This window comes from Zingiber officinale, chromosome 3A (assembly GCF_018446385.1).
Source record: "Zingiber officinale cultivar Zhangliang chromosome 3A, Zo_v1.1, whole genome shotgun sequence".
In the NCBI taxonomy this organism is placed as follows: domain Eukaryota; kingdom Viridiplantae; phylum Streptophyta; class Magnoliopsida; order Zingiberales; family Zingiberaceae; genus Zingiber; species Zingiber officinale.
The window spans coordinates 42,454,814-42,526,902 of record NC_055990.1 but is presented as its reverse complement, the minus strand read 5'-3'; the positions used below and the strand labels follow the sequence as shown (position 1 = coordinate 42,526,902).

The 72,089-nt window shown below is 38.9% G+C and overlaps 1 protein-coding gene across 1 annotated transcript; it reads left to right on the top strand.

Moving 5' to 3' along the window:
* Positions 1-51,948: 51,948 nt before the first annotated feature.
* Positions 51,949-60,632, top strand: LOC122051815. Its single transcript, XM_042613116.1, has 7 exons — positions 51,949-52,385; positions 53,001-53,198; positions 53,384-53,656; positions 54,337-54,439; positions 57,895-58,013; positions 58,724-58,900; positions 59,858-60,632. The coding sequence occupies exons 1-7, from the start codon at positions 52,071-52,073 to the stop codon at positions 60,578-60,580; spliced, it is 1,908 nt and encodes a 635-aa protein (XP_042469050.1). The 5' UTR covers positions 51,949-52,070; the 3' UTR covers positions 60,581-60,632.
* The last annotated feature ends 11,457 nt before the right edge of the window (positions 60,633-72,089 follow it).

Here is a 72,089-nt window from a genome sequence, read left to right as displayed (position 1 = left end):
ATTATATATATTCTCTAATATATATCCATATGTCAACCTGATATCTCATATCCATTTCTTGTGAGATTAAGTCATCCATTGACCTATATGCTAGTCTTAACGCATTAATATTGTTCTTGTATATTAATGTTTGACTATGAATAGTTAAGGGAAGTGTTTTATATATATCTACAATATCTCACTATTAATTCAACCAATTGATATGTTGTAGATAAGAACCTATTACCCAAGGATATTATTGTTGGTGCAATCTTAGGTCAAGGTTGACCTGGTTGACCTGACTCGAGTTGACCTGACTCGAGTTGTATTTTGATGTTTGACGATGTTTGACGAGAAGAGAGTTGTATTCTTGATGTTTGACAAGAATAGGTGTTTGGGAGATTGTAGGTGCAACCTTAGGTCAAGGTTGACCTGGTTGACCTGATTCGGGAAAAGTCCAAGCAGGGAGCTTGGCACGCGAAAAGTCCAAGTATGGAGACTTGGCACTGGAAAAGTCCAAGTATGGAGACTTGGCACGGGGAAAAGTCCAAGCAGGTAGCTTGGCACGCGGAAAGTCCAAGTATGGAGACTTGGCACGGGGAAAGTCCAAACAGGGAGTTTGGCACGGGGAAAAGTCCTGGTGAGTGAAGCCAGGCAGTCGGGAAATCCTGGTGAGTGAAGCCAGGTGAAAATCCTAGTGAGTGAAGCTAGGTGAAAGTGGAAGTCCTGGTGAGTGAAGCCAGGCATTCGTGAAAGTCCTGGTGAGTGAAGCCAGGCAGTTTGGAAAGTCCTGGTGAGTGAGGCCAGGCAAGGGAAAGTCCTAGTGAGTGAAGCTAGGCAGTTCGGAAGTCCTGGTGAGTGAAGCCAGGCAGTTGTGGAAATCCTGGTGAGTGAAGCTAGGTGAAAACCCTAGTGAGTGAAACTAGGTGAAAGTCCTGGTGAGTGAAGCCGGGCAAGGGAAAATCCAGATGAATCAAGGGTGATCGGACATCTGGTGATGGGAAGTCCAAGTAGGTCATAGGAGTGACCGGATACTTGGTACGAAGAGAAAAGTCTAAGTGGGTCAAAGGGATTGACCGGACACTTAGCGGGGAGTCCTAGCAGGTCAAGGGAGTGACTGGATGCTAGGCGCAATGTACCAACAGGTCAAGATTGACCGGATGTTGGTTTGGACTTGGTTTGGGCGAAAACCATGAACTGGATCGATCTGGTGATCGATCCAGTGATACCTCGAATATTCTGATCGGTCTGGTGACCGATCAGTAATACGCTGGTTGACTGATCGGTCCGGTGACCGATCGTGAGTCGATCGAACAGAGCGAGGCGCGAGGGGCTGATCGGTGCGGGGACCGTCAAAGCCCGATCGGTCCCGCATCGATCAGAGTTCTGATCGATGCGTGGACCGATCAGAGGTTCTGATCGGTCCATGGACTGATAAGCGAAGGCTAAGGAATGGGATCCGTGGACCGATCACATGGAGCCCGATCGGTCCCATCGATCAGTACTAGCTGCTGACGCAAGCCAGATTTCTTCGTGTTTCTTCGCAGTTATAAAGGAGGGCCGCGAGCCTCAACTCTTCTTCGCTTCTCCTACTTCTAGCTTGCTGCTGCTATCTGAGCTTTGTTGAGCTCTCCCCAGTAAGCTTCGTGTGAGCTTCCAGTCGACGGTCAGCTGCTGCTGTTGTCCGAGAAGTTGTTGCTTCATAGGCAGTCGACGAGAAGGCGAGTTAGTGTTTGTACATTGTTCTTGTCTTTCTACTTGTATTTCTTGTACTCCTTCTTGTTGTTGCAAGTTTTGTGGCGAGGTTTCTCCACCCAGAAGGAGTTCATATTAGCCGGTTCTCCGGGGACTCATCCACCGACGGATTGACTGGACTCGTCCACCTTACGGACACGCCGAGGAGTAGGAGCCCTAATCTCCGAACCTCGTTACATCGGTTTGTTTGAGAAACGCGACGATTTGGGGTCGGCTATTCACACCCCCCCCCTCTAGCCTCCGTACGAAGGATCCTAACAATTATTATACTTATTCAATCGGCACTGAATTGAAACAAATATAATAACTAACTTTGCCTTTTATTAATAATGAAATATGCTACAAAATTAAGTCCTTTACAATCATCTCATAATTGGTACTAGGGATAATACTAATAATCTCCCACTAACACTAGTGTCAATCACTGAGATATCGAATACCCATTGACCTAGTGTGACCATCATGCTTTCTCTGTGCCAAAGCTTTAGTCAAAGGGTCTGCAATATTAGCATTGGTCGGTACTCTGCATATCCTCACATCTCCTCTATCGATGATCTCTTGAATGAGATGGAATCACCATAGTATGTGTTTGGATTTCTGATGAGAGCGAGGTTCCTTAGTCTGTGCAATAGTCCCATTATTATCACAATAGAGGTCTATTGGCTTTGCTATACTAGGAATAACACCAAGCTCTGTAATGAACTTCCTGATCCAAATAGCCTCCTTTGCTGTAATTGAAGCAGCAATGTACTCGGCTTCTGTTGTAGAATCAGCGACTGTGTCCTACTTTGAACTCTTCCAGCTCACAACACCACCATTTAAGCAAAACACATACCCTGACTGTGATTTATAATCATCCTTGTCAGTTTGGAAGCTAGCATCGGTGTAACCCTTTACAACAAGCTCCTCATCACCTCCAAAGATCAAGAAATAATCTTGAGTCATTCTCAAGTACTTAAGAATATTCTTGATTGTTGTCCAGTGATTTTCACCTGAATCTGACTGGTATTTACTCGTCATACATAACGCATAAGAGACATCTGGGCGAGTACAAAGCATGGCATACACGATAGACCCTATAGAAGATGCATAATGAATCTAATTCATGTGGTCCCTTTCTTCCTTAGAAGAAGGACATTGAGTGTTCGAAAGACTCACATCATGTGACATAGGCAGGAATCCCTTCTTGGAATTCTCCATGGCAAAACGTTTAAGCACCTTGTCAATGTACGTACTCTAGCTTAGGCCAAGCAATCTTTTAGATCTATCTCCATAGATCTTAAGGCCTAAAATATAGGCTGATTCACCTAAGTCTTTGATTGAAAAATAATTTCCAAAGCTAAGTCTTCACTGACTGAAGAGTAGGGATATCATTTCCAATGAGTAGTATGTCATCTACATACAATATGAGAAAAATAACTATGCTTCCACTAACCTTCTTGTAGACACAAGGTTCATCTTTATTCTTAATGAAACCAAACATTTTGATTGCATCATCGAATCGAAGATTCCATCTTCTAGAAACTTGCTTTAATCCATAAATGGATCTTTGCAACCTACAAACCTTTCTAGCATGCTTTGGATCTACAAAACCCTCAGGCTGTGTCATGTACACATCCTCGAGTAGATTTATATTAAGAAATGTGGTTTTGACATCCATCTGTCAGATCTCATAATCATACTAAGCTATAATAGCAAGTAAAATCCGAATGGACTTAAGTATCGCAACTGGTGAAAACGTTTCATCATAGTCGATACCATGAATTTGCTTGAAACCTTTAGCTACCAATCTACCTTTATAGGTATGCATATGTCCATCCATATCAGTCTTCACTTTGAAGACCCACTTACACCCAATGGGTTTGATCCCTTCAGGTGGATCAACCAAGGTCCATACTTGATTAGTGTACATGGATTCTATTTTGGATCTCATGGCCTCTAGCTATTTCTCAGAATCTAGGCCCTGTACAACTTCCTGATAAGATGTAGGCTCGTTGAGACTAACTAGCACTACATCACCATTGTCAGACAAGAGAAAAGAATATCTCTCAGGTTGACGACGGGTCCTATCAGATCTGCGTAGAGCTTGTGTTACTTGAACATCTTGTGGTACCTGTTCAATTTCCATCTATTAGAGTGTATACTAAAAGTCTAGCTTTATGTATAAACAATTATTTTGAAATAAGAATCACATTGGTCAAATGTCTACATTTATGCTAAGTGTAGTTGTCCATTTAATTTATATTGTAGATAACATAGTGTGAGGAGACACACAGAAGTTCATGTTATCAGTTCCTTGTAAATTATAAATAGTAGCTCACAACCAAGATGGAATAGGACAAACCATTGGAATGGTTGTAGTGTAATTTGGTATTAGTTTATCTTGACTATAAAATTACACTAGTACACAATGAGTGTACACTACAACAAAAATAGCTCTTCGCAGCGCGCAAATTCGCTTTCCGCAGCGCGCATTGCGTGCTACACAATTAAAATCTATTAAAAGTCCTAAATTATTGACAGCGTGCTTTGCGCGCTGTGGATAATATTATCCGCGGCGTACTTTGCGTGCCGCGGATAATACTTTCCGCGGCGTGCTTTGCGCGCTGCGGATAACATTATCCGTAGCGCACAAAGCACGCTACAAATAATAGTTTCCGCGGCGTGCTTTGCGCGCTGCGGATAATATTATCCGTAGCGCGCAAAACACACCGCGGAAAGCATTTCTATGCGCTAAGGATAATAATCTGCAGCTTATAAATGTACGCTGTTGATAGTCTTAACTATATTAAAAAAAATATTAATTTGATGAAAATAATAAACCAAAATTTTACAACAAATTTAGTGAAAATAAATCCACAAAATTAACAAAAGTCATAGTTTTTCATTATACCAAAAAAATTTAAAGATCTTAAACAAGATACAAAATCTCTACCAAACTAGTTATTACATAACAACAATTAAACTTACAATTCACACAAATTAGTATATTATGTATCAATCACATAATACTATAAATTTCGATAACCATGCAACCGTGCTTCTTATTGCATCATCAAGAAACTGCATTTCATCATTTGTTCAAATTAGGTCCACCATTTCCACCAAAACTTTATCAACCCAAACTTTCCAACATGATCCACCAAGAATAACGTGATGCACTTTTGTGTTTGGATCTGTGGATGCAATTCGACCTTCTGTAACAACTAATTCATCAGCAGACCAATGAAGCAGCTTACATTTAGTATTAGCACAAATATCTCCACGACTCACATTTATTAAATTTGACTGTAAGTAAACAATACAAAGTTATTAATTCAATCATATATATTTTTGTAACAATTTTGTGATTCAGAAATACATAAATTTATGATAATCACCTGAAAAACATGACCAAAATCATCACTTTTTTTTGCACCAATATTGATATCGCTATTGCTACCAAATTCATTCCCAATACTGCTACAAATGTCACCACTAGCAATCTAATTTTATAACCAAATCATGTCAAAGCTAATACAACATTAGAAATTTGATCCATTAAGAATTTGAACATTTCTTAATACAAATTAAGCCTTCAACAAGATAGCTAATACCATTCATGGTTTAGTCAAAAGCCAAGGATACCCAATTCTTTTGAAGAATATTTTATCATAAACAACATAATCAATCCATCAAGTAACGTTGTCTTCATTAACCATTACAAGCATCTCTATGCTTACTTCTAGGACAACCTGCACATAATAAAGCAAACAAAATGTCATCAAAATCTTGTAGCAGGAAACATGATTTACACCAGTCGGTAACGAATAGTGGATACAAATTGAAGATGACCACATATAAAACATAAATCCTTAATTATGATTATATAAAGCATCAAGATTTTGCAAATACAAACTTCATTCTCCTATTAGGAGACCGACTCTGTGTACCATTACTCCAAATATCTCTAGTGCCAACATGCATCTATGTTTTTATGTTCCATGCATCAAAAGAAATGAAATGTTTTACAATCAATATTAGTAGAAACAGAATATATGCATATGATAGAATACTTCATAAAGCAAATCATTATAATAAGAATCACATCATAAGATGCATCTGCCTGTGATACATCAAATAAGTTCAACTCTTCATGTGAAAAGTCATCATCAGATAAACATATCACAACAAAAGATAATGAAAGATGAAACTATCAAATGCTCCACATATTTTATGTCAAGTACAAACTTGAATATTATATAACGACTACCAAGAAATTCTAACGCAAAATATTAAGAAAATATTCTTACAGACAAAAAATAAACCTTCATTAGATTTAATGTGGCATCAATAATTAGACAATGAAAAAAATATTAAAAAAATGTGAATGGCATTCAAATTAATGTAACACCATTTTCATGAATCCATTTAGAATATCTTGGAACAATCATTGCACCTGGTCAAAGTGCCCTTGGAATATCAAGGCAAAAGGTGGAGTATATAATGAAGCAAGATTGGTACAATTTGATGTTGACACAGCACTCTCGCTTTGATTCCCAAATAGCAGAATGTCTTGATATGCCGAAGGGAACATCTGAACTTGGTCAAGAGTCGAGATCTACGGTGTTTTGTATTAAATAAAATTCAATGGCAATAAAGGAACCATCAAATAATTGAACTTTGAAATGTATTAGTACGCAACAATAGATAGAATTATGCAAATTAAGTTAATAAAAGTATAGAAATTATGAAAATGTTAAGGCAATTAAGAATATTTTCCTCATTGAAGAAATAGAAATTTCAAAGAAAAAAAGTCATCGCAAACTATATCTAATAAAAACACACTCTAATTTTCATAGGTTTAGTCGAAGACCACCTAGTAATTCCATTAATCCCTCAAGTTAAGAAAGATGACTCCACCCCACCACTTTCATTGCTGACATAGAAGAGTTATACTATAACGCCCACCCTTCCACTACTTAGAAAGGACGGGGTTACTTATAGTCATACGTGCATACATATAAAATCATGGCAGCGGAAACAGTTATTTTTTTTTTCTACACTAATCATCATGCTTATCATATTGAACATGTAGACATACTAGTATTTCTGCATACAACTTAACTACTTGAAACATGATTCATGATATCATAAGCATAGTAGCATGAACATGGAGAACATAAGTGCATAATTATCCATACTAGTTCAAGTACTATCAAAGCATAAAGACATCACATGGTTCATATGCAAACTTAGAACATAAAAGCATAAAGCAGTTTTCTTCCACCGTGCCACTGCCACACACACTCTTGCCCTTCCTGCTGCTCCTCTTAGTTTAGCCATTCCTTTCCTTTTTCTGCAGTACAAGCAAACATAAAAACTATAAGCCCATAGGCTTAGTAAGTCCCTTTCCTACTTACAAAAACCATGAATCATGCATGAACATAAAGTGGTAAATCCTAACATAACATGTGAGAGCATAAACATAAAGTCATATCATATCATGTGAGAGCATAAACATAAAGTCATATCATGTCATGTGAGAGCATAAAGATAAAGTCATATCATATCATGTGAGAGCATAAACATAAAGTAGTAACATGATCATATAAGCATCATAGACATATTTTCAAGAGCATCTTAAGTAAGCATAAAGGAAACCATATAACATGAACTTATAGATTCAAGATGTTCTTTTGAAAACATGTGTCATGGAATGAGTATATGCAAGATGTCCTTTTGAAAACATATATCATATACATACTTAAACATAATCTCAACATGAGGGTCCGGCTTTGTACCACATACATACATAAATGCGCGCATCCTAAATAGATCCAAGGTAGCTAGTCTTGAACCTACTAGGAACTAGGCTCGTTACATAGACCATCGACCTAGGGGCAACTTAGGAGCCCATCCCTTTTACTAGGTCCGTTTCATAGACCATCGACCTAGGGGCACTTATGAAGCCCACCCTTGGTACAAGCCATACAAAAGTAAAATAGCATATCATGTTTCTTATCATATCATACATATCATGTTCTTGTCATATCTTTGCTTATCATGTTCTTGTCTTATCATGAAGAGTGCTCTTGATCCCAACTTAAGGGAAGCATCTCTCAGGCTTTTCATCTTACATAAGCCTTTCATAAACATATCATGTCCTTGTCATATCATGTAACATAACAAGTTCTTATCATATCATGAAACATAGCATGTTCTAGCATATCATGAAACATAGCATGTTCTTAGTATATCATGAAGCATAACATGTTCTTAGCATATCATGAAGCATAGCATATTCTTGTCATATCATAACATAGCATACATAACATAAAGCATAACCTAAGGAATCATAACATGATGGCATGTGTGTACATAACATAAAGCATATCATAACATAAAAGTTCATACCATATCATATAGAATCATTATCATGCATGGTTAGGGTTTTGAACTTCCTACAAACCCTAAAACCCAACTTGGCCGAACCATCAAAAGTACGAATCCTTGGTTTTATGCCACATAAAACATGGAAATCAAATACCTAAGTTCTCATAACATTTAGTATAACAAGTGAGTCCCTTAGGAACCCTAGGTAGCTTCCTAACCTAATTCCCTTGTCTTGGCCGAAACTTGTGACCATGCTTCTTGGGTTTTCAAGTAACATAAAACATGGAAATTAAATACTTGAGTTCTTATAATACTTAACATAGCATTTAAGAGCTTTAGAGACCCTAGTTAGCTTTTAACCTAATCCTTTCTTCTTCTTTTTTTCCTTCTTGGCCGAACCCTTGTAGCATGGTTCTCAATTTTTTTCTTCAACATGAAGCATGGAAATCTTAAACTAACATCATATAGTGGGTGACATATAATGAGGATTCATAAACAAGCATAATTAGATCCTAAGACTTCTTCTTGGCCGAAACCTTATGAACATGGTTTTATATCTTTAAGCAACATGGAGCATGAAAACTTTAATCTAACATCATGTAGTGAGTTACAAATCATAATTGGATCATAAACAAGCATAGTTTTCTTTTAAACTTTCTCTAACCATCCTTATATTTTCATGGACAAAACTTCAAGGAGCAAGGTTCCAAGATTTAAGCAACATCAAACATTAAAACCTTAACCTAACATCATGTAGTGAATTACAAATCATAAGGGGATCATAAACAAGCATAGTTTTCATTTAAACTTTCTCTAACTATCCTTATCTTTTCATGGCCGAAACTTCAAGGATCAAAGTTCCAAGATTTAAGCAACATCAAACATTAAAACTTTAACCTAACATCATGTAGTGAATTACAAATCATAAAGGGATCGTAAACAAGCATAGTTTTCATTTAAACTTTCTCTAACCATTCTTATCTTTTCATGGCCGAAACTTCAACGATCAAAGTTCCAAGATTTAAGCAACATCAAACATTAAAACTTTAACCTAACATCATGTAGTGAATTACAAATCATAAAGGAATCATGTATGGTTTACATCTTAACTTTCCCTAACCTTTTTATTTTTCCTATAGCCGAAACTCAAGAACATGGTTCCATCCTAAGTTTTTCAAAACATTAAAACGTAGAAGGCTACTTGTACTGCAGGTGAGGGGGATACTTACTTCCTCTCGCTTGATTTACTAAGGGAGGTAACCTTGCTTTGTGAACTTTTCCTAGAGAGAAGCTCCTTTGCTTGGTTCGGCAATGGTGAGGAAGAAGAGGTTTGTTTGGTTTCGGTGGAGAGGAGGAGGAAGAGAAGAAGAAAAATGAATTTTCTCTTTCCTTTTCTCCTTTTATTCCAAATGAGAGGAAGAAGGAAAAATGAACTTTTCCTTCCTTTTTCTTTTACTCATCCTAAATGAAGGAAGAAAGCAAACCCTCCTTTCATTGGAAGAAGAAGAAGGAAACTTGAACTTCTCCTTCTTAGTGAAGAGAGCCTTCACTTTCCTTACCTTTAACTATCTTGTCCCTTTCCTTTCTAACAGCACACCCCTACTGGGGCTACTGGTTATGACATAGAACTACTTACTAAGAGGTCCAAGGTTCAAACCTTGGTCATGCCTCTTTTTGGTTCTATTTTTCTTTTATTTTTGGAAATATTCACATAAGGCTTATTCTAATCATGCAACAATTCTCATAAAATAACTTAGGGATCCTATGGGTGTTACAGTCCCCCATACCTCATAAAAGTTCGTCCTCGAACAAAAAATAGCTCCGGGTAACTAAGGTGGCCAAGGACTTCCTGCTGAGTGCGTTAGCCACTTTGTTCGCCTTTCCCAGATGGTAGAAGATCTTGCAGTCATAGTCCTTGACTAGCTCAAGTCATCTACGTTGTCTCATGTTTAGGTCCTTTTGTGTGAAGAAATATTTTAGACTCTGGTGTTTGTATAAATCTTACACTGTGCTCCATATAGATAATGCCTCCTTATATTAAGAGCAAAGACCACGGCTGCTAGTTCTAAATCATGAGTGGGGTAATTTCTTTCATGTTCTTTGAGTTGCCTAGAGGCATAGGCAATGACCTTGCCGTTCTGCATGAGTACAGCTCCGAGTCCTAATCTGGAAGCGTCGTTGTACATATCGAACCCTTCGTTACCTTCCGGAAGAGTGAGAATTGGAGCACTGGTCAGTCTCCTTTTCAATTCTGTGAAACTCGTCTCGCAATCGTCTGTCCATTCATACTTCTTATTTTTCCGAGTGAGAGCTGTCATAGGGGCTGCAATTCTGGAGAAACCCTCTACGAACTTCCGATAATAGCCTGCTAGCCCGAGAAAGCTTCTGATCTCACTGGCATTCTTTGGCCTGTTCCAGTTACTCACAGCTTCAATTTTGATTGGGTCTACCATCACTCCATCTTTAGAGAAAACATGACCCAAAAATGATACTCGATCGAGCCAGAACTCGCATTTGGAAAATTTCGCATACACCTGCTTCTCTTGAAGAATCCGCAAAACGATGTTCTGATGTTCAGCATGCTCCGCTTGGTTTCTCAAATAGATAAGGATATCGTCGATGAAGACGATCACAAATTTGTCGAGAAATGCTGAGAGTACCCGATTCATCAGGTCCATAAACAAAGTAGGAGCATTCGTCACTCCGAAGGGCATAACTACGAACTCATAGTGTTCGTATCTTGTTCAGAAAGCTGTCTTCGGTATATCATCTTGTTTCACTTTGACTTGATGATAGCCAGACCTCAGGTCGATCTTAGAGAAGATGGTGGCACCCTTCAATTGGTCAAACAGGTCATCAATCCGTGGTAGAGGGTACCGGTTCTTGATCGTCACTTTGTTTAGTGCTCGGTAGTCTATGCACATTCGCATAGACCCATCTTTCTTTTTCACAAACAGTACCGGAGCTCCCCATGGAGAGTGACTAGGGTGGATAAGTCCCTTGTCGAGTAACTCCCGTAGTTGTTCCTGAAGTTCCTTCAATTCAGTTGGCGTCATACGGTATGGTGCTTTAAAGATCGGTTTAGTACCCAGAATCACTTCGATCTCAAATTCAATTTCTCTATCGGGGGCTTGTAACACCCCACCCTCCTCACTACTAGTCTGCGAGGGCGGAGCGCTACTGGACTACTAACTTTACTTAACTATCCATGTTTACATGTTGATAGAAATACCTAAAACTCTGGGAGAACTCAAAACATACAATTAACTAGCAGCGGAAGACTAAATGACTTATCTAATACATTCTTAATAAATGACAATTTTAATAAATTCTTATGCTAGGTCCCAAGGCTTCTATAGTCCAGGCATCACACTTCCATCCGCACCTCCTTGTCGCCTTCCTTTGCTATAACTTTTCCTTTTCTTTATCTGCAGTAAGAGGAAAATGCATCTATGAGCAAAATTGCTTAGTAAGCGCTATCTAACTCACAAAACTCGAATATGCATGTGAATATACTGAAATCTAAAAGCTGAATGCTCAAAAGGAAAACTACTCATGCTCATCTACAAGCAAAAGAAACATACTGAAATGCTAAATGTGTAAAACAAATCTATACAATCATGCTAGCATAATCTTGCTGAATTTTAAACACTTTCTGAATCTTATTTCACTTGTTTAAAAACTTATACTTTAATACTTCAAAATAATAATCCACTTTCTTCTTGGGTCCAGGCGTAGTACCATCTTATGCGCGTTCCCTAATAGGTTGGAGTAGCAAGCCACCAATCCTAAAAGAGCAGACCTCGGTCTACCAGGGCCAAGACCTCAGAATTAGACACCTGGATTTGTTTAACGACAACCTCGAAAGTCGGGTACTAGCCTCTTAAATAAAGTAAAATACTTATTATCTTTTATTACTTCTAATATATAATGCCTCGGCATTTTCTTTAAGCACCTTGTGTGTCAAAATCCCTAAAGTCTTGACTTTGGGATCTACTTAAGGCCTTGGCTTTTCTCTTTCTTACACTTGTTAATACTTCTAATAAAAGAATGTTTCTTTAAAAACTGAAATGTTTAAACAAATTCTAACTTTGAAATGCATAAAAAAAAATCTGCATACTATGCTAATCAAAATTCTACATACTATACTAATCAAGATTCTGCATTCTATGGTACACTATTTCTGCATACTATGCAAACATAAATTCTGCACTATAATACTTAACCAAACTGCACTATAATCTTTTTCTTTAAAAACTACACTATAAGTTCCACCAAAAATCTGCACTACAAGTTCCACCAAAAATCTGCACTATAAATTCCACCAAAAATCTGCACTACAAGTTCTACCAAAAATCTGCACTATATACTATAAAGAAATCTATACCATAAGCTCTTAAGAAATCTACACTACAAGCTCTAAAGAAATCTGTATTTTAAGCTCTAAGAAATCTACACTATAAGCTTAATTAAAATCTGCACTATAAGCTTACATAAAAATCTGCACTATAAGCTTAATTGAAATCTGCACTATAGGCTTAATTAAAATCTGCACTATAAGCTTAAATAAAAATCTGCACTATAAGCTTAATTAAAAATCTGCACTATAAACTTAATTAAAATCTGCACTATAGGCTTAATTAAAATCTATACTATAAGCCTAATTAAAAATCTGCACTATAAGCTTAATTAAAATCTGCACTATAGGTTTAATTAAAATATACACTATAAGCCTATATAAAAATCTGTACTATAAGCTTAATTAAAAATCTGCACTATAGGCTTAATTAAAATCTGCATTATAAGCCTATATAAAAATCTGCACTATAAGCTTAATTAAAATCTGCACTATAGGCTTAATTAAAAATCTGCACTACAAGCTTAATTAAAATCTGCACTATAAGCCTATATAAAAATTTGCACTATAAGCGCTTCTCATGCTTCGAATTCAAGAAGAACAAAGGTCCGAAACTACTCCTACTGCAGGTGAGAAGCACTTACCTTACTTCTTAGACTCACAACCGAACAAAAAAGGCTTCTAGGACCTTGGCCGGCCGCCGGAGACGATGCCCTAACTCCCTTTCATTTTATGCCCGAGCTCCGCCATCGTACGCAGAAGAGAAGGAGAGAATGGTTTAAGTCACAGGAAAACAGAGCATCAACTTATCCCTTTTTATAACTTAATATTTCTGTTAACTACTTAAATAAATTCGCTACCTTTTCTAAACAGACAAATCCAACATCAACTTATCCTTTTTATAATCTAATATTCTGTTAACTATCTTGAATAAATTCGCTACATTTTCTAAACAGACAAATCCAACATCAACTTATCCCTTTTATAATCCAATATTCTGTTAACTATCATAAATAAATTCACTACCTTTTCTAAACAGACAAATCCAACATCAACTTATCCCTTTTATAATCCAATATTCTGTTAACTATCTTAAATAACTTTTGCTACCTTTTCTAAATAGAACCGCCTGCTTGACCACTTGGTCAGCTGAATTTGCTTAAGGTTTGGTTCGGCCGGAGGTTGCAGGTTCGAATCTCAGCTAATTTTCTTTATTTTTTACAACTTGTTTCTTTTGGTAAAAATACCAAACGAACTCCAAAAATTGCATAAAAATACTCTAAAATTTTCTAAAAATCTCTAGAATTTTTCTAAAGCATTTCTAAATATTTTTAAGTACTATTAGGACTCGAAATGAGGAAATTTGGGTTGTTATAGGGCCAACCCTGACAGTTCATCGGGGAATACTGTTGGGTAGTTGCATACAATTCTGACATCTTCCAGCTTTTGGTCCTCCGCTTGGCTTGTATAAACCACATGTGCCAGAAACCCAATACATCCGCTGTCTAACATCTTCTGTGCTTTTAAGGCTGATAAGAATTTCTTAGTCTCTTTCCTTGGCTCTCCAATAAATTCAAATATCAGCTCTGCTTCAGGCCGGAAAATCACTTTTCTCTTACGACACTCTATCGAAGCACCGTACTTGCTCAGGAAATCCATGCCCAATATGATATCATAATCCTACATGTCAAGCACTATCAGATCACAGTATAGTTCTCTGTCTGCGATTTTGATGGGTACGGCTCGCAGCATATGAGTGGATGGCATCACCTCTCCTGATGGTAGGGTCGTTAAGAACTTGCAATCTAAGGCTTGGGGTGGCATGTCCATCTTTCTTGTGAACAGTGTAGAGACGAACGAGTGTGTCGCCCAGTATCTAATAATACGATAGCATGCTGACTGAAAATAAATATCTGACCTATAACAATGGTAGAAGCATTCGCCGCATCTTCCTTGGTGAGGGAGAAGATTCTGGCATTCGACGCAACAGGCGAAGCTTCCAACCTCCCTTGGCTTATCTGAGGGCCTTCTATCGCAGCTTGCATCAGGTGTAGCTGTGAGGGAGCACCTTGGTTCTGGACATATTGCTGGGGAAGTGTCTGAACTTGAGTAGGATAGTTTCTGGCCATATGTCCTTCCAATCCACAGTTGTAGCACCTATTTGTGCCTATACGGTATATTCCTGGATACTTCTTCCCACATGTGGTACACTGAGGGAACGTGGGTTGCTTGCTTGCTGGACTTCCCTTAGAGTCATTCCATTGCTTCCTCTTTCCACTGTGGTTTCCTTTACAGCTGGTTCTGGTGCTTTGAGGTTTCTGTCCTCCGGGATGGACTTGACTCTTGCTCGCGTTCAGTGCCTTTAGATATTGTTCGGTAATCAGGGCACTACTGATTAACTCTTCGACAGTCCGCGGTCTATTAATTCCGCCGGCCACATTCAGAGCTATCTCGGGTCTGAGCATCTTCAGCATAAGTCTGACCCTTTCTCTTTTTGTGTTGACCAATTCTGGGCATAGGTGCGCTAACCGGTTGAATTTCTTCACGGCTTCATTAACTGGTAGGTCACCTTGTCGGAACTCGGTGAACTAGTCATAGTGCTTGTTGGTCACACGCATGTGAAAGAATTCCTCGAAGAATTCAGTCTCGAAGTCTGTCCATCTCATTTGATTCACTTGTCTCTATGCTTTGACTCGGTCCCACTACATTCTGGCATCGCCCGTAAGGCAGAACGATGCACACTTGACCTTCTCGTGCTCGGGCCAATCCAATAGCTCTACTATGCTCTCCACAGTCTTGAACCAGGCTTGGGCGTCCCATGGCTCACAGTTACCAGAGAAAGTTTCTGGCTTCAGCCTCTGCCACTGAATCAAGTACGCCTCCTGTCGAACCACTGGGGCTGGGCCTACCGGTGGTACAGGTGCTGGTGGTACTAGTGCAGCTGTAGGTATGACTGACATCGCATTCTGATTCTCGGGTGGGGTAGCAGGGTTCCCTTGCTGATTCATCAGAGTATTTATTATTTGCTGCTGTTCTATGACCTGACGTTGAAGTTTAGTGACTACATACATTAGATCAGGTGGGGGTACCGCTTCATCGGCTCTGGTATTGCGTCTTCTAGCCATGCTTATCTTCATGAGTAACAACAAGGCTAACATAAGTTATTATTATTCCTAACCTACCATCATACATATGTAGACTAAAACTGTGACTTATCGTAATTAACATAGAGTAGACATGCATACTTAAATTAAAGTATTCCTTATCATACATAATAAAAAAAAATAGAGTAGGCATAGAAATTCTTACTTGGAGCGGCAGGATGTAGGCTTGATGTGTGTGTGTAGTGGAAAGGTAGACCTACTCTGATACCAAACTGTAACGCCCACCCTCCCACTACTTAGGAAGGACGGGGTTACTTACAGTCATACGTGCATACATATAAAATCATGGCAGCGGAAACAGTTATTTATTTTTTTTTCGACACTAATCTTCATGCTTATCATAATGAACATGTAGACATACTAGTATTTCTGCATACAACTTAACTACTTGAAACATGATTCATGATATCATAAGCATAGTAGCATGAACATGGAGAACATAAGTGCATAATTATCCATACTAGTTCAAGTACTATCAAAGCATAAAGACATCACATGGTTCATATGCAAACTTAGAACATAAAAGCATAAAACAGTTTTCTTCCACCGTGCCACTGTCACACACACTCTTGCCCTTCCTGCTACTCCTCTTAGTTTAGCCATTCCTTTCCTTTTTCTGCAGTACTAGGAAACATAAAAATTATAAGCCCATAGGCTTAGTAAGTCCCTTTCCTACTCACAAAAACAATGAATCATGCATGAACATAAAGTGGTAAATCCTAACATAACATGTGAGAGCATAAACATAAAGTCATATCATGTCATGTGAGAGCATAAACATAAAGTCATATCATATCATGTGAGGGCATAAACATAAAGTAGTAATATGATCATATAAGCATCATAGACATATTTTTAAGAGCATCTTAAGTAAGCATAAAGGAAACCATATAACATACACTTGTAGATGCAAGATGTTCTTTTGAAAACATGTGTCATGGAATGAGTATATGCAAGATGTCCTTTTGAAAACATATATCATATACATACTTAAACATAATCTCAACATGAGGGTCCGGCTTTGTACCACATACATACATAAATTCGCGCATCCTAAATAGATCCAAGGTAGCTAGTCTTGAACCTACTAGGAACTAGGCCCGTTACATAGACCATCGACCTAGGGGCAACTTAGGAGCCCATCCCTTTTACTAGGTCCGTTTCATAGACCATCGACCTAGGGGCGCTTATGAAGCCCACCCTTGGTACAAGCCATACAAAAGTAAAATAGCATATCATGTTTCTTATCATATCATACATATCATGTTCTTGTCATATCTTTGCTTATCATGTTCTTGTCTTATCATGAAGAGTGCTCTTGATCCCAACTTAAGGGAAGCATCTCTCAGGCTTTTCATCTTACATAAGCCTTTCATAAACATATCATGTCCTTGTCATATCATGTAACATAGCAAGTTCTTATCATATCATGAAACATAGCATGTTCTAGCATATCATGAAACATAGCATGTTCTTAGTATATCATGAAGCATAACATGTTCTTAGCATATCATGAAGCATAACATATTCTTGTCATATCATAACATAGCATACATAACATAAAGCATAACCTAAGGAATCATAACATGATGGCATGTGTGTACATAACATAAAGCATATCATAACATAAAAGTTCATACCATATCATATAGAATCATTATCATGCATGGTTAGGGTTTTGAACTTCCTATAAACCCTAAAACCCAACTTGGCCGAACCATCAAAAGTATGAATCCTAGGTTTTATGCCACATAAAACATGGAAATCAAATATCTAAGTTCTCATAACATTTAGTATAACAAGTGAGTCCCTTAGGAACCCTAGGTAACTTCCTAACCTAATTCCCTTGTCTTGGCCGAAACTTGTGACCATGCTTCTTGGGTTTTCAAGTAACATAAAACATGGAAATTAAATACTTGAGTTCTTATAATACTTGACATAGCATGTAAGAGCTTTAGAGACCCAAGTTAGCTTTTAACCTAATCCTTTCTTCTTTTTTTTCCTTCTTGGCCGAACCCTAGTAGCATGGTTCTCAATTTTTTTCTTCAATATGAAGCATGGAAATCTTAAACTAACATCATATAGTGGGTGACATATAATGAGGATTCATAAACAAGCAAAATTAGATCCTAAGACTTCTTCTTGGCCGAAACCTTATGAACATGGTTTTATATCTTTAAGCAACATGGAGTATGAAAACTTTAATCTAACATCATGTAGTGAGTTACAAATCATAATTGGATCATAAACAAGCATAGTTTTCTTTTAAACTTTCTCTAACCATCCTTATATTTTCATGGACAAAACTTCAAGGAGCAAGGTTCCAAGATTTAAGCAACATCAAAAATTAAAACCTTAACCTAACATCATGTAGTGAATTACAAATCATAAGGGGATCATAAACAAGCATAGTTTTCATTTAAACTTTCTCTAACTATCCTTATCTTTTCATGGCCGAAACTTCAAGGATCAAAGTTCCAAGATTTAAGCAACATCAAACATTAAAACTTTAACCTAACATCATGTAGTGAATTACAAATCATAAAGGGATCGTAAACAAGCATAGTTTTCATTTAAACTTTCTTTAACCATCCTTATCTTTTCATGGCCGAAACTTCAAGGATCAAAGTTCCAAGATTTAAGCAACATCAAGCATTAAAACTTTAACCTAACATCATGTAGTGAATTACAAATCATAAAGGAATCATGTACAAGCATGGTTTACATCTTAACTTTCCCTAACCTTTTTATTCTTCCTATAGTTGAAACTCAAGAACAAGGTTCCATCCTAAGTTTTTCGAAACATTAAAACGTAGAAGGCTACTTGTACTGCAGGTGAGGGGGATACTTACTTCCTCTCGCTTGATTTACTAAGAGAGGTAACCTTGCTTTATGAACTTTTCCTAGAGAGAAGCTCCTTTGCTTGGTTCGGCAATGGTGAGGAAGAAAAGGTTTGTTTGGTTTCGGTGGAGAGGAGGAGGAAGAGAAGAAGAAAAATGAATTTTCTCTTTCCTTTTCTCCTTTTATTCCAACTGAAAGGAAGAAGTAAAAATGAACTTTTCCTTCCTTTTTCTTTTACTCATCCTAAATGAAGGAAGAAAGCAAACCCTCCTTTCATTGGAAGAAGAAGAAGGAAACTTGAACTTCTCCTTCTTAGTGAAGAGAGCCTTCACTTTCCTTACCTTTAACTATCTTGTCCCTTTCCTTTCTAACAGCACACCCCTACTGGGGCTACTGGTTATGACATAGAACTACTTACTAAGAGGTCCAAGGTTTAAACCTTGGTCATGCCTCTTTTTGGTTCTATTTTTCTTTTATTTTTGGAAATATTCACATAAGGCTTATTCTAATTATGCAACAATTCTCATAAAATAACTTAGGGATCCTATGGGTGTTACAGTTCCCCATACCTCATAAAAGTTCATCCTCGAACTTAAAATAGCTCCGGGTAACTAAGGTGGCCTAGGACTTCCTGCTGAGTGCGTCAGCCACTTTGTTCGCCTTTCCCGGATGGTAGAAGATCTCGCAGTCATAGTCTTTTACTAGCTCAAGCCATCTACGTTGTCTCATGTTTAGGTCCTTCTGTGTGAAGAAATATTTTAGACTCTGGTGATTTGTATAAATCTTACACTGTGCTCCATATAGATAATGCCTCCATATCTTGAAAACAAAGACCACGGCTGCTAGTTCTAAATCATGAGTGGGGTAATTTCTTTCATGTTCTTTGAGTTGCCTAGAGGCATAGGCAATGACCATACCGTTCTGCATGAGTACAGCTCCGAGTCCTAATCTGGAAGCGTCGTTGTACATATCGAACCCTTAGTTACCTTCCGGAAGAGTGAGAATTGGAGCACTGGTCAGTCTCCTTTTCAATTCTGTGAAACTCTTCTCACAATCGTCTGTCCATTCGTACTTCTTATTTTTCCGGGTGAGAGCTGTCATAGGGGCTGCAATTCTGGAGAAACCCTCTACGAACTTCCGGTAATAGCCTGCTAGCCCGAGAAAGCTTCTGATCTCACTGGCATTCTTTGGCCTGTTCCAGTTACTCACAGCTTCAATTTTGATTGGGTCTACCATCACTCCGTCTTTAGAGATAACATGACCCAAAAATGATACTCGATCGAGCCAGAACTCGCATTTAGAAAATTTTGCATACTGCTGCTTCTCCTGAAGAATCTGTAAAACGATGTTCAGATATTCAACATGCTTCGCTTGGTTTCTCGAATAGATGAGGATATCGTCGATGAAGACGATCACAAATTTGTCGAGAAATGCTGAGAATACCCGATTCATCAGGTCCATAAACAAAGTAGGAGCATTCGTCACTCCGAAGGGCATAACTACGAACTCATAGTGTCCGTATCTTGTTCGGAAAGCTGTCTTCGGTATACCATCTTGTTTCACTTTAACTTGATGATAGCCAGACCTCAGGTCGATCTTAGAGAAGATGGTGGCACCCTTCAATTGGTCAAACAGGTCATCAATCCGTGGTAGAGGGTACCGGTTCTTGATCGTCACTTTGTTTAGCGCTCAGTAGTCTATGCACATTCGCATAGACCCATCTTTCTTTTTCACAAACAGTACCGGAGCTCCCCATAGAGAGTGACTAGGGCGGATAAGTCCCTTGTCGAGTAACTCCTGTAGCTGTTCCGGAAGTTCCTTCAATTCAGCTGGTGTCATACGGTATGGTGCTTTAGAGATCGGTTTAGTACTCGGAATCACTTCGATCTCAAATTCAATTTCCCTATCGGGGGCCAACCCTGGCAGTTCATTGGGGAATTCTGTTGGGTAGTTGCATACAATCTGACATCTTCCAGCTTTTGGTCTTCCGCTTGGCTTGTATCAACCACATGTGCCAGAAACCCAATACATCCGTTGTCTAACATCTTCTGTGCTTTTAAGGCTAATAAGAATTTCATAGTCTCTTTCCTTGGCTCTCCAATAAATTCAAATATCGGCTCTGCTTCAGGCCGGAAAATCACTTTTCTCTTACGGCACTCTATCGAAGCACCGTACTTGCTCAGGAAATCCATGCCCAATATGATATCATAATCCTGCATGTCATGTTGGGTTTTTCGGGCCGCGAAAACCACTTTTTCGCCTCGCAGAAACCCTGAAACCCTAAGCCACCGGATCCGTGCGAGGTAAAATAAAATAAAAATATGAGTACGAGTTTACTAAAATCTAGATCTACACTAGGAGAAGAGCCTTTACCCTTGATGCGCGCCCTTCGCGAATCCCACTCATCCAAGGTGCCGGATCTCAAGATTGTCAAAGTAGGCAATCCTCTAGAAGTATCCACACGAACAAACTGTTGGAGGATCGGTGGCCGGCTAGAAGGGGGGTTGAATGGACGGCGCCCCCAATAACTCGCTTCCTACGTATTCGTTAGTGCGCAAGCAGAAATACAAATACTAATTACGAATACGAAAGCTAAAGACAAAGAAAAGAACAAGCAAACCAATACACGTCGATGTAACGTGGTTCGGAGATGATGCTCCTACTCCACGGCTGTCCGTAAGGTGGACAATTCCTATCCGTCGGTGGATTAGCCCCCGGCTATCTCAAGTCGCTCCTTGTGGGTGGAGAAACCTCACCACAAACACACCAAGACCTCTTGGATTACACAAGCACTTGAGAACTCTTGTGACTACTAATTAGGCTTTAACCAAGTCTAATTTCGTCAGGTTGACCGGCCATCCCAAGCTCCCTCTTATAGAGCTTGGGGAAATCAGCCTTGTTGATTTGCCCGTTACCAGTCGACTGGTCCTTGCACCAGTCGACTGGTGCCAACCCAACGACTCTCTCAACGGCTATCTATCAGTCGACTGGTCCCTGGACCAGTCGACTGGTCCCAGCCGTTTTGGGCACAGAGAGCTTCTGTGCTCACCACCAGTCGACTGGTCCCAGTACCAGTCGACTAGTACAACCCTAAACTTAGGGTTTCCCATCCCGAGTACATTTCTCTCAGCACTCGGACCCTCACGACTCACTTGACTCTTCTTTGCAGCTTTGACCTCTTGCCTTCAAGCTTACTTCCTTTGGCTCTCGTCCCTCGGATGCATTCAAGCCCGCGGCTCGTCCCCAATGCCATCCTTCGCGTATGCCTCAAAGTCGCTTCCCTCGGCCCTTGTCCTCGCTGCCTTGTCCACGGTCCCTCGGATGCTCCATCCTTCACTGGACTCGAAGCCGTCAACCTGAGTCACATGTGTCACATGCAGTCCTGCACAACTCAAGTACACATATCAAATAACGAGGGTAAACCTAACTTAAACCCTTTGCCCAAACACCAAAACACATGGTCACACGAACCATTGGGATTGCTCCAACAATCTCCCCCTTTTTGGTGTTTGGCAATACGTTTAAGTTAGGGAAAACATATAGCAAAACAAACATGCTAAAACAAATGGACTTACGATGCCAAGGCTACACACTTGGACTTATACCGCCGAATGGACTTACGTTGCCAAGGCTACACACTTGGCAACCGCCGAATGAAAATGCAAACATGCATTGGAACCTATCACAAGGCTCCCCCTACACCTACGCTCCCCATTGAGCTAGGATTTTATCACAGGGCTTTTTAAGAACCTATCCCAAGGCTTCCCCTACGCAAAGGCACTAAAGGTTTTCCCAACTAAACCTTGATTCTCCCCCTTTTCCTAGCATCCAAAAAGTTCTCCAACAATATCCCAATTGTTGAAAACTTATTATCCAAACTGACCCTAAACTCATGTATTAATCCTCCTTGGATCCCATACATCTAAGTGAGTTGACATGGTCATAAACCAATACTGAAAATAGTTTCAGACTGGTATCAGTCGACTGCCCCAAGTGCCAGTCGACTGCCCCCTTCGACAGAACCTTACAGAAGCATTCTGTGGTCGAAAAACACTGTTACCAGTCAACTGGTATCGGCACCAGTCGACTGCCCTCGTCAAAATGAGCTTACAGAACCATTCTGTGCTCAAAAACATTGTTACCAGTCGACTGGTATCTATACCAGTCGACTGGTATCCTATTTCTGAAAAAAATCAACCTTTTCAGGCCAACTTCAGAAATGCACCAGTAATTCCCTAGACCTCCAAAAATCCCCAAATTTTGTGGAGAGGTCTATTGTACCCTTGTCTACTTGGGAAAAATACATTATAAAATGTTTCTATCACCAATCCCAAGATTGACACAAAATCCAAAACTAACTAAATGGTTCAATTGAACCTTGACCTTAAGTCCTAGTTTTGGCTTCCTCTTGATGTATTTGCCCATACCAACCCACAATGCATCCCTAGCATTGGTTTATATGGTATCTATACATCCAAAACCAATTATCACGCTATATGACCCCAAATGTCATATTTCTTGCATGAAACACAATCCATGTGTGCCAAATCCCTAGGTTTGAGACTCAAGTTCATCTCCAAACCATTTGGCACACTCCATGGCTCCTCTAGACCCCAAAGTAGAACCCACCTGAGATCCATTGGCCATGGGTCCCAAATTGACACTTGGAGCTCCCCCAAGAGCTCTTTACCTTAGTTACCTCCCTAGGTGACTCATCTATTGTGACCAAACCACAATGATGTCCCTTAGAAGATCTCCTTATCTTCTTGACCTTGGACACATCATCCTTGCCATAATCATATGCAACCCCAGCATATTTCTTTTTATTGGCCTTGGATGACTCTCCCTTGCCCTTATCATGTGCCACCCTAGCATATGGTCTCCTTTTGACCTTGGAGGGACTAGATCGGTATCCCAAGCCCGATCTATCATTGTTGGGTTTTTGACTACCAAACACCATACTTAATCCCTTAGATCCAATAGTGAATCTCTTAAGGAATTTCTCTAACCCATCAAGCTTTGCCTTCAAAGCTTGATTCTCCCTTTCTAGGTTCCTAACCCTAGAGTCAACATGTCCACCTTGGACATTCCTAGACCTACCTTTTCTAGGCATATGTCTCCCCTTCTTGGGATTAATGCTTTGGGTCTCCTTTGGTCTACCATTTCTAAATTTATCATGCATAGATTTCCTAGGGTTATGATCTACATTTACCCTATTCCGATCATGATATTTGTAACCAAAATTTTGCATGGGCATATAATGATTAACATTATTTTTCCTAGCATACATGGAGGAGTTTAAATTTGAATTAACCTTCAAGTTAGGGTATACCTCCCTTACCCTTGAAGCTCCCCCTTGACTCTTGCTTCTCTTCTTCTCCCATTTCTTTAAATGTGCAAGCTTCTTGATTTCCCCCTTCTTGGGGCATTTAGTGTGGTAGTGTCCCTTCTCTCCACACGTGAAGCATATGATGCGCAATCTCCTCCTTTGGGCTTCTTCACTCCTACAACCCTTGTTAGTGTTTAAATTAATTTGAATGAGTTTAGGAGTTACCTCTTTCTTACCCATAGGACATCTACTCTTGTAGTGTCCCTTCTCATTGCATCCGAAACAAATGATGTGATCTTTTGACTTTGCTTCGGTGGAGGTGCTCACTAGGTTGACTTCTTCCAAAATTTCTTCTTCAACCATTGAGGATGTAGATGCTATATCTTCCTCATCCACACTTGTGGATGACCTTTCTTCATCCTTTTCCTCAAATGTGACCAAATTTACTTTCTCTTCTTCTTTTGATGTTGAATTGGTCTCCACATTCAATTGGTCCTTCTTCTCCTCTTGGACCACTTCATCACTTTCTTCGGATTTTTCTTCTTCTTCTTATGTAGGAAAAAATTCCTCCCATGATAATTTCTTCACTTTGCTCCACAATTCATGGGCGTTCTCATATTTACCTACACCACTTATCACATTAGGAGGCAATAAATCAATTAAAATTGCTATTACCTTTGAGTTTGCCTCCGATCGTGAGGTTTGCTCCTCCGTCCAATGTCGTGTTCGGAGCTTCTTTCCTTTCTTGTCCTTTGGGACTTTGAATGGCTCTTTTACCACCATCATGGTGTCCCAATCCGTGTTGAAGAAAACCTCCATCCTCATCATCCAATATGTGATGTCCCCAAGGCTTCCTTCTTTAAATTTTGGAGGGACAATAAACCCGGCCATCTTGTGCTTCCTTGGCGGTTAGTCCAACGGAGAGCGTCCTCACTCTGATACCACTTGTTGGAGGATCGGTGGCCGGCTAGAAGGGGGGTTGAATGGACGGCGCCCCCAATAACTCGCTTCCTACATATTCGTTAGTGCGCAAGCGGAAATACAAATACTAATTACGAATACGAAAGCTAAAGACAAAGAAAAGAAATAGCAAACCAATACACGTCGATGTAACGTGGTTCGGAGATGATGCTCCTACTCCACGGCTGTCCATAAGGTGGACGATCCCTATCCGTCGGTGGATTAGCCCCCGGCAACCTCCGGCTATCTCAAGTCGCTCCTTGTGGGTGGAGAAACCTCACCACAAACACACCAAGACCTCTTGGATTACACAAGCACTTGAGAACTCTTGTGACTACTAATTAGGCTTTAACCAAGTCTAATTTCGTCAGGTTGACCGGCCATCCCAAGCTCCCTCTTATAGAGCTTGGGGAAATCAGCCTTGCTGATTTGCCCGTTACCAGTCGACTGGTCCTTGCACCAGTCGACTGGTGCCAACCCAACGACTCTCTCAACGGCTATCTATCAGTTGACTGGTCCCTGGACCAGTCGACTGGTCCCAGCCATTTTGGGCACAGAGAGCTTCTGTGCTCACCACCAGTCGACTGGTCCCAGTACCAGTCGACTAGTACAACCCTAAACTTAGGGTTTCCCATCCCGAGTACATTTCTCTCAGCACTCGGACCCTCACGACTCACTTGACTCTTCTTTGCAGCTTTGACCTCTTGCCTTCAAGCTTACTTCCTTTGGCTCTCGTCCCTCGGATGCATTCAAGCCCGCGGCTCATCCCCAATGCCATCTTTCGCGTATGCCTCGAAGTCGCTTCCCTCTGCCCTTGTCCTCGCTGCCTTGTCCACGGTCCCTCGGATGCTCCATCCTTCACCGGACTCGAAGCCGTCAATCTGAGTCACATGTGTCACCTGCAGTCCTGCACAACTCAAGTACACATATCAAATAACGAGGGTAAACCTAACTTAAACCCTTTGCCCAAACACCAAAACACATGGTCCCACGAACCATTGGGATTGCTCCAACACAAACTAGGTGGAGAAACCTAACACAAAGGTGTGCTAGCACCCTGGTAAGGTTCGGCCAAGAGAGGAGAGGGAGAACTAGAAGAGAGAGCAAGGAAGAAGATGAAGTGAATGCCCTTGAATGAAAAAATGAATTTTCATTCCTCACAAAAGTGGTCGGCCACCTCTTGGAGTTGTAACTCCTTTTTATTAAATGTGGAGGTCATTAAAGAGGGGACTTGTAACCTCCATGAGGTGGCACGCACATGTGCCAACTATGATGATGTGGCACATCATCATTGGTCACTTAATGCCAACTCACAAATGAGGTGGCAAATGATCAAGTCAAACTTGACCTTTCATCTTCCTTCTCAAGTCAAGTCAAAATTGACCAAATCTCTCTCATGGTTGATCTAATCTGACCAATTAATTCAAACTAATTTAATATAATGCCAAATCTATAGGTTCTTGTAACGTTGGCAATGCCCGTAAATCCATTTAGGAGCATAAGTAATGAGCGGTATCTAGCAACACATCATTACTCCTCAAGTTACAAGAATGTTGAGATCCAACATCACCTTATGACTACTAATTGTGACTCCTCATAATATATGACAAGTGTCCTTCTATCCTAGACATCTAGATTGATCAATGTGAAGCATAGACCATGTCATCCTCTAATCAATCTAAATCTTGACTCCAAGTAGACTCACTAAATCAAATAAGCTCAATATCTCATATTGACTTATTTGGGCATGGCCATGCACTTCGTGGTCTCACTCTAACAAGAATATCGATGTCACTCCCGTTATATGGGAGGGATAGATCCCATCTACATCACTCACATCCCTCTGCATAATTTGTTACATACCAGTAATCATCTTTATAGTCCACCCAGTTACGGGTGACGTTTGACGAATCCAAAGTACATAACTCCTTATGTAGGGAACCATGGTGACTTCAGGTCTAAGGACTAGTAGTCATACTAATAGTCACATGAGAAAGTATATGACACTCATATAACGATCCATGATACTTTCTCATGGCGGGTCATTCAGTATACATTCTCCAATGCATACCCATGTGTCAATTTGATATCTATATATCCATGACTTGTGAGATCAAGTCATCGAGTTGACCTACATGCTAGTCTCGTCGCATTAACATTGTCCCTGAATGTTAATACTAGACTAGGAATGATTAAGAGTAGTGTTCCCTATATCATCTCACTATCGGTTCAACTAACCGATTGATATAGGTAATAACCCTCTACTCAAGGACGCTATTATACTTAGTTTATCTGGCACCAATACAAGTAAGCATAATAATCAAAACAAATGCCTTTATTAATATACAAGAATATGATACAATGAGTCCATACAACAATCATTAAATGATTGGCTCTAGGACTCTAACTAACAATCTCCCACTAGCACTAGTGTCAATCAGTGTAGGCTCTAAGTCCCAATGACCTAGTGTGACCATCATGCTTCCTCTGTGCCAAAGCCTTGGTCAAGGGAGCTGCGATGTTAGCCTCTGTAGGTACTCTATAAATCTTTACATCTCCTCTCTCGATAATCTCTCGAATGAGATGGAAGCGCCGTAGTATGTGTTTGGTCCGCTGGTGTGAGCGAGGTTCCTTAGCCTGTGCTATAGTTCCATTGTTGTCACAATAGAGCTCAATAGGATCAGCGATACTAGGAACCACCCCAAGTTCAATAATGAACTTACGGATCCAAACTACCTCCTTTGCTACCTCTGATGCAGCAATGCACTCAGCCTCTGTCATAGAATCAGCGACTATGTCCTGCTTCGAACTCTTCCAGTTCACAGCACCACCATTAATGCAAAACACAAACCCTGACTGCAATCGATAATCATCCTGGTCGGTCTGGAAGCTAGCATCACTGTAACCCTTTATAGCTAGCTCGTCATTGCTTCCATATATCAAGAAATATTCTTTAGTCCTTCTTAAGTACTTAAGAATATTCTTGACTGTTATCCAGTGACTTTCACCTGGATCTGACTGATATCTGCTCGTCATTCTCAAAGCATACGAGACGTCAGGACGAGTACATAGCATGGCGTACATGATAGATCCTATGGCTGAGGCATAAGGGATCTGATACATGCGGTCTTTCTCCTCTCTAGAAGAGGGACCTTGAGTCTTCGAAAGACTCACACCATGTGACATCGGCAGAAATCCCTTCTTGGAGTTCTGCATGGTAAACCGAAGAAGTACCTTGTCAATGTATGTACTCTGACTTAGGCCAAGCAATCTCTTAGATCTATCTCTATAGATTTGTATGCCTAGAATGCAGGATGCCTCACCTAAGTCCTTCATTGAGAAATAAGTCCCTAGCCAAGTCTTGACAGACTGTAGCAAAGGGATGTCCTTCCTAATGAGTAGTATGTCATCCACATACAATATGAGGAAGACAACTATATCTCCTACAACCTTCTTGTAGACACAAGGTTCATCTTCATTCTTGATGAAATCAAACTTTTTGATTGCATCATCAATCGAAGATTCCATCTCTGAGAAGCTTGCTTTAGTCCATAAATGGACCTATGCAGCTTGCATACTCTGCTAGTATGCTGTGGATCTACAAAACCCTCAGGTTGTGTCATGTACACATCCTCGAGCAGGTTTCCATTCAGAAACGCGGTTTTGACATCCATCTGTCATATCTCATAGTCATGGTATGCTGCAATAGCAAGCATGATCCGAATGGACTTAAACATCGCTACTGGAGAAAAGGTTTCATCATAGTCAATACTATGAATCTGCTTGAAACCTTTAGCTACCAAGCGACCCTTATAGATAAGTCCATCTATGTCAGTCTTTCTCTTAAAGACCCACTTACACCCAATTGGTTTTACCCCTTCAGGTGGATCAACCAAAGTCCATACTTGGTTGGTGTACATGGATTCCATCTCGGATCTCATAGCCTCTAGCCATTTATCGGAATCTGGTCTCATCACAGCTTCCTGATAAGTGGTAGGCTCATCTTCTGTGAGCACAATGTCATCATGGTCAGACAAGAGAAATGAGTATCTCTTAGGCTGACGACGTACCCTATCAGACCTGCGAAGAGGTATGTCTACTTGAACTGGTTGTTGTTCCTCAACTCTTTGTGGAACAACATCATCCACAACACTTTGTGGTTCCAGTTCAACTTCCATCGAGGCTTCAATGCTATGGTCCGCAACTTGAACTTCTTCAAGATCGAACGTACTCCCACTAGTCTTTTTAGAAACAAAGTCCCTTTCTAGAAAGACCCCAGTCTTTGCCATAACTACCTTGTGCTGACTGGGAATGTAGAAGTAATATCCCTTAGTTCCCTTGGGATATCCAATAAAGTAGCACTTGTTGGATTTAGGTCCTAATTTGTTTGAGCCTTGACGTCTAACGTAAGCCTCACAACCCCAAATCCTCATAAAAGATACCTGAGCATCTCTCCCAGTCCATATCCTATATGGTGTCTTTATTATGGCCTTGGATAGAACTCGATTGAGTATAAAAGCTGTCGTGTCTAGAGCATAGCCCCAAAGAAATGTAGGAAGATCTGTGTGACTCATCATAGACCGTACCATATCTAATAGAGTACGGTTCCTCCTTTCGGATACACCATTTCACTGTGTTGTTCCAGGAGGAGTGAGTTGGGATAGAATCCCACACTCAGCTAGATAGTCACGAAACTCATGGCTAAGGTATTCTCCACCTCAATCTGATTGAAGTATTTTAATACTCTTGCCAAGCTGGTTTTATACTTCATTCTTGAATTCTTTGAACTTTTCAAAGGATTCTTACTTATGTGTCATCAAGTACACATAACCATATCTACTGAAGTCATCAGTAAATGTAATGAAGTACCTATAACCACCTCTAGCAGCGACATTGAAAAGACCATATACATCACTATGTATAAGTCCTAACAAATCAGTCGCTCTTTCGCTATGCCCACTAAAGGGAGTCTTGGTCATTTTGCCTAGTAGGCATGACTCGCACGTCTCATAAGATTCAAAATCAAATGAGTCCAGCAAACCATCCTTATGGAGCTGGAATAAGCGCTTGTCATTTATATGACCTAAGCGACAGTGCCAGAGATAGGTTTGGTTCATGTCATTTGACTTGAACCTCTTGGTATTTATGTTATAGATAGGGCTTTCAAGGTCTAGAATGTAGAGTCCGTTCATCAGAGGTGCACTACAATAGAACATATCTTTTAAATAAACAGAACAACATTTGTCCTTTATTATAAAAGAGAACCCTTTCTAGTCCAAACAAGAAACTGATATAATGTTCTTAGTTAAGGCAGGCACATAACAACATTCATCTAATTCTAGTACAAGCTCATAGGGTAGAGATAGATAGTAAGTTCCTACAGCAACAGCAGCAACCTGTGCTCCATTGCCTACTCGTAGGTATATCTCGCCCTTCGTCAATGCTCTGCTATTTCTCAGCGCTTGTACATTAGTACAAATGTGAGAAGCACATCTAGTATCTAATACCCACGATGAAGAAATAGAGAGGTTGGCTTCTATAACATTTATACCTGAAGTAGAAATCTTATTTCTCTTCTTCTTAAGATCTTCCAAGTATCCTATGCAGTTCCTCTTCCAGTGCCCTGCTTGTCCTTGATACAGTTGACGAAGATGTTCAACCATATCATAAGCGCCCATTAACTCGTGTTGCTTCTGAAGCTCAGAGTTCATGGTCGCGAGCATAAGACAGGACACATCGAATGCGTCATCTTGATGCTTCTTGTAAGCATCTCGGTTAGCTCGCGTGGCAGTGGTAGGAGGAGCCTCCGGAATGAGCTGCTTCAGAACGTACAGTTTACGTTCTTGGGTGAGAACTATTCTCAGGTTCTTGTACCAGTCCAGGAAATTTGCTCCGTTGAGCTTGTCCTTCTCAAGGACAGAACGCAGGGAGAAAGAGTTCGTATTCGATGTCATGGTAATCTACAACAGAAATTAAAGAAGAAAGTAAATATCATATTCCTTTTATCATTTAATTAGGCCTTTAACAAAATGATGCTCCCACTGAATTCTATAATTCATGTGGGACAAGATCCACATCATACTAACCCTTGAGTTAGCTTTGGCTAATACGCCCAAGATTTAGTATGATTGGTAGGTAACAATTTACCAATTACATCTCTATGCAACTCTTGTTTATAGGATCATTATCCACAGTTATATTAAAACTTGAGTTAGCTTTGGCTAATACGCCCAAGAATTAATATAAATGTCATTATGTCCTATATTCCAACCGTTGGAAATATGCCTATAGTTTTACTCGATCCAACTGAGTTAACTAGTTACTCAATCTAATTGAGTTGTACTCACCCATGCGTTGATAGGCGGGACCAAGATTGTCCCTCCATACCCTACCAAGATAATATGTGTTGCTTTGCTTTGGCAGATTCAACAACACATGTGATCGAGGTAGTGATAGGTATCACGGCATGGTAGGCATTTTAGAGTTGACGCGATTTAGATCTAATCTAATCGACGATGTGTATCATATACTCGATTTAGATCTAATCTAATCATAGAGGAGATGCATCATGTGCGCGACTTAGATCTAATCTAATCGTCGAGATGTATCATATACGCGATTGATCGAAGCGAATCGTTAAGGCGCTAATTATCTACTTTACTAGCATGCATCAAATACACACACACAAGCAATTAATTATACTATTTGTGATTAGTCATGGCCCTACTACGATCTTCTCAAGCCAATGAGAAGATCGGATGGTCAACCTAGGGTCCACAGCTTCTCAAGCTCCTCCCTTTGACCACCTTGTGTTGCTCGCGCCCTTCTCGTAACTCCGTCTCTAGTGGACCTCCCACGACTCCAATTTTGTACATTACAATTTTGAAACTCGAGTTACATTCGAGTCTAAACTAATTTACAACAAGAATATAAAATAGAGAAAGGCACGACACGCAGGTCGCGAATCAAATATACAACACGCACATCACATGACGGCACGCAGGCCGTATTATGAATTATAACACATTTCCAATCAAATTGGGTCTTTTTGGGCCATGACTATCACAAAATGATACATAATTCTAAATTATATATTTTCTATAATTTTCTATAATTTTTACTATATTTTTTACAATTTTTTATGAGTAAAATTTCCGGTGGTTCCGTTTTGCGGGTTTTCGGGCGCAATCGCGGAATGAATCTCCTTGCGGGGCCAGGGGCAGCGCCCCTACCAGCGATCTAACCATCGCGAGTGTTCCTTAGTGATCCTACAGTGCCTTAGCCCACTGTCCCAAAAAGATTTAGGGCGAAACCTTGCCGTTTCTGAAAAATCTTCTCGGTAGTCGAAGCCTACAAGTGTCGAAACACTTGTGCTTCGCTTCTACGAGAAAAATACCCATAAAAACTATAAAAATCCTAAATTTACAGAACATTACAGAACCTACATTTTTCATAAAAATGCAAACTAAACTCATACAAGACTTCGCACGTGGCTCTGATACCACTGTTGGATTTTTCGGGCCGCGAAAACCGCTTTTTCGCGTCGCGGAAACCCCGAAACCCCAAGCCACCGGATCCGTGCGAAGTAAAATAAAACAAAAATATGAGTAAAAGTTTCCTAAAATCTAGATCTACACTAGGAGAAGAGCCTTTACCCTTGATGCGCGCCCTTCGCGAATCCCGCTCGTCCAAGGTGTCGGATCTCAAGATTGTCAAAGTAAACAATCCTCTAGAAGTATCCACACGAACAAACTAGGTGGAGAAACCTAACACAAAGGTGTGCTAGAACCTTGGTAAGGTTCGACCAAGAGAGGAGAGGGAGAGCAAGAAGAGAGAGCAAGGAAGAAGATGAAGTGAATGCCCTTGAATGAAAAAATGAATTTTCATTCCTCACAAAAGTGGTCGACCACCTCTTGGAGTTGTAACTCCTTTTCATTAAATATGGAGGCCATTAAAGAGGGGACTTGTAACCTCCATGAGGTGGCACACACATGTGCCAACTATGATGATGTGGCACATCATCATTGGTCACTTAATGCCAACTCACAAATGAGGTGGCAAATGGTCAAGTCAAACTTGGCCTTTCATCTTCCTTCTCAAGTCAAGTCAAACTTGACCAAATCTCTCTCATGGTTGATCTAATCTAACCATTTGATTCAAACCAATTTAATATAATGAATCTAATTCATTTAATTAAATTGATTCAATGAGTCATAATCTAAATTAGACTCATTGAACACATGAATCAACTTGAGTCCAACTCAATTAGCCCAATTAGGATTACTCTTAATCCAATTTGATTCATCACATGAATCTAATCTTCTTAGTTCATCATATGAACCTAATCTCCATCTAATTGTCCTTAGTGTGTGACCCTATAGGTTCTTATAACGTTGGCAATGCCCCTAAACCCATTTAGGAGCATAAGTAATGAGCGGTATCTAGCAACACATCATTACTCCTCAAGTTACAAGAATGTTGAGATCCAACATCACCTTGTGACTACTAATTGTGACTCCTCACAATATATGACAAGTGTCCTTCTATCATAGACATCTAGATTGATCAATATGAAGCATAGACCGTGTCATCCTCTAATCAATCTAAATTTTGAACTCCAAGTAGACTCACTAAATCAAATGAGCTCAATATCTCATATTGACTTATTTGGGCATGGTCATGCACTTCGTGGTCTCACTCTATCAAGAATATCGATGTCACTCCCGTTATATGGGAGGGATAGATCCCATCTACATCACTCACATCCCTCTGCATAATTTGTTACATACCAGTAATCGTCTTTATAGTCCACCCAGTTACGGGTGACGTTTGACGAATCCAAAGTACATAACTCCTTATGTAGGGAACCATGGTGACTTCAGGTCTAAGGACTAGTAGTCATACTAATAGTCACATGAGAAAGTATATGACACTCATATAATGATCTATGATACTTTCTCATGGCGGGTCATTCAATATACATTCTCCAATGCATACCTATGTGTCAACTCGATATCTCTATATCCATGACTTGTGAGATCAAGTCATCGAGTTGACCTACATGCTAGTCTCGTCGCATTAACATTGTCCCTGAATGTTAATACTCGACTAGGAATGATTAAGAGTAGTGTTCCCTATATCATCTCACTATCGGTTCAACTAACCGATTGATATAGGTAAGAACCCTCTACTCAAGGACGCTATTATACTTAGTTTATCTGACACCAATACAAGTAAGCATAATAACCAGAACAAATGTCTTTATTAATATACAAGAATATGATTCAATGAGTCCATACAACAATCATCAAAAGATTGGCTCTTGGGCTCTAACTAACATGTCATGCACTATCAGATCACAGTATAGTTCTCTGTCTGCGATTCTGATGGGTATAGCTCGCAGCATATGAGTGGATGGCATCACCTCTCCTGACGATAGGGTCATTAAGAACCTGCAATGTAAGGCTTGGGGTGACATGTCCATCTTTCTTGTGAACAGTGTAGAGACGAACGAGTGTGTCGCCCAGTATCTAATAATACGGTAGCATGCTGACTGAAAATAAATATCTGACCTGTAACAACGGTAGAAGCATTTGCCACATCTTCCTTGGTGAGGGAGAAGATTCTGGCATTTGTCGCAATAGGCGGAGCTTCCAACCTCCCTTGGCTTATCTGAGGGCCTTCTATCGCAGCTTGCATCAAGTGTAGTTGCGAGGGAGCACCTTGGTTCTGGACATACTGCTGGGGAAGTGTCTGAACTTGAGTAGGACAGTTTCTGACCATATGTCCTTCCAATCCACAGTTGTAGCACCTATTTGTGCCTATACGGCATATTCCTGGATGCTTCTTCCCACATGTGGTACACTGAGGGAACGTGGTTTGCTTACTTGCTGGACCTCCCTTAGAGTCGTTCCATTGCTTCCTCTTGCCACTGTGGTTTCCTTTCCAGCTGGTTCTGGTGCTTTGAGGTTTCTGTCCTCAGGGCTGGACTTGACTCTTGCCCGCGTTCAGTGCCTTCAGATAGTGTTCGGTGATCAGGGCACTGCTGATTAACTCTTCGGCAGTCTGCGGTCTATTAATTCCGCCGAACACATTTAGAGCTATCTCGGGTCTGAGCATCTTCAGCATAAGTCTGACCCTTTCTCTTTCTGTGCTGACCAATTCTGGGCATAGGTGCGCTAACCGGTTGAATCTCTTCACGGCTTCATTAACTGGTAGGTCACCTTGTCAGAACTCGGTGAACTCGTCATAGTGCTTGTTGGTCACACGCATGTGAAATAATTCCTCGAAGAATTCAGTCTCGAAGTCTGTCCATCTCATTTGATTCACTTGTCTCTATGCTTTGACTCGGTCCCATCACATTCTTGCATCGCCCGTAAGGCAGAACGATGCACACTTGACCTTCTCGTGCTCGGGCTAATCCAATAGCTCTACTATGCTCTCCACAGTCTTGAACCAGGCTTGGGCGTCCCATGGCTCACAGTTACCAGAGAAAGCTTCCGGCTTCAGCCTCTGCCACTGAATCAGGTACGCCTCCTGTCGAACCACTGGGCTGGGCCTACCGGTGGTACAGGTGCTGGTGGTACTAGTGCAGCTGTAGGTATGACTGGCATCGCATTCTGATTCCCGGGTGGGGTAGCAAGGTTCCCTTGCTGATTCATCAGAGTATTTATTATTTACTGCTGTTCTGTGACCTGACGCTGAAGTTCAGTGACTACATGCATCAGATCAGGTGCGGGTACCGCTTCTTCGGCTCTGGTATTGCGTCTTCTAGCCATGCTTATCTTCATGAGTGACAACAAGGCTAGCATAAGTTATTATTATTCCTAACCTACCATCATACATACTTAGACTAAAACTGTGACTTATCGTAATTAACATAGAGTAGACATGCATACTTAAATTAAAGCATTCCTTATCATACATAATAAAAAAAATAGAGTAGGCATAGAAATTCTTACTTGGAGCGGCAGGATGTAGGCTTGATGTGTGTGTGTAGTGGAAAGGTAGACCTGCTCTGATACCAAACTGTAACGCCCGCCCTCCCACTGCTTAGGAGGGACGGGGTTACTTACAGTCATACGTGCATACATAAAAAATGAGAGGAAGAAGGAGAGGAGGAGGAAGAGAAGAAGAAAAATGAATTTTCTCTTTCCTTTTCTCCTTTTATTCCAAATGAGAGGAAGAAGGAAAAATGAACTTTTTCTTCCCTTTTCTTTTACTCATCCTAAATGAAGGAAGAAAGCAAACCCTCCTTTCATTGGAAGAAGAATAAGGAAACTTGAACTTCTCCTTCTTAGTGAAGAGAGTCTTCACTTTCCTTACCTTTAACTATCTTGTCCCTTTCCTTTCTAACAGCACACCCCTGCTGGGGCTACTGGTTATGACATAGAACTACTTACTAAGAGGTCCAAGGTTCAAACCTTGGTCATGCATCTTTTTGGTTCTATTTTTCTTTTATTTTTGGAAATATTCACATAAGGCTTATTCTAATCATGCAACAATTCTCATAAAATAACTTAGGGATCCTATGGGTGTTATAGTGGCGCTCACTTGGCTACCAAGATTCATAAACTCTAGTACTTAAGCCTGGAGGTCTAAAGTTCGAATCCTGGGGAAGGCAAAAATCCACTGGCCAGGGGTGGGAAGTCCTAGTGAGTAACGACACGGTCGACGGTCGACGACATAAGGGGTCGCCAAATGGGCCAGGTCGTTACATATACAGCTTCATCAAGATTCTAACCTATAGCCTATAAAATACATCTGCAATTAAGGACTTACTATTACAGCACGAGTAAGTGACAATCTCCATTTGGTGAGTACATAGATCTATCAAGATTTCAAGATTTAGATGCTAGCGGTAGATAAATTTATAGATCTAACAAAATTCTTAGGGCCTAAATAAGAGGTATGGTGGAAGCAAATCCCCATACTAATTACTCCAAAGCACCTCTTTTGTCCAAAGTCAAACGAGAGGTGAAGGCTACACTTATTGGAAAAATGTTCATCAAACAAAAGCAAGATATCTAACTTTACTATCACTGACCACACACACACAAATATAAAATCAATAAAGGAAGGAATAGGTCACCGTAGTTGAGATGATCCTTTATGGCGATGACAGCGCCTTCTGCCTCTAATCGATGGAATCAGGCAGATCATCCCCTTCTCTCAGCTGGTACTAATTGCTGATGTTCCGAGAGGTGGATCTGAAGTCCGTGAGGAACCTGACAAGTACTCCTCGTTGGTGAGGTCAGCGAACTAGTCCATCGTGAGGCAGTAGGTGTGCTCCCCGTGGTCGGCCATCGAATTGTGCTCTTCGACAATTCGGAGGTTCTCCTTGAAGACCTTGAGTTGATATTCGTCTAGATATTGGTCATTTTCTGTAGGGCGATGCTTAGCCTCCACTCTAGGTAGAGCATTCTCACTTCCTCGTCGATACAGACAGGGACGACCCTATCTTTCTTGGAGAGGGTGAGGACGTCCTGACAGGGAACAGAGGAAATGACAACAAGGGCGGAGGACGAGAAGAGAATGAGGAGGACAATGATGAAGGTGGAAACCATGAAATAAAAAGAGGGAAGAGAGAGGGCTCACGAGGGACGGCGAGGGTTTCGGCGATGGAGAAGGGTTTTCGATGGGGTGAGATGCTACAGGGAATGATTCGGGGCGGGCGAGATAAAAAAATATGTCTAAGATTTTTAATAGTGTATTTCGGTGCACCGTTAAAATTTTAATTTTTAAAATTATATAATATTTTTAATAGTGTATTTTATATGAGGTTAAAATTTTAATTTTTTAAAGTTATAATATTTTTAACAACACATTAAAAGTGTGCTGTTAATATTAATTTTAATAGTATACAATTTTTTGCACGCTGTTATTTGTATAAGTATAATACTATCTACAGCGTACTTAATTGGGTGTGCTATAAAAAGTATTATTAACAGCGTGCCCTAAAAGTGTGTCGTTAATGACGTGCTGCAGAAAGTCATATTTGTTGTAGTGGTATTGAGCAGGACCACTTGAGATAGTTTCCTTTTATACTGACTACATAAAAGAACAAAACCTCTGTTATTATGGAAGTGCGTACTCTTAATCATGATATAATAACAAGCATGTATACTTAATATTTATTTCTTTAATTTATCAAAGGGTGCAATTTAGTTCGTTAAATCAATAAGCCCAATAAGTTGGGAAATGATATTATTTATATGGTGTGTTGTTGATTATAGAATGAAATTATGTCCTAGTAATCTAGGTTGATGATGTCCCCTTGAGGAGCTCATAAGGATTGTCATGTAAACCCTGCAGGTGGACTTAGTCTGACATGACAATAAGGTTGAGTGGTACTACTCTTGGAGCTAGATATTAATTAAGTGAGTTGTCAGTAACTCATTTAATTAGTGAGCATTCAATATCTTAAACATAGGGAGACTAACGCACTCATGATAAGAAGGAGCTCATATTGTAATATAAGATTGGTGCGGTAGTGCAATAATAACTCTTTAGTGGAATGAGATATTATTGATGAACTTGAGTTGGGTGTTCGGAGCGAACACAGGAAGCTCGAACTCATCGGGAGACGAAAACCAATTCTTGCTCTCGGTCCCTGTTGTAGCCTCTTATTTATAAAGCCTTATGTCCACTTAGAGTCAAGCTTCTTATTCATCTTGTTGTGGCCAGCCAAGCCAAGCTTGGAGCCCAAGCTAGGGTCGGCCAAGCCAATAAGAGGAGCCAAGTTGTGGCCGGCCAAGCTTGGAGCCCAAGCTAGGTGGCCGACCACATTAAAATAAAAAGGGTGTTTTAATTTTTAAACTCTTTCCTTTTGTGGAAGTCATGGTTTTAAAAGAAAGTTTTTAAAATTTTAAATATTTCCTTTTATAGCTTTCTATAAAGGATTAAGAGAAAGGTTTGATATCTTTCCTTATTTGTAGTTAAAAGAAAGATTTTAATTTTTGATAAAACTTTCCTTTTTTGTAACCATCCACATGTTTTAAAAGAAAGATTTTAATTTATAAAATTTTCCTTTTATAACCAACAAGGGATTTAAAAGAGAAATTTTTAATTAAAATTTCTTACCGGAAACAAATAAAGAAGTTTTAATTTTATGTTTAAAACTTTCCTTGTTTGGAGCACAAGTAGGTGGCCGGCCATGACAAGAAGAAAATGAAGTTTTAATTTTTTGTTTTAAAACTTTTCTTTTTAGTCATTGGCAAGGAATATAAGGAAGTTTTAATTATATTTAAAACTTTCCTTTTTTGCCAAGACCAAGGATTATAAAAAAGAAGGAGGGGTGCCTCACCTCATAACACTTCTTCTATTTTTCTCTTCCAATCCTTGGTGGCCGGCCCTTGTCCTTCTCTCTTCTCCTTTTGTTTTCTCTCTTGATGGCTGGCGGCATCTTGTGTGGAGATCTCTTGGTGGCCGGTTGCTTGAAGGAGAAGAAGAAGAAGAGAAGGAAGCTCTTTTGTCTAGCATCCCTTGGAGGTTAGTTGTGTAACGCCCGCCCCTCCTGCTTAGTGGAGGCGGGGTTACCTTCTATTATACATAACGTACATACATAATAGTTTTTATGATTTTTAAAAACAGCGGAAGTAATTGTTCATTTAAATCACAACTAATCATACCAATATCCTCAGCATAGTTATAAACTTAAAGAGTCATAATTATCCATTTCTAATATAAGCGTAAGTAAAAGTGATCATGCAAGTCATCAACATAAAATAAGCAGGTCTTTCTTTCTTGCCAAGCCACCACCACACACATCTACTGCCCCTCCTGCTGCTCCTTTAGTTTATCCATCCGTTTCCTTTATCTGTGGTACAAGGAAAGTAAGCTATGAGCACACAAGGCTCAGTAAAATTCTTTCCTACTCACAAAAATCGTACACCTCATATAAGAGTAATCATATTACATATCATAGCATGAATGAAACTCATATCATAGCATAAATGAAAATCTTATCATGGCATAAAATAAGCATCATATCATGGCATACATGACAATCAGATCATAGCATAAAATGGCATCATATCATGGCATAAATGTATCATATCATAGCATGAAGTAATCATCATATAATGGCATAAACTTATCATGGCATAAATGACAATCATATCATAACGTAACGTAAACATCATAATCTATCATAACATGAATATAAGTATCATGACACATCATATTACAACATAAAGAACATCCTATCATAACATGTGAGTGAGTATCATCTCCTGTCATTCCCTATCATAAACATATATGCAAGATGTCCTTTAAAATCATGTGTAATGTCCTGTGCAAGATGCTTTTCAAAACATGCTTCATATCATGTGCTAAATGTCTTGAAAACAATATCATATAGTACTTAAAAATAATCTCAACATGAGGGGGCCCGGCTTAGTACCACATACATACATAAATGCGCGCATCCTAAGTAGACCCAAGGTAGCTAGTCTTGAACCTACTAGGAAACTAGGCCCGTAGCTCGACCTAGGGGCACGTAAGGAGCCCACCTTTTACTAGGCTCGTTTCTTAGTCCATCGACCTAGGGGCGCATAAGGAGCCCACCCTTTTGGTACAAGTCATATAAAGTAAAATACATGTCATGTACATAACTTATCATAGCATATCATGTTCATATCATTCATAGCATATCATGTTCATGTCATTATGCTCATATCATTCATAGCATATCATGTTCATGTCATTCATAGCATATCATGTTCATGTCATTCATAGTATATCATGTTCATGTCATTCATAGCATATCATGTTCATGTCATTCATAACTTATCATAGCATCATAACTTATCATAGCATGGAGAGTGCTCTTGGTCCCACTTGATAGGGAAGCAACTCTTAGGCCTTTCACTTAGCATATCATAAAGAGTGCTCTTAGTCCCCACAATAGGGAAGCATCTCTTAGGCCTTTACTTGTCCTTTCATAAAGCATACATACTTGAGCATATAGCATATCATAGGAGACATTATCATAAAATATTCATAAGCATACATAAACGAGCATATAACATATCAGGGGAAATAAAATCATGTATGGAATATAAGTTAACATCTCCTAATTCATATCATGACAAAGTGAAGCACATAATGAGTTGTAATTGGGTCTCAATCATCAACTACTATGGGTGGCCGAAACATGCAAGGGGTCACCTAGGTTGCAAACAATCATAAAACATGTGAACCATAGATCCATTTCATAACATTTATCATAAGGAACCTCATAAGCATGTTTAATTTAGGTTCTAAGCTTTCTAGGCCTAAAATTCATGATGTGGCCGAAACATGCAAGTTCTAGATCTAGGTTTAAATAGCATATAAACATGTGAACCCTAAACAATTGTCATAACATCTATTATAAGGAACAACATGAGCATATAGAGTTTAGGTTCTAGGCTTCCTAGGCCTAAAATTTATGATGTGGCTGAAACATGCAAGTTCTAGATCTAGGTTTAAATAGCATATAAACATGTGAACCCTAAACAATTGTCATAACATCTATTATAAGGAACAACATGAGCATATGGAGTTTAGGTTCTAGGCTTCCTAGGTCTAAAACTCATGATGTGGCCGAAAGTCATGAAGTGTGGGACTAAATTCTAACTAAACACAACACATAATAATATCATGGTAACTTCATCTCATATCATAGGGAAGAGCATTAGCAAGTTAGGGTTGAGTTTAAGCTTGCCTAAGCCTCTAATCCTATCTTGGCCGAATGTTCAAAACATGAAAGCCTAGGTTTAAACAACATGCAATCATAAGTACTTCAAGATATCTTCATATCATATCATAAGAAAAATCCTAAGCAAGTTGGATTTGAGTTTAAGCTTCCATAGATTTTCAATCTTCTCATAGCCGAAACACTAAGTGAGGTTCACCTAATTCCAAGCAACATACTTAGCATGTAACAACATGAAAATATTCCTATCTTGTCATGGGAAAGATCATAAGCATGTTAGTTTTGAGTTTGAGCTTTCCTAGGGTTTTAAATCTCTTCATGGCCGAAACCCTAAGGTAAGATTCACTTAATTCCAAGCAACATATAAACATGGAAACACCAAGGAATATTCATATTTCCTAAGAAAGATCATAAGCATGTTGATTTGAATTTAAGCTTTCCCTATGCCTTAAAACTTGTCATGGCCGAAAGTTTCAAGAGTATGAAATCAAGCTATAAACAATATACAAGCATAAAAACATCATAAGGGAAATTATGAACATGTTAGGGTTGTGTTCAAGCTTTCCTAGGCCTTGTAACTCATCATGGCTGAAAGTTTCAAGGGGAAAACCCTAGGTTTTTAAGCCATCTAAACTTAAAGGAAAATCACATAACCACTTGTACCACAGGTGAGGGGATGCTTACCTCCTCTTGCTTGGTCTTTTCTTAAGATAAAGATACCCTTGTGAAGAAGAAGAGAGCTCCTCCTTCTAGTATTTTCTTTGCCTCTCTTGGTTGTAGGAAGTAGATCTTAAGGACTTCTTCTTGAGGTTTAGTTTTCCTTAGGAAGAAAACTTAGTTGGATTTCGGAAGTTTGGGAGAGGGAGACTTTAGGTTCAACAATGGTGAGGAAAGGAAGAAGGAAAATGAAATCCCTTTCCCTTTTTCTCTCTTATGCTAAGTGGGAGGAAGAAGCAAAGATAAGTTTTGCTTTCCCTTCCTTATTAACTCATTTCTTATTTTTTTCTTAATGAAGAATATCTCCATTCATCCCCCTTAGCCCCCCCAATCCCTCTTCTTCTTTATTCCCACGAAAATGGAAGGAAGAAAAGAGAAGAAGACAATTTGTCTTTTTCTTGTTATTCTCTTAATCAAGAGAAGGAGGAAGAAAGCTACTTGATGTTTTCTTGCTTCCTTCTCTTAATCATACTTTTACCTTTATCTACAAATTTCCATTCTCTAGTCAACAATACTTATGATGGCCTAGTGGTCATTCCTTAATCCTTAAAGCTTACTATTAGATTCAAAAAGGTTCAAGGTTCAATCCTTGACCAACTCTTTTTCTTTTATATCTTTTTGGTTCTCTCTTATCTCCCTTTTTATTCTACAAGAGAACATTTACGTATATAGCTTAAGAAATTCGTGGGTGTTATAAGTTGGTGGCCGGATCTTGGAAGCCTTGGAAAAATCTTGAGTGGATTTCATCTTGGAAGATCATCGCCCACACGACATCCAAGAGAAGGAGAGGAATACAGTAGAAGATCAAGAGGTCTATAAGCTACAAAAGGTATAACTAGTTATTAGTTTTCTTATCATAACTAGTTCATCTTTTGTATAGATTTTGAAAAACCAAACACAAGATATTATCAATTTTTTAAGTTATCATTTTTGTTATCGATTTTAATTTTTCGATTTCATGTTTTGATATTGTGCTTCTATTAAGGTCTCTGTAGTTAAACCTTGTTTACTGTAAGAAGTTAAATATCGATTTTCTTTAAAAGGCTTTGTCTAGGAAGTGGTGGATGATCTCATACCCAAGAAGGCCTAATGTCTCGCTATGTTTAACCTAGAAGTCGATCTTTGAAATAGATATTTAATAACTTCTGTAATATGATTTAACTTAGGAAGATCACATCGGTTAAACTTAAAGTAAGAATGTTAAGTTTCGTTCCCAATTCAAGTTTAACTTCTGAAGGACAACTTGAATTAATAATGTTAATCATTGTTTGCAATCTAAGTTTGACTTCAGTAGAGCACAAGGGTAGCTACGAAAAGTTCTATGCTTATACAAAATTTTTGTACAGGGAAACTAGAGCAGTATTCCGAGTAGCAACCAATAATTGGTATCAGAGCTAGGGTTTAGTCTATGTGTGTTTGGTTTTAGTTTAATTATGCACATGTCATACATAATTTAGGCATGATAATAGTAGGATGTGCAAATAGATTAACTCTGTGATTGCAGGCTCCAACTATTATGGCCTATGTGATTTGTGTGTGATTGGACCCTCAGACATGTCGAGGGCATTTTATGTGTGTGCATGATTGTATTTATTAAATACAGCAAGAGCTGTATTAGTTTTAGGATTTTACTTTTTGTTCGATCTAGATTACATGTACATTCCTTTGTAGAATATAGGATCGATAAATGTAAAATTCTATTTTTATCGCGGAACGTATCCTTGCGAGGTGTGATGCTATTTGAGGACTAGAGACGCATCAGAAAAGGAAGCTCGATGGACGCGACAACATGAGCCCTAGGGCTGGCGGCTAGTTTTGACGATTGCTAGGGCTTGCAGCACACGGAGGACAGTGATGGAAGAGACCATAATAGTTGGAAAATTATTTTTCCATATTTATTGCTTTTATTTTTTGTGATGTGTGTGCGTGTGTGCGCATGTTAAAAATCCTCATCTTAAATAACTAAGTGGGAGAGGGATTTATAAATAAATTTCACGGTCTCCATTACTGGTTTGTAAGTGATGTAAACAAACTTGTGCATTGGCTCTGAGTGCCTTCCTCTACATCGGATGAGTTTGTTTGTAGATCACTAGATCAAACTTCCATTATGGATGATTATAGGAAATTATTTAGGAGCGTGTGATCTTCTCCATCTGAAGGGGCACAATCATATTTAATGGACTAAGTATCAAGTAATGGTATACTCTTAGACACATTTAATAGTATCCTCCCCATCGGAGTCACTGTTATTATTTGTGTGACCAAGAGAATACCAACTATTAATTTTATTTGTCATAAAGTTAGGTTGACAAGAATAAAATTAATAGGTAAAACCTCCTCTTACAAATGTTTGAATTTGTATACGTCCACACTATCGTGACATACAAAATTCACAGTGTTCTGAGGTGTTGGTGAATTTAAATAATATTGTTTAAGGAATCAGTATTATTCTAAATTCTTAAGTTTTGACTAGATCTTATTTTGTGATTCTTAGGATGACTTTCAACCTAGCTATTATTCTGAAAGAGAACAAACTTACTAGTCTCAATTACATAGATTGGAAAAAAACTTGGACATTGTCCTAACTACTGAAGGTTATAAGTTTGTACTGATAGAGGTCTGCCCTAATGTGCCTAATAGCGATTCTAGTGAAGAGGAGATTGAGTATTATAGAAAATGGGTCAAGGCAGATGAGATGGCGCGGTGTTATATTTTATTTTCAGTGTCAAATGTGCTGCAACATTAGCATCAGGTCATGCCCACTGCCTATGACATGATGCACAATCTCAAGGAACTCTTCGGACACCAGAATCAGGCTGCTAGGCAAAAGGCTATGAGAAGCTTAATGACAACCACCATGTTTGAGGGGACACACGTAAGGGATCATATCCTCAAAATGATGGCTTACTTGAACGAGATACAAATCTTGGAGCTGAAATCGATGGGGAAACCCAGGTCGATATTATTTTCTAAACGCTACCTAAAAGTTTTGAGCAGTTCCGCCTGAACTACAATATGAATAAAAGGATTTATTCATTGGCGGAACTACTGATAGAACTTCAGGCAACAGAATGACTATTTCGTCATAATTCTCAAATCCACTTTGCTGAAAATGTTTCTACTTCTAAGTCGAAAGGCAAGAAGAAGAAGAAGAAGAAACAAGCTGGCTCGGCAAAGAAAGTGAATCGATCTCTAGGTACTAGACTAAAAGCAGGAGTGAATAAGCCGAAGGGTAAGTGCTTCATTTGCAAGAAGTTTGGACATTGGAAGGCGGACTATCCTCGTAGGAAAGAGAACAATAAAGATATATCTTATTCTCTAGTAGTTGAAACATGTTTAGCGGTGTTATCTACCAGCATCTGGTGTATAGATACAGGAGACACTGATCATGTCTGCAATTCATTGCAGGGGTTCTAGGAAACCCGTCGACTATATGAAGGAGAGATAACCGTCTAGGTCTCTTGGTCATTTTACCTTCCAAGCAAGATTCACAGGTTGGAAAGTTTTCCAATACTAATAAACCCAAGAGTCCATCGGCTATTAGCCTTTGAATCCTACTCAATTTAATATGACCAAGTCTTAGATGCCAAAGATATATTTGGTTCATTTCCGAAGGTTCCTTTCTCTTATTAGAATTAGAGGATGTGTTATTAATTTCCATTTGTTGCTTTGTAGGAGTTATTGGATTTAGAGTATATAAATTGCCAACTAATGTACCTGAATAGATAATTACCATATTTTTCTTGATAACCACTTTGTCATCAAAAGAAACAGCATATCCATTCAAAAATAGTTTAGAAACTGAAATTAAATTCTTTTTGAAACTTGGTACATAAAGATAATTTCTCAAAACTAAAGTTCTATTTTTATCAAATGATAAGTAAACGTCTCCCACTGCAACAGCCGCCACTTTCGTAGCATTACCCATGTAGACGGTTATCTCTCCTTCATATAGTCGACGGGCTTCCTGGAACCCCTGCAATGAATTACAGACATGATCAGTGGCTCCTGTATCTACACACCAGGTGCTGGTAGATAACACCACTAAACATGTTTTAACTATTAGAGAATAAGATATACCTTTATTGTTCTCTTTCCTACGAGGACAGTCTGTCTTCCAATGTCTAGACTGCTTGCAAATGAAGCACTTGCCCTTCGGCTTCTTCACTCCTGCTTTTAGTCCAGTACCTAGAGATCGATTCACTTTCTTTGCCGAGCCAGCTTGTTTCTTCTTCTTCTTCTTGCCTTTCGACTTAGAAGTAGAAACATTTTCAGCAAAGTGGATTTGAGAATTATGACGAAATAGTCCTTCTGCTGCCTGAAGTTCTGTCAGTAGTTCCGCCAATGAATAAATCCTTTTATTCATATTGTAGTTCCGCCAATGAATACATGTTTATACAAAAAGTTAGACTTTTAGTATACACTCTAACACTTGGAACCCTTCCAGGTGCCCTAATCAAGGCTATAAATACAACCCTAATTCAAGAAGCTAAATATAGCACTTGTAATCAATTATATTTGAATTTAGCTCTGTAATTCAGTGCATCAACTGCTTTAAGAGGCTTCTTCATCTGAAGGATATTTGATAGTGAGCTTTACTTATCTTGGATTAGCAATCCTCTGATTGCAAACCAAGTAAACGATCTGCCTCTTCCTTCTTGTTTATTGATTAATTTCCTTTATACAAGTGTTTATTAATAAAAGCTTATAAAGATCAAGAAAAGGTGTTCATTTTTTGTGCAAGGCAATTCACCCTCTCTTCCCGACATTCAAGGGACCAACAAGTGGCATCAGAGCCCAACTGCTTCAAGAGGACTAACCGCCGATGGAAGCACAAGAGATGACTGGATCGAGCATCCACCCACTTAAGTTTGAGGGGGACTTCGCGAACAAGAAGAAAAAGATAGAGGTATTTTTTAAGATATATTTTGATTTATTACTAATTATGAAATTTGATTTTGTAGCATCAAAAGGCAAAGAAGAATACCAATGAATGAAAAAGGAGCAAGCCGACATCGTGGCAAATGGAAAAGCAGAGTTTCACTTGCTTAGCATTTTACTACCTCAAGAAGTCAACTAGATCAAAGCCTATGAGTTAGCCAAGGAGCTCTAGGTGAAATTCCTAGAACTATATAAAGGGACCTCAGAGGCAAAACTAGCGAGACGGGATTTGCTCTGGAACCATATCAGCAACCTCCAATTAAAAGAAGGTGAAACCATTGCACACCTTCACTCAAGCATCAATGAACTCATCACCAAACTCACAAATCTCGGAGAAAAGGTAACCAATTAAGATTCGGTAAGGTACGCGCTTAACGCCTTTTCTAGGACTTCTGAATGGGTATCCTTAGTAGATGTTTATTATGTCACTAAGGATCTAGAGGTAAGTACTTTAGAAGAGTTATTTTCGACATTTGAAGTTCATGAAACAAGATGTGCAGATCTGAAGAAGGATCCCAAGCACAACATTACCTTAAAGGCAAAAATGGATAAACTGGAATATGAAACTTCTCTCGATAATGACAAAATGACGTTCATGGTAAGGAAATTTAAAAAGATATTTAAAATTAATAAATTTAATCAAGTGCAGGAGAAAAGAAGAAGAAGAAAGATAAGATGCTACCACTATAATGAAGAAGGACACATGAAAGATAACTACCCTAAATTGAAGAGCAAGGACAAAAGACCAGTCTAGACAAAGCATCAAAATCTAAAGACGACGTGGGACGAAACATCATCCGAGTCAGAAATTGAAGTCATCACCGGACTTGCGCTAGTGGCAAGTCACCAAAAAGATGAAGATGAAGCAAGCTCATTCGAAATGAGTACCAAGAGCATCGATGAAGGCGGAGCAACATCAGAAGGAAGGATCCCAAGCACAGCATTACCTTAAAGGCAAAAATGGATAAACTGGAATATGAAACTTCTCTCGATAATGACAAAATGACGTTCATGGTAAGGAAATTTAAAAAGATATTTAAAATTAATAAATTTAATCAGGTGCAGGAGAAAAGAAGAAGAAGAAAGATAAGATGCTACCACTATAATGAAGAAGGACACATGAAAGATAACTACCCTAAATTGAAGAGCAAGGACAAAAGACCAGTCTAGACAAAGCATCGAAATCTAAAGACGACGTGGGACGAAACATCATCCGAGTCAGAAATTGAAGTCATCACCGGACTTGCGCTAGTGGCAAGTCACCAAAAAGATGAAGATGAAGCAAGCTCATTCGAAATGAGTACCAAGAGCATCGATGAAGGCGGAGCAACATTAGAAGGAAGTAGCACTTTAGGGGGAGCTTCATATTACGGGATTAACAAGGTAAGTCAGGTACGATCGCTACCTCCTAATAAATTATTTCAATTTATAAAAATATTATTGAAAAATACCTGTAAATTAGAAAAAGAAAATGAAGAGTAAAAATTAACCTTAGCAACATCTTGTCGACTAAAGGATTTTGACAAGATACAAATTGAAAATGAAAATTTAAAAATAAAAATAGAGAATCTAAAGAATTCTGTATGTTCAAATATAGCTATTTCTAATTTAAAAAATATCAAGAACTAAACTGCTACTTTAGATATCATAAAGGTCAAATCAAAAAATTATTAACAAAATATATCCCTAAAATTTTTTGATTAACCTAATTGGAAGGAACCTATATTGGGTTCCAAAATCATACCTGAATTGAAAAATCATTATGCATGCTTTATTTTTAATTTGATTTCATATTCTTGCTTAGAATTATCAAATTGTTCAACATAATTTATGTAAGAAACTAATTAAAATTAAATATTTCTTATAAATAAAATTTCATTACTCATCTATAGAATTTTTTTTAATTTTTTTGACCCTTGTATTATTTTTCTATAAATTTTTTAACAAAATTCGTATTCTTCAATTTAAAAATATCTTACAGTGTTATTTTTTTGTATATTTATTTTTTTGTGAAACTTTATCCTTTTCTCTATCAAAGAAAATTTTCCTGAAATTTTTTTTTGACCGTTAGTGAATTTTTTATAAATTATTTATCCAAATTAAAATTTTTAATATTAAAACTCTCAAAAATTAAATTTTTAAAATTTTATTTTATTTTTTTTAAAGTTACTTGCTATTATACATTTTCAGAAAATGTTTCAAGATTTTCGAGGTTAATAACTATTTTTTTTGGAAAATATATCTTTATGTAGAAAATAATTTATTTTTTGCTTAAAATAATATAATTTTTTAAAAAATGTTGTATCTACTTTATATATAACTGTTCAACTGTTAATCTTCCAAAAATAATTTATAAATTAGAAAAATCTAAATTTTCAAAACTTAACATACCTTATCTTTTCTGGATGATTGTTAGTTTTTTTTTTTTTTTACCTTTAGATTTTATTTTAAGTTATTTTCATGAGAAACCTCTATTTTTAATGTGATGAGGGGGGGGGGGGGGGGGGTGAAGATTATGTCTAGGGAAGGGTAATTTATCTAATTTTTGTATTTTGTACTTGCAAAATTTATTACCTTACTGTTATTTGTTTCTTGATTTGCCCTAACTTAATTTGGGATTGCACATATAAAAAAAAGAGAGATTTTTAGTGCCTAGAGGTAGTTTTAATGTGATCAATTAAGTCAATTTAGATTCTATTATATTTTGATGCCTTGTGTCTAAGTGTACAGGAACTTAGGAGCACAGGAAGTGGAGCGAAAGATGCAGCTAAGGAGAAGAACGACACGAGAGAGAGTTGATGGGCTTGGTGTGCCTGAGGGATGAGGTTTTACAGAAGAGTACGTTAGCGTACAAGGAGGCGCACAACGTTTTCAAAGGACGAGAAGCCGGAGCAGAAGGTTGCTCAAAAAGACCCAGACCCAAGCCAACGGAACCGGAGTGGAAGACCTAGACTGAAAAGTCAACATGAGGTTGACTTTTGGGTTTGGGCACCAAGACTTGGTCCGAGCGCTCGAATCACCTGGGTGCCCCCTGGCCACCTCACCCAACAGGGGCTATGTCGACCCGATCTGAGCTCCTAGGGCCCTTCTGAGCGCTCGAACCAAAATTGTTATCGAAATACGCGCTATCATGATCCAGTTCGAGAAGGATAAAATTCTATCCACGTCCAGGCGCTCAGAATCCTTCCAGACGTTCCGATTAGAGTTATAAATACATCCCTGATCCAAGAAGCTAAATATAACACTTGTAATCAATTCTATTTAAGTTTAGCTTTGTAATTCAGTGCGTCAACTGCTGTAATAGGCTTCTCCACTTGAAGGAGATTTGATAGTGAGCTTTACTTGCCTTGAATTAGCAATCCTTTGATTGCAAACCAAGTAAACGATCTGCCTCTCCCTTCTTGTTTGTTGATTAGTTTCTTTTTATGCAAGTGTTTCTTAATAAAAGCTTATAGAGATCGAGAAAGGGTGTTCATTTTTTGTGCAAAGTAATTCACCTTCTCTTGTCGACCTTCAATTGACCAACGGTATATATATATATATATATATATACACTTAGCCTGCACACCCTTATCCTACACACTTATAGGTGACTCTTTACGATCCGAGTTCTCGAAAGTACTTCTGGGCACTCCAATTCACTTTTGAAAATTAGGATGCTTGGAAATGCTTCCGGGTGCTCAAATGTAGAGGGTCCTATGAGTGTGTCGGAGCACTCGAAAGTACTTTCGGGTGCCTAGACGGTAGAGGATCACCTATGAATATGTAGGGTAAGGATGCACAAAGTATATAAACAAAATGCACCCTTGAATTTATCATATTTAATTCAAATCAAAATTATTATATTTTTGAGATTTTGTTGAGTGTATTCATGTTCTACAATTGTCGTCCCCTCGGGGCGGTGCGATGGTTAAGGCATGGAGAGTTGCCACATGAGGTCTTGGGGTCGAAACTCGGCGTGACCGAGCATAACCTCCTCTATGTCTTAGCCATTTGCACTAATGGCTAGTAGTCACCCGTGATTTACCTCCTCCATGTTGGCCTAGGGACGGGTTGACGGAGGCGCGGGAGCGAGTGAATCATCTTTTTGCCACATGTTCTACAATTGTCATTCCATCCCATACGATTATATATCCAAATTTAATGATAAACTTTTATAAATATTTTAATTCACTTTTACAAAATTTGAATGTATTAAAATATTATATAAAATTATAAAATTCATGATTTGTATTACTAAAATTCATATTTAAAAGTATTCTAAAAAGTATGATATGAATTAAGAAGTGGAAGGTTGATCACATTCCATATTCTACCGTTTATCCACTAATAAATCGATTCCTAATAATTCCATTATCTCAAGTTTTTCCCATTTTTTTCTTTTAAAAATAAATGTAGTTCCTAAACCTTATCCAAATTGATCAAAGTTATCTTGTTTCGGAAGAATTCAACAAAATATCCTTTTTTTACTGATATACCCGACTATCCTATTGGCAGTTCTTGTTTGGGTCCATGGGTCCTAAGTACCAACGTGACGGTATGTAGAGGGGTTGATAAAAGTCTTTTATAAAATAAGCAGGCGATAGTGGGCTCCATAACCCACCCGAATTTGGCGACGTGTCGGTGGCTCCCCGTACAGGGTCTCCCATAGCCAATTTGAATTGACTTAAATACCCTCTTAGTGTCTTGTAGATGTAAAGTGAATGGGCGATATAGGGATTTGGGAGGTTGTGTGTATGTGTGTGTTTTATTTATTTATTTTTCATTTTTATTTTTATTTTTATTTTTATAATCTAGATGGCTTTCTTCTAAATTATATAAGCAAGTTAAGTTAAGCAAGTGTCCGAGAAACCTCGAATGTTCCGTAATGGCGAATTGGGGATCGACTTGATCTACGGTGATAGCGAATTTTTAGGTTTATGCTGTCCATTTGAGGGCTGAGGATAATTGACAATGCCGACCACGACGGTGGCGACGGCGGCGGGGATGGCGGTGGTCTTATATTTCCTCTTCAGCCGGCGACTGGCTTCAGCGAGAGCAGACAGGGAGGAGGAGTGTGGCGGAGGGGGAAGATTATCCAAGGTGGGTGGGAGGACGGCGACGGCCGGGAGGAGGAGGATCTCGCGGAGACCGGCGCAGCCGCCGGCCACGTGGCGGGAGGCGGTGACGACGTTGGCTGACACACTTCGATTTACTTACTCAGAGACGCTGGGGAAGTGGCCGATCGGGGACCTGGCCTTCGGGATTAAGTATCTGATGAGGCGGCAGGTTAGTGCGTTTGGATCTCTGTGGATCTATCGATCTTTTTGTTATCTGCCAACAAACTGTTCTTATGATTGCGTTTAGTCCTTTTGGATCTTGAAGTTTTGGATTTCTTCAATTGTATTTCTCTGTGTTGTTATTTCTTTTCTTTTTTTTTTTATTTTTGATTTAGAATTTTACAGGAATTGTCTGCTTGGTAGGTTTAGAGTACTACTGTTTCTTACTCCCTTCCTAATGAATAGTTACTGGTAGGGAGAAGACTGGTAATATTTCCGGAATCTGCATGTATATGAATACAGAGGACAATGTTTGATTCGATAGCAATTTACCTTTTTAATTTTTTATCAATAGTTTCCTTTGCTCCACCATATGATTCAGATAAATGAGAAAAACATGCAAAATGATAACAAAAAAGCTTGGTAATAATAAATTAGTGGCTGAATGAAGTTCGTAAGGACAAAATCATCACACTACCTGCCAATGTTATTGATAAATAGTGTGGTCATGTTGATCCTTGTAACAGAATTAATTCTATTTGAATTTAAGCCTATGCTATCTTTTTGTTTCTCATAATAGGCCAGTCAAATTCTACATTCTCTAATATGTTTCATACCTTTCCAGGGTAACCTCAATGTTGCAAGTGTTTATGCTGGTAGTGATTGTCTAGAACTCAAAGGTCCTGAGATAATGGCTGAGTTGATTTGTTCATTAAGGCTAGTGAACCTCTGTTATCTTTTCTCCAAAAGACCGTTCCTGAATTTTCTTGAATCTGGTGGTTTTTCCAAAGAAGATGTGCTTCTCCAAGAACCCAAAGCAGGGGTGAGTAAGCATTAATATATTGGATAAGTGCATATTAGTTCTTCTCTTTATCATATTGTTTAATGAAAATGTTCAGAAAAGATAGTTAGATTATGATGGTATTTATGTGTTACTTTAGAGTTTATGTGAAATTGTCTTTTGGCTTTTAATCTTATTTTGGTGCTTATTATTGACTCTTTTTGCAGCTTTTGAAACCAGCTTTTACAATATTAGTTGATAGGGAAACTAAATGTTTTCTTCTACTGATACGTGGAACTCATAGTATTAAAGATACATTGACAGCAGCAACTGGTGCTGTGGTCCCTTTCCATCATTCAGTTTTAGATGAAGGTGGCGTGAAGAAATTAGTCTTAGGATACGCCCACTGTGGAATGGTAGCTGCAGCACGGTGGATAGCAAAATGTACTACGCCCTTCCTTCTAAAGGCAGTTTATCAGCATCCCAATTACAAGATCAAAGTACCCTTCCCCCTATTTTCTTAGTTTAAATCTTTCACAGTATTTCATATTTTAACTTGCTTATTGTGTTTTTAATTCTTGTCTGGCAAGTGTCTTTTAGCACAATAGTTTTTGTTAGACCATCTAGCATACGTACAAATTAACAGCCTCATTTGTTCTCACTCTTACATGATTTAATTTCATCATTTCTTGGACAAGCTGCTGTTATGTTGAATTTTTTTTTTTTATCTTTTGAATAAAATTGTCTACCTTCTGATTAGTTCCCCTTCTATTTTTTTTTTTTTTTATGTTAAACCTGTTTGCATTGCCAATTTTCTTGCTGATTTCACATGTAAACTCAATGAGATTGCAATTTATCAGTTGTATTGTAAGACGGCATTTAAGAGGATATGGGATGGAACTACCTTATGTATACACATTAGCATGGAAAACCTTATATGGTTCAAATAAATTACATCACTATTCTCTGTTGATTGTACAGGTGTGCAATTGTACAATTTATCTGTATTAGGTCTTTACCTTGAACACAGTAATCTATTTATTAATTTATTTTTTGTGGTTATCTATTGTGTACCCCAGTCATGTGATAGATTATCACATTGCTTTATGGTAGTATTTTTCTGTTAGGTTCTTTTGAATGTTTGTTACATAGAATAATAATATTTTCTTGTGATTTTAAGATCGTTGGGCACTCTTTGGGAGGTGGAACTGCTGCACTTTTAACATATATTCTTCGAGAACGGAAAGAATTCTTTTCAAGTACCTGTACAGCATTTGCTCCAGGTGGGTGTATTCGAGCTTTTGTTTCCCATCGTCTTCAATTATAGATCTTAGAGAAAGAGTCAATACAATCATGCCTCACTTATTACTCGCTATAATATTTCTTTTGAATTTCAAATTGTGTTATCACAGTTAACCATAACTGCTGACTTTTGAGGATTTTGTTATGTAGTTCAAGTGAGAGGAGGAAAGAAAAGGAGTTAATTATCTTATCTTATATTCACTCTATCTCATTCTTCTTGTTTTCTTGAACTGAATTGAAAAGAAATAAATACTATCACTTATTTATGTTTCTTAGATGCTTCAACTTCATTTCCTTCCATTTCCTTCTATCTAGGACAAAGTAAAATTAGAGGAACTGTAAATTCTTTTGCATATATTTTTTTTTCCTTCTACTTCTGTCCAAGTACACACAACAGAATGGTGTCACTTACCTTGACTCATCCAGGTTTTTGCCATGTAATTCACTACCCTAACTTGGCAAGATAATTTTTTTATCATATTATATTTTCTGATACTATGCATTTAACTGTTTCTGAAAATTACAGTCCTGCATAAAAGACACAAGTTGTGATACACTTTTGTTTTCTTTGTATTTTTTTCTTTTTTGTAGTTTTTTCATTAGATGGTGTGGTAAGTAATATGGTCAGTTATAAACAAATATGTTCGGAGAATTAAAGTAATATGGTGTCTAAGGTTTCATATCATCTTTGATGGGCCCTAATCTTTGGTACCTCAATCAATTAGTATAATAAATATATGAATCAAGAAACCCGAAACATGCATTCATTCTTTAAAACCATAAAAGTCACTAGTTAGTCCGAATGTAGCTAATCTGGATGTGTATATCATCTATTTCCTTGATCTTGGTAACATTGTCGTCGCCCAGCTTTAACTCCCAAAGTCTACTGCCCTGTAAGTGGTGGTGAGGTACTCCTCTTAGAGACACAATAATAACACATCTCAGAGTCCATAATCCACTTCATATTGAAATCCTAGATATGTGCATAAACCTATAGCATAAATTAGTGACACCTCATTGTTTGGCAATGCAACCATTGTTGTGATTAAAGGACTCAAATGGGCTAGGTCACCCCATGGCCCAATCTAACCTGGCATAAAATGGGTTGTGTTTTTGCATTACCTGACCCTGCCAACAGGTTTAGGTAGGGGGCCTCTACGCAATTTGGTCGGCAATTTGCAAGCCTGTTTAAGCACAACACAATTTCAAGCTATGCTTGCTTAGCCCAACATGAATCTGAACACCATGAGGTGAATTTTAATAGGGTCAGGCATGGTGATTTTTAATGTTATTTGGAAATGTACCATAGGAAAGAGGAAATTTTGAAAATATTAACAATGATTTGGTTCCTAAACAAAATCAATCAATAATCTTCTTGGCATGTGAATATTACTTGTAGTAATGATCCTAATTTGTAAATGAAAAATTATTATTTTCTTAGGAATAATAGAAAAATAAAGGTTACAAAAAAAGGGTTTAACATGCATATACATCTTGCTACTTTTCCTTAAGCTACCTTTTATAAAATTCTTAGATAAATGGAGTAATGTTAGTTTTTCATAAATAATAGGGAATTAAAACTTGATATTAAATTCATAGATCAATGGAGAAATATTATTTGTTTTCTAAATAGTAGGGAATCAAAGGTTATAAAACGTCAGCATTTATATCTTATAATTTACTCATTTTCTTTTTCTGTGATCTATTCTTATCCATAATCCTTAACAAGAACACATTTGCAAGCTGCTAGATCAAACATTCAACAGAATATTCCTTTATATTTATTTCTATTAAATTAGAATTGTTCCGTGTTAAAAAAACTAAGTGTTCTATTTTGTTCAAAGGATTTACAACTTTCTTGCTGTGAAAGTTCCCTAAATCATAATTTATATGGGTGCAAGCAAGCCGACCCAAGCCAAGCTCGACTGTATTCAAATTTGTTCATTTAGTTATTGAGCTTGTTCTATCTTTTTATTAAAAATTATAAATAAGCTTTGTCAAACCTTTCTAACACTATTAATTTTCAATTGACATAAATGGTAGAATCTAGTTTCAACATGCTAACGCCCGCATCTTGTTGATATTGATCATCCGTGTAGATATGATTGAATGAATTTTATTCAACTTGCCTTTGATACCACTTATTAGGCTTGAATCTCTGCAACCTCAATCAATCAAAGTAGCGTAATGCAATGGATGAGTAGAATTTGCACATAAATTTGGATGAATCAAAGATTTCAAACATGCATTAATGGAGAAAACGACGCACATCAAGAACACAATATTTCTGTGGAAAAACTTCTTTTGCAAAGGACAAGAGTAAAAAATCAAAGAAATAGTAAATCCATTAATACCAAGAATGAGTACACACTGTTACCAGAATGTGCTACATAATTACAACTTCTGTTATCCTTTACATTCTTGCTGTCCAACTGAACCTGGCCCAACATTCTCACTAGGGTTGCAAATTGCCCCACAATCTTATGGTTTAACTAAATTTGATTTTGGATTGGCATGATGATTTGGTCTTAGCGCCCCAAGTCTTTTAATGATCCAACTTGTAGTAGGCAGATTTGGCAAGTTTTTTTCCATTTCATTTACTTTAGTACTATAATTACACCCGAAGATAAAATCCCCCATCACTTTCATAATTTTGAATTTCGAGTTGTCTGTGGCTAGGTTATCATAAACTAATGGCATGCATCTTGTAATTCATCACGCCAATTAACAGATAGAAACTTCGAAGTGCATCAGATCTTTTTACTAGTAAATAGAACCTAGCTTGTCTTCCTATTTTGTCATGCATGATGTTTTATATGCAACTGAGCATTGATAATCAATATTTAATGTGCATTCTAGCATACAATCTGTTATCTAGAGTTAGCTTTAAAGCTGGACTATGCATATAGTAAGTAGGTATGGTATTTTGGCGAAAACATAGGAATGGCAGCAGATTATCCGACATTGTCAATACGCCTTTGGTACATTTGAAGATAACTGCAGAGCTTTATTGACCTTAGGCAATCAGCTGACTAAGAAAGGCACTAGTTTAATATTAATTCATGGTTGATATATCAGCAGAATAGAGTATAAGCATGCATGTTTATTTGTTCTTTGCTACAAAAATATGTATACATTCAATTTAAATATAAAATTTTACATTTCCTTTCTTTCTATCCTTTTAATGCCTGACAGTTGTTGGGACTCAGGCTTTTTTTGTTGTTGTTGTTGCCATCATCATTGTGTCATGCTCAGCAGATTTATTTCAAAGTAGTTGTGTAATATTGTACATAAGAAATAAGTACCATTACTCAAGCAACAGGGCCTTATATATTTCATGCTATGTTTGGCTAGTGGAACAATATTGGCAATGGTAAAAGAGTAGATTATCTAGTTGCATTTTTGTCTGTTCAACTTTTTTTTCCCCATGTGACAGCTGCTTGTATGACATGGGAGTTGGCAGAGTCTGGCAAGGACTTCATTACCACAATTATTAATGGCTCCGATCTGGTTCCAACATTTTCAACTGCTTCTATAGATGATCTGCGATCGGAGGTACACAAGTCATATTTTTAGTTGATTCTAGCTTAATTTATGGTAATTTGGGCCCTCAAAACTTGCTAGGATATTTTATCTTGTAGCATTGGGCTCGATAAGTTGGGAATGAAGGTTATGCAATGGAGATTAGAATTTAATTTCTTTTTTCTAAAGTTGGACTGCTTCACAGGGAATAAATATTCTTTTTCCCAATTCATCTTTTGCTTTTTTTCCCCCTTGATTTATCTTGGAGAAACATCACAACGCAACTTACTACCAAATAAAAATACACAAGATCAAACAAAAGACGTAAAAAATATGACAAGGAGATAGATGTGCCTTGTAGCAGTTCACCTTAGCATCTTTATTTTACTCATGTAAAATAGTCTCAACTACTAAACTACTCAAGGAACCTAGGGTATGGCACCTAGACACAGCTTTTAAAATCGTTGGATAGTTGTGCTTTGCTTTCATCAAGACCATGGTTATTTATCTGCAGTTCTGCAATTATCATTTGCTTTCACTTTAGGCTAATCTTTGCACATTTTGGCTGGTATGTAGATTTTAAATGTTTAGTCACATAATCACGGCGTTAAATTTTTACCGCAGAGAATACTGCAAGCACACAATGGATTTTGCATGCTTTCCCTATGAATACTTTCCAGCGCCACTGAAGTCGTTTTTCTGATTTTCTAGTTAATTATTATGTGCTTTTGCCTGCAATGTAGGTTACAGCATCATCATGGTTAAATGACCTGAGAGATCAAATACAACGCACTCGATTCTTAAATGTTCTTTATCGCTCTGCATCTGCTTTGGGCTCTCGTCTGCCATCTATATCTAGTGCAAGAGCTAGGGTTGCAGGTGCCGGTGCACTACTTCAGCCTGTTTCCAGCAAAACTCAGGTCACATTCTACATGGAACATTATGCTTTTATCGCTTTTCATAACTAAATTAATGCAAATAATTATAAAAGTTAATAAGAACAAAATCCTTAATCTTATTATTCAAAGGGGAAAGGAATAGACTTGTGACTGGGAATCCTCTTTTGACGATTGTTGCCATGTGAATTTGAATGTGAATGTCTTTCAATGACCTTATATGCTGAACTGGTGATATAGATGTATACACCATAGTTGCTGAACTGGTGACATAGATGTATACACCATAGTTTTTTGTCACACATCATGATGGTAAGACAAGGTTAGTATGGAATGTGTTGAAATATTAATTCTAAAAGAAAACTGAGGAAAATAAATGTTTCCTTAAAACTAACTTATGGGACAGCCTAGTTAATAGTTGATTACCAAATCACCAAAATGCAGTGAGAAGGATAGTTATTGCCAAGGCAGCAGGTAAAAAAAGATGCTAAATAATTAGAATATACCATACCAAAAGGAAGCACGCTAAAGAGAACATTACTATATGCCGACTTCCTCCAGTATGCTGAGATTTGTCAGATTTGCAGCTACAAAAGACAGCTGAATAAATATCGTTTAACAGAGTGCTCACCCAATAGACAACAAAACAGATGCAATACTGCTATAATGAAGATATTGCAACATGTTCCATAGCTCTATGATGGTCATGTACCTAGGATATCTGGATAAATAACTCGTTTGTGATCCTGCAGTCATGTTGTGTCAACTCATGCCTTTTCTAGACAAGGAGTAAAATTCATTTGACTTATATATCCTTGCAAATGTAGCTTAGATCTTTCTTCCTGCAATAATGGCTAAATTTTTTTATTCAGGTGTGAATAGTTTCTATTTTATGACTTATGTGTCCTTTGTTTTTTTCTGATTGTACAAACACTTAAATTGTTTGCTGATGTTAGCATTTTGTGCTTTTCCATTACACAGGTTGTGGTAAAACACGCTCAATATGTTGCTCAAGTAGTTGTAAGGAGCCAATATTCGCTGTCATCTTGGACGTGTATGGGGGCACGCCATCGTGCTGTTTGCACAACTAAAGAGAAGTCATCTGACATGGATTCCCCATTTGAAACAAATTTAGGGACAACTATTGTTGATTGTAGCAATCACTTGGATGATCCACATTCTGATAGTTCACAAGGCTCAGACAATGAGGAAACAGAGGAAGATGAGCTAATACAGCGAGATAAAGTTGTCAATGCGTCTGCGGTGGAAGAATTGACAGGTGATTTGTGGTTTGATCTAGAAAAAGAACTCAACCAGGCTGAGTCCTCTACTGCAGAAGCGCAGCAGGAAGTGGAGGCTGCTGTGAAAGAAATAATAGATGAGGAAAATGCAGTGTTACAAGCAGAGAAGCAGCATAGCACAATTGTCGCTACGGAGACCCTCCAGTTTTACCCTCCTGGTAAAATCATGCACATGGTTTTGTTGCCAACTTCAGATCCTCAGGAAGATCAAACCGAGCATATCTTACTTGATGAAAACAATGTCGGCATCTATGAAACCCCCAGATACCTCTATAGTAAGATTAGACTTTCAAGAACTATGATCAATGATCATTACATGCCTATGTACAAAAAAATTATGGAGCTATTGATTGATAAGCTCGCTAAGGAAAAGGAGGATGATCACAGAGACACAGTTTCATAATGTTAATTAATACATCTAAATATGAGCTTTGGTTATGTTCATATTTCGTAGATATCAAGTTATCTGCCTATTCCAAGCGTGAGACAAAGGTTCAAGTCTTCAAGTGGAACAATTTATTTATCGATCAATTTTATTTAATATCCATTAGACAAACTATTGGACAATCATTTCGGTAGAATCTACACAAGTCTTGTTTTATATCCTTTAGATTTAGTATACAACTATGATCCTCAATATATTAATAACTATTTAAGTCAAATTAGAGACCCACCTTATCTAATATCTGTTAGGTTTAGTACATAAATATAATTATTTGTAAATGTAATTATGGATATTGAACAATCAGATCAATTGAATCCGAGATTAATCTCATTTAATTTCTATAACTTAAGTGCACAAATTTTAAACCATTGATAAAGCAAGTAATCATTTATACTATAGGAGTGGCCTATAAATTTTGGATCAATTCGTAATGGAGCCGTTTAGGGTGAGAAGTAATCTACAATTTAATCTCCTTTTTCACACGAGTGAATTTTATATTTAATATCCATAGGGTTTAGTACACAAACATAAACATCAAGAAATTTAATTATGAATATTAACACCCTTTTCAATCAAATCCAAAACAATATCTGAAATATATGAAAGTATACAGGGAGGAAAGCTATATTAATTCTGTATATATAAAACAATAGTTAATTATAAAAATATATACAACTTCTTAATACATAAAATAGGAAAACAAAGACCTAATTTAATATGAATTAATTACATAGAATATATTTAGGAAACCATATTTAATTAAATTGATTTGGTCAATCAATTAGTATCATTTCGTCAATCAATTAGAATCATTTCTTTAATACTCCTTCTTAAGTTGGTTGATGGAAATGCCACTTTTTAGAATGAGCTACTTCAATTTCATGGAAATATTTTAACATTCCAAGGTCCTTCAATTTAAAGCAAGTTGCAAGAAAAGCTTTCACATTGTTGATGGCCTTTTGATCATTCCCTGCTATAATCATATCATCAACATACAATAAGATGATTGTAAAGGAATTTCCACACACCTGTGTGAAGAGTGAGTAATCAACCCATGATTGTTGGAAACCAAACTTGGTAATCCGTAAAGGGATTTATGAAGTTGACATACAAGTGACTCCCCCTATCGACGAAAACCAAGGGTGGTTGCATATAGACTTCTTCCGCAAGGTCGCCATGTAAAAATGTATTTTGAAAATCCATTTGGTGAAGGGCTCAACCACGAACAGATGCGATAGCTAGTATACATCGAAGAGTGGTGAGTTTTGCAACTGGAGCAAATATTTCATTGTAATCAATACATTCTCGTTGGGTGTATCCTTTGGCAACTATACGGGTTTTATATCTTTCAACAGTACCATTAGAGTTGTACTTGATCTTGTATACCCATTTTCATCCAATGGGGTGATGTCCTGTGGGAAGAGGAACAAGGGACCAAGTCTTATTTTCTTCCAGTGCAGAAATTTCAGCATTCATCGCTTCAATCCATTTTTGGTCTTTACAGGCCTGCTCATATGTTTCTAGCTCGACCAAGTGAGAAACATTATAGATGAAAGTATGGTGTGAAGGAGAAAGATTACAATATGACACATACCTTGATAATGGGTGCTGAGTGCTGGATTTTAACCAGAAGAGATGAGGTAGTGGCTAACAGAGTATGGTTGACTAGATAATCTCGAAAGTGGGATGGTGTGTGACTAGGTCTAGTAGATCTTCAGAGTAGTGATTCTGGTTGAAGAGAAATTTCATTCGGCTGATGTGGTTGTTCTTGTGTGTTCGGGCTGTGTGTAGGCATAATATTAGGTTAGAGGTTAATGTGGCTATGAGTAGGATTATTGACATCTTATGTAGGTTGAGTGATTAAAGGTATCTCTATGTCGTTATTGACAGGCTTTGGCAAAACTGGCATATCGTCTTGGTCATCATATGACGTGGTTGAGTATGGAAAAATATTTTCATAAAATATGACATCTCGAGAAGTAATAATTTTTCTGTCAACCAAATCATAGAGAAGATACCCTTTTGTCCTGGTGGATACCTAAGAAAAATACAACGTTGTGCACAAGCATCGAATTTATGAGTGAGTTGTAGATTTGTGGCAAAACAAAGACAACTATAGACCCGTAAGTGGGAATAAGAGGGTATTTTATTATGCAAATTTTCATATGGTGTTTTATTTGATAAAAGTGGTGTGGGTAAATGATTAACAAGATAACATACTGCTTTAATGTGTCTCCCTCCCCCAATTTCAAAGGAAGATTGGCTTGAAAGCGAATACATTTAAGAGATGACGATGTTTACATTCAACTACCTCATTTTGTTGGGGTGTGGAAGTACAGGATTGATGAAAATTGGTGTCATTGCTATCAAAGAATGTTTGCAAAGAAAGAAATTCTAGCCCATTATCAGATCTTAATGTTTTGACTTAGTTATTATGTTGTGTTTTGACCCAAGAGAAAAAATTCTTGATGATTGATTGAACTTCAGACTTTTGACGCATGAGATGAACCCAAGTATAACGAGAATAATCATCAACAATTGTCAAAAAAGTATTTTGCTCCATAATAGGAGTGGATTCTATGAGGTCCCCAAATATCATAATGTATTAGATCAAAAGGTTCATGATTGGAAATATTACTAATGGAAAAATGTAAACGAGATTGCTTTGCTAAATGATAAATATCACAAACATTGCTTGATTCTAAAGAAATATCTGAAATAGTTTTAGATAATGACCAGAGTGGATGAACGGAGGGATGCCCAAGACGTTTATGCCAGAGGTTGGATGTATGGTTGATGGTGCTGCAAAGGTGAGGGATCAGCTTCACTATAAGGTAATACAAGCCATTACTTTGTTTGCCCAACCCAATTGTCTTCTTCGTAGTTAAATCCTGCATAACAATCAGGGTAAAATGTCACTTTGCAACCTAGAGCCTGTGTAAGTTTGCTAATCGAAAGCAAGTTTAACTTGAATTTTGGAACATAGAGTACATTCTCAACAGTCATATTGTTGCTTAATTTCTTAGACCCGATGGATTTTATCTCTGCATGTCCTCCATTTGGTAATTGCACAACAGCATTTTTAGAGAAAAATTTAATTGCAGTACGTGGAGTATTACATACGTGATCAGTAGCACTACTGTCCAGAATCCATGTACTCTTGGTATAAATAGAATCGATACTTGAGATATTGATAAGAGGTTCAGTGTTACTGATGTCTTTGCGAAGGAGGGTCATAATCTGATTATATTCTTTTGTCATCAACTGCTTGGTTTCACTCCTCTCAATATTGGGAACAACAGGGGAATTTATAGATTTTTTGCCTTTCGGTTTAATATCTTTGCCATGATATTTGTGCCCCCGAGGAAAACCATGAATATAGAAGCAATGATCGATGGTATGCCCATCCATTTCATTATTGGTACAGTAGAGCCTTTTGCTGCTCGTTGAGCGGTGAGATTTTACCTCAGTGACCCATCGAGAACTAATCCGATTTTGTGTCTTGGGTTGTGCAAAATTTACAACATGTCCAGAATTATTTCTGTTGGTCGCCACGTCACTTTGTCTCTCATGTTATAAAATAAGTGCAAGGACCTTCCGGGTGTCAGGAAGCCCCGGGGGAGTCTCAGCCAGAGAAAAAATCTAGCAGCATCTCCCCTATACACGTGACAATCTGAAACATTTATACATACAAAAATATACATCAGCTACACACTATTAGAATATATACACAACCACGTAGTTTATACTCAACCCTCAACCCACTCGGTTGGAACAGAATATTCACAACCACGTGTGTGTGTGTGTGTATATATATATATATATATATAACCCACTCGGCTGTACGTAAATAAAAAACACAGCGGAAAATGATAGAAACCCCTACAAACCGAAAATAAGACTACTAGCCGGCTAGGCTTCCACCACATAAAAAAACAATACAAGACACCACATTACAACAAGCCAGAAACTAATCCGGAATATACCAAGCTAAGTACACCGAATACATAAACCAAATAAAGTACTAAAGAAACTAGAAAACAGGTCTTCGGATGTGACGTGGGAACCAGTAGACAGGATACTCCAAGCGACTCCACAAATATCTACCTTATGCTTGAAATAAAAATATATCAACGGTGTGAGTTCAACAACTTAGCGAATACCAGATAGATAGGTATAATAAGTTATAACTAACAGTAATAATCATGCGGTACAGTTTTTTGAGCAATAAAGAAAATGCAACTGAAAAGGCTGAAGAAAACTGTACTCACCAGGACCTCCTATCTGAACATAAGGGTAGTCATACCAGATACAACATGTCACCTATATGCATGTCAAACATATGCAAACACCAAAATACAGCAACCAATATGCAACAATCATAAGCAATAAATGCAATAATGTAAAATGATGCAAAATGACATGTGTCACCCCTGACGTCAGTCAACCATCTTACACGCGATGGTGAGACCGAGTGTGTAGGGCTATGACAACTATGCACTCTGCCATCACTGCTCCTGAGTAATCGAGTGGACATGATGTTGTCGGAGTACACCTATCCTCCTACCCTAAACAAAGTGGGGGAGCGCAATGCTCTCATCTCCCTGAGACAGTCTAGAGGAGGGATCCCTACTGGCTATTATGCTGCGTCACCACTACCTATGAGCGAACCAGCGGAGCCTAACAGAGCAAAACTACCACACACCCTGCCTGATATACCACTAACTCATGAGTGGTTGTGTGTGCAGATCCATGTACTAGCGATGTGCTCAACAATAATGGAGCTGACAATCGCACAACATGCAATCATTCAAGATGGTGCATGACAATAAGCATGTAAATCCTGATCATAACCACCTCTACACAATATGTGCCAAAAAGGAAAATGAATCCTACACCAATGATCCAGGTAACATAAATCCAGGTACCCAATTCAGATATATCAAATAACTAGACTACTACACAGTAGGGTAATGTATGTCATTATTCCTATGAACAGGAGTAAACATGACAACAAACAAGAGAATATAAGCACGAATGCACAATAGATAAGAATATAGGCAAACTACAAGAACCAAATAGTGACATACCAAGGTAGATGCAAACATAGCCGTTACTACTAGAAATAAACTATTATGCATTTCTAAAATGACTATATCAAAGAGATAAGTCAGAAGTACCCGCCTAAAAAAAAATGGAGATCGTATCCAAAAGATCTCACGTTGAGATGCCCGTCTCGAATCAAGTCCTGCATATCAAACATATAATTTAGCTACTCTAATATGTATTCAGTATTCAGTAGCAAAATAAAATTCCTATTAAACCAGGAAACCCTAATCCATCGATCAATTACCCAATAACCAATCCATCCTTGAATGATCAATCTTCTACATAATGAATCAAACCAATCCAAACAAACTCAACCAACTTTGATCGTGCTAATGCTGACCCGCGATCGGAGAAGTTTGATGCTGGAAATTAGTGCCCGGAATTGGATGACGCTGCTAGCCACCCAAACAGATTCCCCAAATTAGCATTGTACCTAGACCTATACTTTAGATCAATCAAGCTTAATTCAACAACCTTACCCAATCTAGATCAGAAGTAGCTGCTGGCTTGTGATGATGGTTTGTGAAAATGACCACGCCTAGCCGGTGTGTAGGCGACACTACTTCAACCTAGTCCAAATGGCAATCGGAAGAGGGAGATCGTAGTGCAGTGAAATCGAGGGGTAACCGGAACTCTTACCTGACTTGTGGTTGTAGCTTCACCAATCCAAGCTCGCTCACAGGAACCCCGCAATGGATCGAGCTAGGGCTGCTGGCGCTAGGGCAGAGGGAAAGAGCTGGTTCTGCATCGGTGACGAAGAGGAGGGAAAGAGGAAGGAGATGAGAATCGGGGCAGAGGCGATCGGCGTCGATGCCCGACGACCGACAAACGATGGTGTGGCCTCACGTGGCGATGGCGGAATTTTGCAAATCGTGTGAGGCGAACTCGAGGCAAAATACTCAAGGCTTCTCCTTGGCCACCGGTTCTTATCCGCGAGGGAGAAGAGGAAGAGGCATCGCGGCGAAGCCAGTTGAGGAAAACGAAGAGGGGGTTGGCGTCAGGTTGGCTAGGGCACAGGACAGAGAGGAATCGGCGGCGGCACGAGCTCGATTAGAGAAGAGAAGGAAGGTGGAGATCGCGGTGTTGAGATGAGGAGAAGAGATCGAGAAGAAACGGCGGAGAGGAACACAACATCGGGGAAGAGGAGGAAACAAAAACAAAAGAAATCGAAAAAATGTAATAAATACCTAGGGTTATCTTAATTAAACCCTAAGTTCACTCCTTAATCAACTCTCAATTAATTTGGATATTCTAAACAGACTTTTCCTAAACCTATTAATTCATTCTCGTAAACTCGTCATACGAGCTCCAATTAATTTCCAGAAAATTTTTAAAAATTCCTAAAATTTCTCTTAATGTTATTCGTCCATAAAACTTTATTATTCGATTACAGTATCTTACAGTCGGGAAGAGGATGTTGGAGGATCTTGCGGCCGGCTTGAAGGGGGGGTTGGATAAACGGCACCCCCAAATTGTTAGCTTCCTACACTATTGTTAGCTTGCGTAGCGGAATACAAAAAAAAACAAACAAGCTAAATTAAATACAAGACAAAGAAAGGAAATGCAAACCAAACCGCTAACACGTTCGATGTAACGTGGTTCGGAGATGATGCCCCTACTCCACGACGTGTCCGTAAGGTGGACGATCCCTCAATCTGTCGGTGGATTAGTCCCCGGAAACTCCGGCTAGCTCAACCTCCTTGTGGGTGGAGAAACCTCACCACAACACTCACCAACAACACTTGGACACAAGGGAACCTTGAGCACTTTGGTGACTACTAATTAGGCTTTAACCAAGTCTAATTTCGTCGCCTTGGCCAGTCATACCAAGCTCCTTCTTATAGAGCTTGGAACAAATCAGAACCTGATTTGCCCGTTACCAGTCGACTGGTCCTTGCACCAGTCGACTGGTGCCAGCCCAACGACTCTCTCAACGGCTATGCTACAGTGCATCAGTTGACTGATCCATCACCATTCGACTGCTACAGTGCGCTACAGTAACTGCTACAGTATGCTGCAGTAACTGCTGCAGTGCAGCTACAGTAAAATCCTAAAACTAGGATTCTACTCCGAGTACAATCTCTTATGCACTCGTACCCTCACCCTTATGACTCATTTGACGCTTTCTTTGCAGCTTTGACCTCTTGCCTTCAAGCCTACTTCCTTTGTCTCTCGTCCCTCGTATGCATCCAAGCCCGCGGCTCGTCCCCAATGCTATCCTTCGCGTATGCCTCGAAGTCGCTTCCCTCGGCCCTTGTCCTTGCTACCTTGTCCACGGTCCCTCGGATGCTCCATCCTTCACTGGACCCAAAGCCGTCAACCTGAGTCACATGTGTCACCTGCAGTCCTGCACAACTCAAGTACACATATCAAATAACGAGGGTAATCCTAACTTAAACCCTTTGCCCATACACCAAAACACATGGTCCCGCGGACCATTGGGATTGCTCCAACAATCTCCCCCTTTTTGGTGTTTGGCAATACGTTTAAGTTAGAGAAAACATATAGCAAATAAACATGCTAAAAACAATAGACTTACGATGCCAAGGCTACACACTTGGACTTACTCCGCCGAATGGACTTACGTTGCCAAGGCTACACACTTGGCAACCGCCGAAACAATGCACCAAGCATTGGAACCTATCACAAGGCTCCCCCTACACCTAAGCTCCCCACTGAGCTAGGATTTTCCCACAGGGCTTTTTAAGAATCTATCCCAAGGCCCCCCTACTCAAAGGCACTTTCAGGTTTTCCCAACTAAACCTTACTTCTCCCCCTTTGCCTAACATCCAAAAAGTTCTCTAACAATATCCTAATTGTTGAAAACTTATCATCCAAATTGACCCTAAACTCATGTATTAATCCCCCTTGGATCCCATGCATCTAAGAGAGTTGACATGGTCACAAACCAATGCTGAAAACAATTTCAGACTGGTATCAGTCGACTGCCCTAAGTGCCAGTTGACTGCGCCCTTCGACACAACCTTACAGAACCATTCTGTGGTCGAAATATACTGTTATCAGTCGACTAGTGTCGGTACCAGTCGACTGACCTCGTCAAAATGAGCTTACAGAGACATTCTGTGCTAAAAAATACTGTTACCAGTCGACTGGTATCTGTACTAGTCGACTGGTACCTTATTTCTGAAAAAATCAGCCTTTTCAGGCCAACTTCAGAAATACACCAGAAATTTCCTAGACCTCCAAAAATTCCCAAATTTTGTGGAGAGGTCTATTGTACCCTTGTCTACTTGGAAAAAATACATTATAAAATGTATCTATCACCAATCCCAAGAATGACACAAAATCCAAAACTAGCTAAATGGTTCAATTGAACCTCGACCTAAAGTCCTAGTTTTGGCTTCTTCTTGATGTATTTGCTCATACCAACCCACAATGCATCCCTAGCATTGGTTTATATGGCATCTATACATCCAAAACCATTTATCATGCTATATGAACCCAAATGTCATATTTCTTGCATGAAACACAAACTATGTGTGCCAAATCCCTAGGTTTGAGACTCAAGTCTGTCTTCAAACCATTTGGCACACTCCATGGCTTCTCTAGACTCCCAAGTAGTACCCACCTGAGATCCATTGGTCATGGGTCCCAATTTGACTCTTTGAGCTTCCCCTAGAGCTCTTAACCTTAGCCATCTTCTTAGATGCTTTCTCCATTATGGCTAAACCACAGTGATGTCCCTTAGAAGATCTCCTTATCTTCTTGATCTTGGACACATCATCCTTGCCATAGCCATATGCAACCCTAGCATATTTATTTTTGGCCTTGGATGACTCTCCCTTGTCCTTATCATGTGCCACCCTAGCACACGGTCTCCTTTTAACCTTGGAGGGATTAGATCGGTATCCCAAGCCCGATCTATCATTGTTGGGTCTTTGGCTCCCCAACACCATACTCAATCCCTTAGATCCAATAGTGAATCTCTTAAGAAATTTCTCCAAACCATCAAGCTTTGCCTTCAAAGCTTGATTTTCCCTTTCTAGGTTCCTAAACCTAGAGTCAACATGTCCACCTTGGACATTCCTAGACCTACCCTTTCTAGGCATGTGTCTCCCCTTCTTAGGATTAATGCCTTGGGCCTCCTTAGGTCTACCATTCCTAGGTTTTTCATGAATTGGCCTCCTAGGGTTTTAATCTACATTAACCCTATTCCTATCATGATACTTAAATCCAAAATTTTGCATTGCTACATAATGATAATTATTATTTTTTCTAGCATGCATGGGAACATAAGAATTTGCATTGCATTTCAAATTAGGGTATACCTCCCTTACTCTTGAAGCTCCCCCTTGACTTGAGCTCCTCTTCTTCTTCTCCCACTTCTTTAGATGCTCCAACTTCTTGAACTCTTCCTTCCTCGAGCATCTTGTGTGGTAGTGTCCAAGTTCTTCACACGTGAAGCATCTAATTGTTGGTGCAACCTTAGGTCAAGGTTGACCTGGTTGACCTGACTCGAGTTGTGTTTTGATGTTTGACGATGTTTGACGAGAAGAGAAGTTCTATTCTTGATGTTTGACAAGAATAGGTGTTTGGGAGATTGTAGGTGCAACCTTAGGTCAAGGTTGACCTGGTTGACCTGATTCGGGAAAAGTCCAAGCAGGGAGCTTGGCACGCGAAAAGTCCAAGTATGGAGACTTGGCACTGGAAAAGTCCAAGTACGGAAACTTGGCACGGGGAAAAGTCCAAGCAGGTAGCTTGGCACGCGGAAAGTCCAAACAGGGAGTTTGGCACGGGGAAAAGTCCTGGTGAGTGAAGCCAGGCAGTCGGAGAAGTCCTGGTGAGTGAAGCCAGGCAGTCGGGAAATCCTGGTGAGTGAAGCCAGGTGAAAATCCTAGTGAGTGAAGCTAGGTGAAAGGGAAAACCCTAGTGAGTGAAGCCAGGTAAAAGTCCTAGTGAGTGAAGCTAGGCAGTTTGGAAGTCCTGGTGAGTTAAGCCGGGCAAGGGAAAATCCAGATGGATCAAGGGTGATCGGACATCTGGTGTTGGGAAGTCCAAGTAGATCAAGGGAGTGATCGGATACTTGGCACGAAGAGGAAAGTTCAAGTGGGTCAAAGGGATTGACCGGACACTTGGTGGGGAGTCTTAGCAGGTCAAGGGAGTGACCGGATGCTAAGCATGATGTACCAATAGGTCAAGGTTGACCGGATATTGGTTTGGAAGGTTTGGGACTTGGTTTGGGCAAAAACCAAGCTCTGGATCGGTCTGCAGACCGATCCAGTGATACGTTTGTGTATCTGATCGGTCTGGTGACCGATCAGATAACAAACAGAAGGCACGCATCGATTCTGTGAGTTTACTGATCGGTCTGGGGATCGATCAGCATGGAGCCTGATCGGTCTGCAAGACCGATCAGGTGACGATCTTGAGGAGTGCGAGGAACCGCACTCAATAATCTCTGATCGGTCAGCAGACCGATCAGGCCATACCCTGATTGGTCCCCACGACCGATCAGAGCACGATAAGTAGCTAGCGGAGTTCGGGAGAAAGCGCTGATCGATCTGTGGACCGATCAGGCACACTCCTGATCGGTCTGTGGACCGATCAGGGCACTAGCCGTTGCGACGCAACGACTATATTCCTTCGTGTTTTTCTTCGCAGGTATAAAAGAAGCTACAGGGCTTCGTTGCTGCTACTGCTTCCTCCTTAGAACTTCTGTTCTTGTGCTCTAGAGCTTCTGCTCTTACCTGCTATCAGAGCTTTGCTGAGCTCCTCGCAGCTGAAGCTTCGCGTGAGCTTCTCGACTGGATTCTCGTCAGCTGCTGCTGGTGTGAAGCTGCTGCTTCATCACTCCAGTCAACAAGAAAGGCAAGCAAGTGTTTCATATTGTCTTTTGCTTTCTTGTATCTGTTGTACTCCTATCTTGCTTGTGCAAGAAACATTGTGGCGAGGTTTCTCCACCCAGAAGGAGTATATTGTATTAGCCGGTTCTCCGGGGACTCATCCACCGACGGATTGGTAGGCTTCGTCCACCTTACGGACACGCCGAGGAGTAGGAGTTCATCTCCGAACCTCGTTACATCCATCGAGTTTGAGGTTTGATCTTCTCACCGTTTCCTTTCTACTGTTTTATTTCCGCTGCGCTAACACGTTTTGTAGAAAGAAACGATGATTTGGGGTCGGCTATTCACACCCCCCTCTCTAGCCTCCGTACGAAGGATCCTAACAAGTGGTATCAGAGCGAGGCGTGCTCCTCGTCGGATTAACACCCATGGGAGCACAAGCTAGAGAATGGATAGACTCGGAGAAGTCATTACGTTTCCACCCTTCTACGAGTGCTGCGACTTCGCGTATTGGAAGGTAAGAATGAGGTATTTTCTTATGTCTAACCTTGAAA

Bases quoted from the DNA above. Each gene is read 5' to 3' on its own strand.
- LOC122051815 (XM_042613116.1), top strand. From the start codon at position 52,071: ATGCCGACCACGACGGTGGCGACGGCGGCGGGGATGGCGGTGGTCTTA. The intron at 54,440-57,894 runs GTGGGTGTATTC...CCCATGTGACAG, and splicing joins CTGTACAGCATTTGCTCCAG to CTGCTTGTATGACATGGGAG. The intron at 58,901-59,857 runs GTCACATTCTAC...TCCATTACACAG, and splicing joins CTGTTTCCAGCAAAACTCAG to GTTGTGGTAAAACACGCTCA.